Source organism: Schistocerca nitens, chromosome 3 (genome assembly GCF_023898315.1).
Source record: "Schistocerca nitens isolate TAMUIC-IGC-003100 chromosome 3, iqSchNite1.1, whole genome shotgun sequence".
In the NCBI taxonomy this organism is placed as follows: domain Eukaryota; kingdom Metazoa; phylum Arthropoda; class Insecta; order Orthoptera; family Acrididae; genus Schistocerca; species Schistocerca nitens.
This window is the reverse complement of record NC_064616.1, coordinates 410790079-410862167: the sequence shown is the minus strand read 5'-3', so window position 1 is coordinate 410862167 and position 72089 is coordinate 410790079. Positions and strand designations below refer to the sequence as shown.

Here is a 72089-nt window from a genome sequence, read left to right as displayed (position 1 = left end):
GTATATAAGTATCCTGCCTGATCACCTGTATCCATTTGTGTCCATTGTGGATTCCAATGAAATTGGGCAATTCCAGCAGGACAAAGAGACACCCTACACGTCCAGAAATGCTACAGAGTGGCTCCAGGACCACTCTTCTGGGTTTAAACACTTCCGCTGGCCACCAAACTTCCCAGACATGAACATTATTGAGCATATCTGGGATCCCTTGCAATGTGCCGTTCAGAAGAGATCTCCACTCCCTTGTACTCTTACGGATTTATGGACAGCCCTGTAGGATTCATGGTATCAGTTCCCTCCAGCACTACTTCAGACATTAGTCAAGTCCGTGCCACAGCCTGTTGCAGTGCTTCTGCATGCTCGTGGGGGCCCCACATGATGTTAGGCAGGTGTACCAGTTTCTTTGGCTCTTCAGTGTATGTTTCTGTATTAGTGATTTCAGGTGGTAATTTACTTTGGAAAATTTGTGTGTGTACATTCAAACACACTGAATGGAAAAATCAAAAGAAACCTGACAAATTAACAACAGATTACAATGATATTCTAAAACATACAAAAATTTTGAAAATTAATGACCGGCTTTGATCATGAAACTAATGGTGTCTCACAGTAAAGCTTACATCCAGTCAATCAAATTTTCATTCTGATGAACTGTATAATACTGTGTACCAATCAGAGACTTGTAACATAGAAGTCAAGCAGTTCATCCAAAGTTCTTACTTTATACAGCACGCAATGCAGGCTTACAGTTTTTCCCCATTAACCAAATTCAAAATCACAGATTCCTCAAATCTTCAATCAATGCTGACATGTGCCCAATGTTTAGTACTTCCAAGAAGTTCCAGTAGGCTGAAAATGGTTTTATCAAGCTGAGTGGTGTTTGGCCTCGTGGGCTGTGCTTGACTTTTCAACTCAAGTGCAGAAGATGGGCCAGTGATTGACACCTTTTGATCAAAAATGCTTACTCGTATTCAACTTATGGTCCACGAGACGAATGGTTGGTACTGACAGTTCATGGGGGCAGATGGTAATGTTGGTCAATGTGGCATATTGCACCCCAGTTGCTGTGACTCACATATCCTAGTGGCAAAAATAAAAAATGCAACATTATGACGTTTATGACAGTACTCCTAAATTTATTTACAGTAACTGCTTTAATACATTAACTTGAAAAACTGAGAAAAGCTATTGCATATATAATATGCTGACATATCCTACTCATTTGATATACTTGACAACAAAATGGAAATTATTTTTTTCAATACTGTCAAGCATTCACTGTTTTCCTTTTTGTTGTTCCATGTTTGCATTTTTAACTTCTTTGACAATGAGCAACAGAATAATTTATCAGTATATTAATAATTATAATCTGAAGGAAGTGTTCACAATGTGATAATCAGTCAACAACAAGCTCTCCTCATCAATTACAGAGACTACTGCATGTACAGAAATGGAAAAACTCAGTTCACATGGCTGTCATAAACTGATTTTAAAAAAAAAAAATTCTGTAGAGTTTGAGCTTTGCTAGCATTAACCTAAGTTTCATATAGCCACAGAAAACTTTTGAATATCATATCATGATCCTCCACAGGAACCTACAACCACCATGTAACAACAAATGTCCTTGAAATTAATATTTTATGTCCATTAACAACTGAATAGCTGCAGGCCACATCTTTGTCCACTGAATGCAATGAAAATGTGCTGATTGTAAAAAGATCAGCTTTCAGAAGCTGCAAAAGAAACAAGATTTTCCAAAAGTGTGCTTCTTCATCAGCAGATTTTTTCTGGTGCCTGCAGCCTTTCTGCCACAAATTTTGGGAGTGACGGATGGAATTGGTCATATATTATGCAAACACACTGTAAAAACTACTTACAAGCCAACAAAGAAGGTCGAAGAGTGTCTCAGATTGGCAAAGGAGAAAATGGTACCCACTTGCAATGTCGGGAATATATCGCATACCATGCGCATGTGGAAAAGTTTATGTTGGAATGACTGGACCATTGTAGGTTGGTGCAGGTGGCAGAGCACACACTGTGTGAGATGAACCGCGTAATTCGCCGACACAGAAGTTCTGGCTGTAGAAAAGGACTATCGCACCCACTTGTTCAGAGAAGCTATAGAAATTCATAAACGTGAGAACAGCTTGAACAAGAAAGAAGAAAGGCTCAAGGTAAATGGATCCTGGCTTCCCATGCTGTAGCAACCAACCGTTGCAGGTAGCAAGAAAATCGCATTGAAATTGACTGAGGAGAAGCCCTCGCATGTTGGCATGCCAGGTATGTATAGGTTGTGGCCGTGAGCTCGGCTCCAGTCCACCACCAGTGATGGAGGGTGAAACATTGACAATGAAAGCCACTCATGCTGGCGAAATGTCAGAAAAATCATCAGACAAATGTCGGCCAAAGAACCCGAGATAGAATCCAAGAAGCAGTTTGTTAATTCAGTTTTGTTTTATCTGTGATTGTGTTATAGATATTTCGAGAGTTCTACCTCATTTCTGTACAATGTGCATTTCATATAATGTATCAATGTTTTTCACTGAGTGTTTGCTTCTTCCAATTGCATGAAATTCAATTTTAGATAATTGTACCAACGTACTTTTACCAATACCCTTTCATGTTTTTCTCTTGTAGAGTCTGAGAAAGTGGAGTAAAGATGAAATGTGTATGGCAGTATGTTTGTTGTTGTGTTCCTCAGTCCAGAGACTGGTTTGATGCAGCTCTCCATGCTACTGTACCCGTGCAAGCTTCTTCATCTCCCAGTACCTACTGCAACCTTCATCCTTCTGAAAATTAGTAAATACAGAGGTCAAGACTAATATCAGTTGTTATATTCATTGTATTATTTTTGAATAGAGTTACTGTGTGGATGTTAAAGTTCGTGAAAATATTTTAATTTTTTTTAAATATAGAGAATGAATTGAAATGTCTTGAGTTTAATATAATTTGTTGAAACAAACATGTATTCATTATGCTTTTACTGATAGCGTTTCATGCCAAGTCTTTCTCAACACAGATACTTTGGACATTTCGACATGTACATTAGATTAGATTAGTTTCTCGTTCCATAGATCCGTGCTGAGGAGATCCTCGTGGATGTGGAACATGTCAATTTATTTTTTTTTAAGCTGAAATAACAATACTAATAGTATGAATATATACATTACATAATTTGTTTCTATTAAAAAATTCGTCAATGGAGTAGAAGGAGTTGGCCACTAGTAAGTCTTTCAGGCTTCTTTTAAACTGATCTTTATTTGTAACTAAATTTTTTATGTTTACTGGCAAATTATTGAAGATTAGTGTTCCTGAGTAGTGGACCCCTTTTTGAACTAAAGTAAGTGCTTTTAAGTCCTTGTGCAGATCATTTTTGTTCCTGGTATTGTATGTATGAACTGAGCTGTTTGTTGGAAAACGAGATATATTATTTAGGACAAATTTGATTAATGAGTAAATATACTGAGAGGCAGTAGTTAGTATACCCAGTTCTTTGAAGATGTTTCTACAGGACGTCCATGAATTTACTCCACAAATAATACGTATTACACGCTTTTGGACTCTGAAAACTTTTGTTTGACTTGAAGAGTTACCCCAAAATATTATACCATATGACATTATGGAATGAAAGTAGGAAAAGTATGCAAGCTTTTTCATTTTTATGTCACCTATGTCTGCTAACACTCGAATTGCAAATACAAATTTGTTAAGGCGTTTCTGTAGTTCTGTGGTGTGCTCTTCCCAACTGAATTTATTATCAAGTTGTAATCCCAGGAATTTAAGACTGTCAACCTCGTCTATCTGCTCTTCTTCGTATTTTATGCATGTGCTGGGTGGAAACCTCTTACAGGTTCTGAATTGCATATAGTGAGTCTTTTTAAAGTTTAATGTCAGTGAGTTGGCATTAAACCATTTATTAATATCCATGAAAATATTATTAGCAGATCTTTCTAGAACTACACTTGACATACTATTTATTGCAATACTTGTGTCATCTGCAAACAAAACGAACTCTGCTTCTGGCAGTGTAACTGATGAGAGATCATTAATGTACACAAGAAAAAGCAATGGCCCTAAGATGGATCCTTGTGGGACACCACATGTAATTTCTTCCCATTCTGATGATGACTGATGACTTAATTCACTAGTCCCTTGCACTGACACCCTTTGTTTCCTGTTAGTGAGGTATGACTTGAACCATTTTGCAGCACTGCCCGTGACACCATAGAATTCTAATTTACTTAAAAGGATGTTGTGGTTCACACAATCAAATGCCTTTGACAAATCACAGAAAATACCTGCTGCTTGTAATTTGTTATTTAATGAATTAAGTACATTTTCACTGTAGGTGTAAATAGCCTTCTCGATATCAGAACCCTTCAGAAATCCAAACTGTGTTCTTGATAACATGTTATTTGTGGTCAGATGGTTGAGCAGCTGCCTGTACATTACTTTTTCTAAAATTTTTGAGAATGCTGGCAAAAGTGAAATCGGTCTGTAGTTTGATGGTATCTCTTTATCCCCTTTCTTGAATAGAGGCTTAACATCTGCATATTTTAGCCAGTCAGGAAATTTCCCAGTTATAATTGACTGGTTACACAAGTAACTTAGAATTGTACTAAACTCACAAGAACATGCCTTAATTAACTTTGTTGATATTTCATCGTACCCACTAGAATGCTTTGTTTTTAAAGATTTTATTATGGAAGTTATTTCTTTTGATGAAGTGAGTGATATATTCATGTACTTGAAGCTATTTGTGAAGGCTAGTTTCAGATATTCAAGGGCATTATTTACTGATCCTGAAAGTCCCATTCTATCAGTAACCGATATAAAGTACTTGTTAAATAGATTTGCCACACTATGCCCATCAGTTACTAATGTGTCATCTACCCTTAGTGCTATTTGCTCCTGTTCCTTTCTGGTTCTACCAGTCTGCTCTTTCACTATATCCCATATTGTTTTTATTTTGTTCCCTGACATAGCTATCCTCTTCTCGTAATGCATTTCTTTAGATGTCTGAATTACTTTTTTTTAATGTTTTACAGTATTCCTTGTATTTAGCTAAATCATCAGCATTGGAGCTATTCTTGTTCGGCAGATACATTTTCCTTTTTGTCTTACAGGAAATCTTTATTCCTTGTGTAATCCATGGTTTTATTATAGACTTCTGTTTAATTTGAGTAACTTTTAGAGGAAAACAGTTTTCAAACATGGTACTGACATTGTTCATGAATGTGTTATATTTTTCATTCATGTCATGAGCACTATAAACATCTTTCCAGTTCATATCTTTGAGCAGTTTTCTAAAACACTCAATTTTGGGTTGATTGACTACTCTCCTGTACTCAGATTTAGCAGTCTTGATAATCTGCTTAGAATTTACATCTAAAACAAGGAGCTGCATGTCATGATCTGATAGTCCATTTATAACATGTTTTATGATATCATTTTGTTCCTCTGATTTGTCCATAAAAATGTTATCAATGGCTCTCCTTGAGGATTTAGTGATCCTAGTTGGAAAGTTTACAGTGTGAGTTAGATTGAAAGACAACATTACTAACTGCAGTGAATGTTTACTGGAAGATTGTATTAGAAAATCTGTATTAAAGTCACCAGCAATCAAAATTTCTTTGTTTCTTCCTGTTAAATAACCCAAAAGAGCTTCTAGATGACCTAAGAATAGATTATAATTTTCTGCAGGTGCTCGGTAAATAGTTATTATGATATAGGATCTGTTATGGAACTCTACTTCTGTTGCACATGCTTCTAGATGCTGCTCTAAACAGAATTTATTAATGTCAATGTTCTTGAATTTATTGCAGTTTTTGATAAATGTGGCAACTCCTCCTCCATCCATATCGACTCTGCAGAAGTAGGAAGTTAGCTTAGATCCTGAAATGTCTAACATATCTATATCAGTGGTCACTTGATGTTCAGAGAGGCAGATTATGTCAATTTGGTTAGATGAATTCATTTCATCGATCAAATGAGTAGTTCATCAACTTTATTTCTAAGTCCCGGAATGTTCTGGTGTAATAAAGATAACTGATACTGCATACTAATTGGATTGTAACTGCTTTGGCGAAGATGAACTGGCAGTTTCTGATTACTTTCTGTAAAACACTGTTTAAATGGAGGCTGTATGGTAAAATCTGACTCCTGTTCATCTGTTTTCTCAAACTGAGTGTGTCTGCCAATCTCTCTTAAAACTCATTTTCTTTCCACCTTCCCTATCCTAAAAAACGCATCCCTCTGACACCTGTGACCACTGGTATTTTACCACTTGTGCCAGTGTCCCCCATTAAGTTTTCTGCAATCAACCCAGACAGTTTTCCCTTCCCTTTCCTATTGATGTGAAGGCCATGCCTAGTGTTTTGTGGTATGACGAAGTGTTTTACTGGCATAGTGATTATGATGGATAAATAACAGATGGACCTGAAATGATGTTAATGATCAGGATTTTACATAATGGCATGCTGAAAAATAATACTTCCGATTTTTACATGAAAACTCTTAAATCTGTTTAATTAAAACTATATTATTAACATTCTAAATATTTATTCTTCATGTTTATGTATTTATTCCTCATTGTAATCACCCTGGCAAATAATATGTTTCTCTCATTGAGAGACCAGTTTGTTAATGTCATCACTGTGAAATGTTGGACATTGCTGACCAAGCCACAACCTCAACTCTGTCTGCATTGCTTCATCACTATGAAGTTGAACTCCTCAAAGGTGTTCTTTAAGTTTTGGAAACAGATTGAATATCAGATAGGGCCAAGTTGGAACTGTATGTAGGATGATTGATGACAGTGAACGCAAGGAGTCAGATTGTTTCAAATTCACAGCACTTGTGTGTGGTCTGGCATTGTCAGTCTGATGGAGAGGGTGCTCCATGCATGTATGAGCTCTTTGAATATGCAACTCGATTACAGCATGCTATTTCTCATGCACCAACATAGTTGACATTACACGCTGCCGTGTTACACGCTACGATTTGGAGCCCTCTAGCAAGGTACAGTGAGCTGCAGTATGTAGACATAAAGAATAAAGATGTAGAATGTTAATAATGTTTGTTTTATTTACAATGCTTTAAGAGTTTTCATGTAAAAAACTGGAGGAATTACTTTCCAGCACGCCCTTGTAATTTGTTTTTGGAGAAGAATAGCCTGATCACAATGCTACAATCAAGGAGAAAGATCCTATGTTCTTAACTACTGTGTAAAACAAAATCAACTCCCACACCACAAATTTAACTGTATACATTGTACATTTGTTATTGGACCAGATATCCACAAACTGTGTATTGTTTGATAAACAGGACTCAGTTTTGTTTTATATATTCATTGCAATCTCTCTCTTAATGATGCTAAAAACTGAATAATAACTATTTGTCCTTGCATGCAGACTTTTTTTCTTTTTATGTCACAAACTAGAATAGAGCATTTTCAGAACATAAAATGGTACTGTGCAGATATCACTGGAAGGTACAGTGAGTTTAAAGTTGAAGTAATTAGTACTTTGTAAAAGTGACTGTAGAATGTTCCAATGCTGCTGAATTATATTTACACTTCACACATTCACTTTCAAGAATGTCAACATGTCGATTTGGTCTGCTGAGAGAGCCGGTTATTGTAGTGGTGTTAAATGATGTCATTAGCTCATAGAATGGTCAGTTGATAGGAACAAAGATATTCCTTTACTATACAAAACTATTTTTTTCTTTTGAAACAGAACTGCTTTTTGTTAATACACTCCTGGAAATGGAAAAAAGAACACATTGACACCGGTGTGTCAGACCCACCATACTTGCTCCGGACACTGCGAGAGGGCTGTACAAGCAATGATCACACGCACGGCACAGCGGACACACCAGGAACCGCGGTGTTGGCCGTCGAATGGCGCTAGCTGCGCAGCATTTGTGCACCGCCGCCGTCGGTGTCAGCCAGTTTGCCGTGGCATACGGAGCTGCATCGCAGTCTTTAACACTGGTAGCATGCCGCGACAGCGTGGACGTGAACCGTATGTGCAGTTGACGGACTTTGAGCGAGGACGTATAGTGGGCATGCGGGAGGCCGGGTGGACGTACCGCCGAATTGCTCAACACGTGGGGCGTGAGGTCTCCACATTACATCGATGTTGTCGCCAGTGGTCGGCGGAAGGTGCACGTGCCCGTCGACCTGGGACCGGACCGCAGCGACGCACGGATGCACGCCAAGACCGTAGGATCCTACGCAGTGCCGTAGGGGACCGCACCGCCACTTCCCAGCAAATTAGGGACACTGTTGCTCCTGGGGTATCGGCGAGGACCATTCGCAACCGTCTCCATGAAGCTGGGTTACGGTCCCGCACACCGTTAGGCCGTCTTCCGCTCACGCCCCAACATCGTGCAGCCCGCCTCCAGTGGTGTCGCGACAGGCGTGAATGGAGGGACGAATGGAGACGTGTCGTCTTCAGCGATGAGAGTCGCTTCTGCCTTGGTGCCAATGATGGTCGTATGCGTGTTTGGCGCCGTGCAGGTGAGCGCCACAATCAGGGCTGCATACGACCGAGGCACACAGGGCCAACCCCCGGCATCATGGTGTGGGGAGCGATCCCCTACACTGGCCGTACACCACTGGTGATCGTCGAGGGGACACTGAATAGTGCACGGTACATCCAAACCGTCATCGAACCCATCGTTCTACCATTCCTAGACCGGCAAGGGAACTTGCTGTTCCAACAGGACAATGCACGTCCGCATGTATCCCGTGCCACCCAACGTGCTCTAGAAGGTGTAAGTCAACTACCCTGGCAAGCAAGATCTCCGGATCTGTCCCCCATTGAGCATGTTTGGGACTGGATGAAGCGTCGTCTCACGCGGTCTGCACGTCCAGCATGAACGCTGGTCCAACTGAGGCGCCAGGTGGAAATGGCATACGATCGTCTCCATGGGAGAATAGCAGCCTGCATTGCTGCGAAAGGTGGATATACACTGTACTAGCGCCGACATTGTGCATGCTCTGTTGCCTGTGTCTATGTGCCTGTGGTTCTGTCAGTGTGATCATGTGATGTATCTGACCCCAGGAATGTGTCAATAAAGTTTCCCCTTCCTGGGACAATGAATTCACGGTGTTCTTATTTCAATTTCCAGGAGTGTATGTTATTTGTATGATATGCAGAAACTGGATTCATATATGCTTCCTTTTCACAAATTTACAAAAGAGTTCCTTCAAAAGTAGTCATCAGAAGTCAAATGACATAAAAAGGACATTTACTAAGGCACTGTTAAATCTGTGAAAGAATATTGTTAACATTTACCTAAAGGATTGAAGTAATCAGATCAATCATTGGATGATACTGATTTGAAAGACAAATTGATGGAACATTTACCTGTGAGCAAGAGGTGTTATATACTATCCAATAATAGAGGAATGCCACAGCACATAAGGTGCATTAAAGTCTCCTAAAAGCAGCAAGGGACAAGGTAGTTCATCAAGATGATGTGTTAGGACATCACTGGCAATGGGCACATGGGGCAGCATGTACACAGATCACATTGTGACAGCAATATGGGCCACTATCTGAACAGCAACCACTTGTAGTATTGTGGTTACGGGCACAATTGAGAAGTGGAATGCATCAGTGACGAACATTGCTATACCACCTTTAACCCTGACACAACTAAGGTCACCTCTTCCGTAGTGCTGATAGCCACCAAGTACAGGCATGCCAGGCTGTTTAAAATTCAATAATATTCAACTGTAGTAGGGAAGAAGAAAACGAGAATATAGTAGATAATGAAGGCAATAGGGGAGATATAGGTAATGACAGCATTGATGACAATGAAGAAAGTAATAATGAAAGTTCTGAAGGAGAGCCTGAACTATATGTTTGGGATGAGTCTGTGATGCAACAGGTTGTGGCTGAAGGTAGATAGGTGATGAAGTGGCAGATGAGAGCTTGGGTGTTGCAGAACTATTCAGTCCCTAAACAAATAATTCTGAAGATGAGAAGAGGAAGTTTGTGTTTTCATGGTTTGTAAAAGGAAGGATGTGATAAGCGGGGATAGTAGTGGAACATTGTAAAGTGGAAATAAAAGAACTGAATGTTATGAGAAAAGGGCTGAAGATTCACTTATACAAGGTTGTAAAGGTGATTGGTGACCCAAGAAGATATAGAAAAGCATTTACTGCAGAAAAAGAATGGTGAAGAAAATGAGATTGTAGGGCAACCATTAGTATAGGTGGAAATGTACAGGATAAAATTAAAAGCTTTAGTAGATAATGTGTCTGAGATCAGTGCATTTCATGAACGTTCCATTGAACTGTTGAAGGATATCAAGGATATGGCTCAAGTACTGGTATCAGGCTTGAAGAGAGTTGGAACTATCACGACACTGAGTAAGCCCATTAGGGAGCATGTGGTTGCACAGTTACCTTAGAAGGAATACCACTGGAACACTGGTTGCCAATGATCCCTAATCTGTGTACGAAAATTATCCTTGGTTTGGACTGGTTAGATGAATATGGACAACAAATAAATTTTGAGGGATGTTCTTTAAAACTGAAGATTGGAGAGAGAACTGTAAAAGTAAAACTGTTGCTTCAACAGGAGCCTTTATAAGTTCACCTGAGGACAGTCGTTCTTGGTGGAGAAGTAATGTCAATCTGCACGTAGGGTATGATTGGGGTCAACAAAAGGAGGAGGGAAACAATGCTGAGACTATTTTAAATAAAATAAAGGAAGTACAAGTGGTAACAGGGCAGCTACAACATCAGTTGACACAAGTGTTGTAGACAAACAGAAGAGTATTTTCAGAAAAACCTGGAAGGCTAATGAATTTAGAATGCAAATTGGCTGGCAAACCACATGAAACATTTTTCATCAAACCCTACCTAATACCAGTTGCCTGTAGAAAGACAGTAGCAATGGAACTTGATGGGATGAAACAATGGTGTGTTACTGTAAGGAATGAGAGTCATTGCAAAAACACTCTCATAACAGTGAAGAAGAAAAGTGATGGAATGAGGGGTTCATTAATGCTCAGATGTTGAACAGCACAGTCAAAGAGCAAACTGATAGACATGAAAATATAGACAAATTACTCAGATTTCTTCATGTTCAATATATGTCCAGTGTTGATGCAGCTATGGGTTACTCATAGGTTCCATTAGCTAAGGAGTATGTTAAATACACAGAATTTCTTTTTCAAGGCAAATGTCACTGGTACAAAGGAGTACCCTTTGGGTTGAATGTTTCAGTCTTGGTGTTCATATGGGCTTTAGATATACAGAGGGCAGAACTGAGCACTAAATTAATTTTATATGTGAGTGATCTACTTCTTACCACTGAGAAGTGGAAGACACATTGTCAGTTACTAAATTATGCATTTCAAGCTTCAGTGACTTGGGTCATTTCTCTGAGGGCTGTGAAATGCAAACATGAAGTGAGACCATGGAAAATTATAAATGTGTGACTGAAAAGACTAATAATGGAAGGCAAAAGATTCTGTCATAGGTTTAATGTAATGAAAACAAGTGACAAAATTAGTGATTTTTCAGAATTAACTAAATGAATACAAATAATTTAGTTCTTAGAAGATAAAGATGAGTTGAATGAGCATATGTGTACTATTGTGAAGAGTAGAATTATTTTTATTGCAGTCAACTTGTAAGTGCATTGTACCTTCTGCTGAACAATAAAGCAGTATGTGCCTGTTGAGTTAAAGAAATAATTTCTTTTAATTTTTGGTAGCAGTGTATACAGAACATAATCTAAAGTTAAGGTCATAAAATTTTCTTTAAAAAATACTGGTATTGTGTATTAGTTTAGAACTGACTATTGCATTTTTTGGTAAGTTTAGAAAAATGTTTTCCATTACTGTGTAAAAGATTTTATTTGTACTTAAAATATTTTCAAAAGTTTAAATGGTTTACACACTCAATTAGGCATTTGGTATTAATAGTATGGATACCTCGTAGAGGTTATACTTGTTCTTTGTATTTACAAAATAAAATAAAAAACTTGAAGTTAAGCTAAAATTGAAAAAAAACCTGACATGCTAATGAGACATTTTAGGGTGCTAATAAGAATAATGTTGTACATCTATCTAATGTAATTTCTATATTTAATTTTTTTTTAAATTCTCTTCTATGCCTCTGATGTTTGACTATGTAATAACTCTATTCCTGTTGTGGAGTGTGAGGGGATGAGAAGTTTGTTTAGATTTGAGGTATGAATATGTGATTCTTGATATAAATGTCATAGATTTATCAATTCATTAAATTTTTTGCCATGTTGAGGAACACATAATAAATTAGTGGCACATGTGACATAATGGGATATCAAACACTTGAATGAGAATTGTAGTGGCTGGGAATTAGAGTAGTGCTGAAACTATGGTAAAAATGAGCTAGATTGATCTACTTGTATTTTGTAAAGGCAAGGTATCTCAATGTTATTCAGAGGTGAAAGTATTTTCGTTTGATTATTTTGTAAGAAATAATTATTACTTTGTGGACAATATGTTGAAACAAATGTGTATTCTTTATGTTTTCACTGGTGGCAATTGGTACCATTCATATCATGACACACATATTTTGGATGTTTTGGTATATATGTATTGTTGAGTGGTGTGAGTAATGAATAAATGGCATGAGGAATTTTTCTACTGGCATAGTTGTTTTGATAGATACATAACAGATGAACCTGAAATGAAGTTAGTGGTCAGGAATTAATAATTTGCCACTGGAGACAAATAACCTGATCACAACAACACGATCAAGAAGAAAGGTCCAAGGATCTTAACCACTTGTTAAACAACGTTGCTTCCAACACCAAAAATGTAACGGTATGCATTGTACATTTATTATTGAACTAGATATAAGCCAGTTGCATACTGATTGGTAAACATGACTCAGCACAGTTTAGTATATTAATTACAACCCCCTTTCAACAGTGCTTAAGAACTGTGTAATAACTATTTGACATTGCATTTAGACAGTATTCTTTTATTGTCACAAACTGTTACATTGGTGCATAAGTTTGTAGTGTTTTTGATTTGTGTGTTAGTATTCTAGTTGATATGGGTTGATTTATTGATTACATTTTTTATTTGTGGTTCACTGTTCCTACTTGAGATTACATATTGTCATTTGGAGAAAGTGAGTCCAGCAGTGGCTGCTAGAAAATGAAGAGCTAAGTGGGAAAATATGAACATTTCTGACATATCCTTCTGTTTTCTGTTGGAGGGGTGACATCAGTGGAGGTAGCCAGAAACACTTGCGCCATGTATGGGGATAATACTGTTGGACAGAGCATGGCAAGAAAATGGTTTTTTTCCTTTTAAGGAGAATCATTTTGACATTAATGACTCTCTATGTTCAGGAAGACCTTCAGGGTTTGATAATGATTATTTAAATACTTTAATCCACAATGATCCATGTCAGTGTTCTCAAGAACTGGAAAATGTGAACTGTGATCATTCCACCATGATACAACACTTGCAGGCAATTGGGAAGGTTCAAAAATTGGGTGTACAGGTACCAGATGCTCTAAGCCAAAATGACTAACATCAGTGAGTGGCCATATGTGTATCTCTGCTTGCTTGTCATCAATTGGCTCATGAACAACACTGACCTTTCCTCTCCTGTATAACTGCTGGTGACATGAAATGGTGTCTCTATACAAACATAAGGAAAAGAAAGTAATAGTTGACTCTAAAAAAAGCAGCAACTCCCCATACAAAGGCCTGGGTGTATTCACAAAAAACATGTTATGCATCTGGCTGAACAACAAATGTGTGGTATACTACAAACAGCTTTCCTGAAATTGGACCATCACAGCTGACATTTATTGTCAACATCTGAGATGCCTTGCAAACGCAATAAAAGAACAACGACCAGGAAGACTGCATGAAGTGATGCTACTTCACAATAACACCTTCCTGCATTCTGCTAGACTGAAAAAAAAAAAAAAAAAAAAAAAAAAAAAAAAAAAAACATTTTACAGGAGTTGGCTTGGCAACTCTTTCCACACCCATCTTATTCATCTAACCTTGCACTGTCAGATTTTCACCATTTCCATTCTCTGTCAAAGAGCCTTCAAAGAACTTCGTTTCAGGCCAAAAATGCGCTCTGACCATGGCTCAATGAGTTCTTTGCCTCAAAACTATGTGATTTCTACATTTGCAGAATCTAAAAGTTACATCATCGGCAGACTGTTGTAAATAGAGAACACAAATATATTATTGAGGACTAAATTCTCTGTTATTGGTATCTGTTGTGTTTATTAAACTTATAGAAAGATGCCATAAACTTATCCACTGACCTAATAAAATAGGCCATTTTCAGCTTACCTGCTGATTCACATACAGTAAGAGATGCTATTTACGTACATTAATTATTCAGTCAGGAAGCACAGGAAGAGTGTGTGTGTGTGTGTGTGTGTGTGTGTGTGTGTGTGTGTGTGTGTGAGTGAGTGAGAGAGAGAGAGAGAGAGAGAGAGAGAGAGAGAGAGAGAGAGAAATGTGCGGCGATCCTAGACAGGAACTGTTCAATCACTAAATAATTACAGTGGAGCTATTACTGCTGCAAACAGAGTTGGAAGGTATCAGTGAGATAAAACTGAAACAATTAGTATTTTGTCGAAGTGACAAATGTGATGTAACTGGCTCCAACAGTGACACTGAGCTATCACGGCTGTCCAGTATCAGCCTCTACCTCCAGTCCTCACCACAAGTGGTGTCACAATTTGCAAGCAGTCACTGCAAGTGGCACTCTCAGAAGAAGACACAAACCCGCAGCACAAGTTGGGTAACTCGGTGGGATCCCATGACCACCAACTGTTTATAACTGTCCTCCCACAGGTCTCAGTGAGCATTCCCTCCTGTGGTTGCTCATATGGAACATTCAACTAGCCAGCCATTATTTGTGACAACTTTAGCTTTGATTCTGTACACTGTATGGACTCTGTTTCTGGCTGGCTGCATTGTATTTGTGTTATGCAGAACTTGCAAGTGCTTGTATTAACTTTGTGCCTCTACAGTTTTTCTGTGTATTTTGCCCAATAAATTGAACTCCAGACTTCATTAGAATGTTTGATCGCTGCTGAATTACATTTACACTTCAGACTCTCCGTTTCCATAACGCCAACATGTTTTGGTCCCCTGAAAGAACTGCTTATTGTAGTGGTGTTTTAATGGTGTCATTAGCTCATAGAGGGGTCATTTGATGTGAACAAAGATATATCCTTAGTGTATCAAAGCCCAACTGCTTTTTGTTAATAAGTCATTCATTTTGTATACAAGAACTCATACTTAGTTTTCATATGCATTTCCTATTGGTGAATTAGGGAATGATTGTATGGATTTATAAAATAGATGATTTTCTAAGACTTTACTAGTTTGAAGTCCTTGACATCGGCACAATTATCCATTGTGGTATAAAAGTAAATTTTACAGTTTTTTTAACATTTTCATTTTAGGATATTGTTGAAGTAGAAATAGACTGGGTGGGGCATTATAGTGGGACCAAACTCTGTATCCCTGTGCATCAGGAGTATGCCACCTGGGATTGGAACCACATTGTAGCACCCATCTCCAACTCCCTGTCAATCTGAAAACACTAACTCTGATCAGACAGGAATTTCTTGAGGCCCTGGAACAGATGGAAACCACTTGGAGCAAGGTGTAGACTGTAGTGTGGATGGTCAAACATTCACAGGAGCTCTGTTAGCCATAAAGCCGTGTGTGGCCAAGTGTTACCATGCAGCAGGACAACACCAACACTAATCATCCTGCACTGCTTGTTCTGAACAGCCTCTCTTAATTGCCACATTGTTTCGCAGTAATGATCAGCATTCACTGTTTCACATTTGGTCAAGAATTCAATGAGAACTCCCCGTCTGTCCCAGGACACTGAAGACAGCCCTTTCCCTGCTGACACAATCTGCTAGAATTTTCTTTTGAAAGGAAAACCACTGTGACACCAATGAACTGACTGCTGCTTTTTTTTTTCTTAGGTACTGTGTGCAACCCATGTCTCATCACCTGTAGTCATTTGCTTTGGCATCCACCTAGCACACGATAACAAGAACAAGGTGTGCTCCACGATAATTTCATGCCGCAAGGAGTTCTGTAACCATGGAAACTGACTGGTAAGTTCTGTGGTTGTGAAGTGATGATTCTCCATAATGGGTTGCTTCACAAGCTCCATGGTCAACTGTAGTGATGGATGGCCTACCACTGCACACCTCGTTATGAAAATTTTGGCAACCTGCTGCAAAGTCTCTGCACTAGCGACATGCCATCGACTTGCTCATGAGATTGGGCCCATAGACCTGGCACAGTTGACGAATTTCAATTAGCACTTTGATCTCTTGCATTAAAAACTTTATCAATGCCACACTTTACACATAGCAGGAGCTGGAATACAAGTCTGTGAGGTCTTTGGCAGCTTACACTACATGCAGCATTGCTACACAGAGTTGCTTCAAGCAACATATGGTTCACTAGCTGTGGGTGAGTGGAAAAGTTACTTTATGGATGCATCCTGTTCACAGAAACAGTAGTATGGTTTCCTTCACTGAAAAATATGAAAAGCAAAGTCTTCCTTCTAGGAATCTAATGATTTTTGTGCTGTCAGTCTGTCATCAATGAGTATATTCAGCGTCAAACTTCCATTTCAACCAATGTTCACAATGTCTGAAACGGGAATGACATAAAGCTAACATAAAATAATATTCTGCAACAAAAATTTTCATATTTCACTTTAAATAACACTTGCAGTAGCCATTATTGATATTTCACCTTCTGACTGTTATGGCAATTTCAGTTTCAAGGAAAAAAAGAGAGCATTATTTATTTCATGTATTGTTGATCCATGGTGTGACTATATCACAGCACATGAAACATGTCAGTTTTAAAAGTTCATTGTGGCCACAAGCTATCGGTTTATATAAATAGTACTAATGAGTTTCATATTACAGTATCTGCAGGTTAGATTATAGATAAATTCTGCAGACAAATAAATACTACAGAAAATTTATTACAGAAAAGTAAATATATTTCCAATAATAAATACACAGGATCACAAATAAGGATCTGGGAATGTATCTGAGAGTTACAGGTGCATGCATGGCTGCTGTACATTACAGTTCAGGAACTCTGCTGTTGCGTGAAATTACCCTTGCAATAGGAGCTTAAGTGGCAATAACAAGACGTCATTATCTACTAAATACTTAATTTGTGAAGGGGGGACATTAAAAACTCTTACAGTCCTTCTTTGTCATGCTCAGGTTTCATACTGGATGTCTTCTTTTCTTCTAGTATCATGACCATGATACACACTATTAAGTTTGAAATGGAGCTATTTTCCCCTATGAAAAACATTAGGGAGAATATACATTGTGAAGGGGATGGGAGGATTTCAAGTGCCTTAAAAAGATTTATGTTTGTGGCTCTAGGGTGGACTCCATCCATAATTCTTATGGCTGTATTCTGTGCATACAGCACATTTATATCTAGTGGCTTATTTCCACAAAAATTAAATCAATATGCCATAACAGCATGAAAAAACCGTAATAAGCAGATTTAATGGCTTCCATATTTTTATTAGAGCAAACAATGCATAACACATTAGTTGCAGAATTCAGTCTTTTGCACAGATCAAGGGCGTGAATTGACCAGTTTAATTTGCTATCAATATGTAAGCCCAGGTATTGTGAACCATCCACCATAGCTATTTGTCGGTCACCTAGCTTTTCTCCTATTTCTGCATCTCTATAGATTGTATGAAACTGAATATAATTTTTTACTTCAATTAAGGAACAACCATTTCACAATATCACTATAAATCTCATTAGCTGACACATCTTGGCTGTCTAAAGAATTATAAGTAAGAAGCATAGTGTCATCAGCAAAAATAGTGAATTTAAAATATTCTTCACTAAAATGTACATCATTAATAAAAATAATGAAAAACAGAGGGCCCAGAAATGAGCCCTGAGGCACCCCACATGTGATGGTACCTCATTCTGATAATGTTGAACCACTTCTCAACTCTAGTGACTAGTGTTGCTACCTCTGGATCACAGGGTCCCAATTTGGATTCCTGGCTGAGTTGGGGATTTTCTCTACCTGGGGACTGGGTGTTTATCATCATTTTATCGTCATTCGTGACAGTGGCTACAATGGACTGTGTAAAAATTGGGACTTTGTACAGGGGCTGATAAACACACAGTTGAATGCCCCACAAATCGAACATCACCACACACTTCTCAACTATCCGGTACAACTTGCTGTTTTCTGTTTGAAAGATACTAATCTAGCCCCTTCCCTGCTGCACTGGCTGTACCTAGATATGTAGTTCTGTATATAAGTATTTGGTGACTGACACAGTTGGACATACACTATCAAAGGTTAAAATAAAATGTTCTTGAAACTACTTCAGTATACACTTGAGAGTCTGCACTGTTGTAGAGCAAGGACTTACAGAGATCCTGTCAATTTTGTACAATTAAAGTCTTATGATTTTCTTGAGGATCATCACGGCAAATTTTCAAATATTGCTGTGGATTATTACAGTGACTGGAATGGTATATGGGAGGATTTCAACAAAATACAGTTCAAACTAAATCTTTATGTACTTACAGAATGACATCTCAAAACCACTGATAGCTGCTGTAATATGTATGTAGGTATTTAATTATTTATTTACCGATGGTCTGTTCAGTAATTTGGACCATGTACACCATTATTTCATATAAAGGAAGGGTAAATAATACTGTTTGTTTCTCTTAACAACGGTGATTTATCATCAACCAGTTCAATTGCCTTACACATAGGAACTATATGATTTGAAGTTTGTGATTTTCAATATTAAGCACTGATTCATAATAGTGCAGTTTCCTTATTACAATGCATTTTTCATAATCTACTGGTATGGTGTGTTTACAATGTGTGTGTATCATGATAGTCAGCTTAGACAAATAAAATTCATCCATTAGTGGTGATGTCTAGTATTTCAGGTGACGTTCTACACCTTATATGGTTGCCATTTTGAAAATTTACAATTTTTAGGTTTCAGGCTAGGTACATCTGGGATGAAAAAAAAAAAGAAAAAAAACACTTTTACAGTGTCCAATAAACTTTCACATCTGATCATGCAACTGATGATGGGAAATGGACTATCACTGAAGTTAAGGTCCCCAAAATGGACCAAAAACCAGAGTAGGGCTATCTAAAGATTGTGTAAGTGTCAAAATAAGTAATAGTTGTTAGAGTTGTTTGCAGTGGGCACAACATAAAGTTGTTTTGTAATAAGTGACTATCAATGATGCTCCATCACATTCCTAATTTACAAATTCTGCCTGTAAATCTCAAACATAATCTCACATATTTAATCAGTCATCTGTCAACATGGGGTTCATGCGGCATATGGTAAAATTTCCCATTTAGTTGTTTCAAAGCCTATCATTAAATTTCCAGCTATTTTCAACACACAGTGAAGTATTGGAACTGATGTTTACATGAATGAATATGTGATAGGCTTTTTATTTCTTAATTTTGATGGTTGTGTCTTCCACACAAAGCAATTCCAAAGTAATTCAATTAGATGTAAACAAACAATGTGTTTGGTGACTGCCATCACTATTTATTTGCAAAATGATTCTTATTATTTAGGATATGGAATAATATGCCATTTATTTGATCACAGTTTCTCTTTTGAGACACTGCAAATTCTACTTCCTAAGATCAGGGTACAATCTAACAATACTGGACAGCAAATGTATTAGTAACAGTAATCAGACTTTTCTTTTCAAATGAGATTTGTAGAGGACTAGAAATCTTTTTGTACTTGTGCAAACATCTTCATTCCCAGTACCAATATCTCTGAAAGTAGTCTACAGTTCTAAGTTGTCCACAAAGTGAAAAATTATCACTTACAGCATTTGTACTAGCTGAGTTTTATATCATTGCTCATTAAGATCGATACAGTCTACTTGGAATCATCTATGAATTCGCTTGTTGTGGCAGTTCAGGATTCTGTCAATAGGTATATTTTTGTTGTGCAAATACCTGAAGGTATCTGTAGATAGTTTTTTATCTTCATGTGGGCTCCATAAGTATCCGACAGCCCCAATAACAAGTTGTGTAATACTTTATCACCTGGCTATAACACACATGGGAGGTATAATAATTTCTCTTGGTCTGTTGAATTACAATGGAGTTTATTGTAAGATGTTATTTACATACTATTTTGTTCTTGCCGCAGTACTTTCATTCTGTTTACATTCTCTTTGGTTCTGTTATAAGTATGTTGATAACTCTGAAGTGGTGGTTTAACTTTTGTTTTTGAAGGTGATACAAGTATATGAAAAAAAGTTGTAGCAGTCTCCTACCTGAAAAGCTGGTTAATGAAATATTCAAAATCAGCTACAAATGGATAAGCTAAATGGATTATCATAGAAATTTGAGAAGACACAATACATACAGTTCCGAACTTCTCATAGAACTCCACAAGCTATAAAAATAAGTTCTCAAACAAGGAAATGCAAGTAGTAGAAAGGAAAAAGAAAGACTAGATTTTAACATGCCATCAACAAAAAGTCATTAGAGGCAAAGCACAAGCTTGGAATATGAAAGGATGGGGAAGGAAATTGTTCATGCCCTTTTCAAATGTAGCATTTCAACATTTGCCTGGGCAATTTAAGGAAATCTCAGGAAACATAAATCTGGATGGTCAGGCAGGGATTTGAACTGTTATCTCCTGGAACATGAGTCCAGTGTGCTAACCACTGCACCACCTTTCTCAGTAAGAAGTAGAAAGTGTTAAACGTTTTAGGAGTACATACAGATTGCAACCTCAATTGAAAAAAAACAACTATTTATAATTAATGAAGTACTTTGGTTCAGTTATATTCTGGTCTCGGACACTACTGTATGGCCGGGAGAGCAGTGTGCTGACAACATGCCCCTCCATATCCACATCCAGTGATGCCTATGAGGAGGGGCGGCTCGTGGTTTCTATACTGGGGAAGGCTGCGGTATTTATCGATCGGAGCCAACATAGACCTCGGGTTATGCCACAGATTAGTCTGACATAAACAACTAAGGATTCAGGGAGAGGGGGGGTGGGCATATCACTCTCTACCCATGATTTTATGTACTGTATCTTCTACAATCAGGTATTAAATATCATTAGAAGCTAACTTCGAGTTAAAATCTTTGGTTAGTGTTTTTATACGTCATCATCACATTTTCTGACACTTTGCAGCAAATCATATGAAAAGACACGTTTTGGAGATATCTTTAATGCGACGAATGTTAACTTTGTGGCTGCTAAATATTTTAGGTGTTTTCAGTTCTAAACTTAAGGAGTTTATTGTGGTTTACCTCCAAAGTTCGAAGTTTACGAGTTCTCATGACAATACTGTGATGTTTTGGTGATGTCGCAGGTCTTGTGCAACTAAAGCTCACTAAAATCTTGCAAAATACACTCTGAAAAAGAAACTTGCTAATATCACACAATATCAACAAAAGCAGTTAGCATCAGCAAGCAATGAAAGTAATGTAATTGGACAAATTTCGCGAGCTTTGTCCTCTAATCACTTATGAAACTCTCGCTAGATGGCAGTACTGTTATGTTACTGTAGTCTAGTGCACTCTGGCAGGATATTTGCAAACTTATTCTAAATGTGGATAAAGTAGCCAATGGCAGAAACAGAACTACTATGTAAAACATTATCAAAACAATAATACTAAACGTCGATTAATGACACATCGAAGCGTAGTAGAGATGTGCAGAGACAGAGATTGGATAGCGAAGTTTTGGCCACTCTACATTCCTTTATTGTATAGATAGTGGAACGTGAAAAATGTGTGGTGGTTGGTATGACACCCTTAGGCTGCAAGCTCTGAGCCTTCAGGTCGCCCACAAAGGGCAGTACTATGTAGAAGCCACGCCCCCAAACCGCTACTACATGCAGCTTATGGACGTTCCAAGGTGCAGCCTAAACACTACTAACCGTTCGGAAAACATCTATCAATACAAACAGTTCCAAAAACGTTGACCGTCATTATTTTAATCAGAATGGGAAATGTCCGAAATTCGTCCTGATAATTTAAATTATGTAATACGTTCTTGCGAAATTTACTTTAACATATATTTTGGGGCGGCTCCACCTCAGAGCCTTTAATTACGAGCCACGCCTGCTATGGGCTGAGGATGACAGAGCGGCCGGTTGGTACTGTTGGGCCTGTTCGGGAGGAGTTTAGTTATAGTTTTTGGTTCAGTTATCTAAGCGTCATGTGCGATTACTGATATAGGTAATTTGTAAATGAAGAAACCAGCTTATTCTGTATATTTCCAGTTGTTAATGTGTTACGGAATCATTTTCTCGAGATATCAAGTAACAGGGATAGTATTTTCTGAATACAGAAGTATTTTATGAGAATTATATCTGGTGTTAATTCAAGAACATCCTACAGAGACATTTTCAAAAACTAGGCAATTTAACAACTACTTTACATACACATGTTCATTGACACTTTGATGACTGAGTAACTAGTGTGTCATTTAACAGGTTGATACTGCACATTTTCACAGTTTTTTTCTGAATGTTGTGTAGCAGATTCTACCGTACAGAACTTAGAGCAGTTTATTGCACTTCAAAAACAGACTTTTATTCTATCAAATGCTGCAAAGAAATGTACACTTATATCAGTAACAATGTTTTTTATATTGAAATAAAAATGCGTTCTTTTCACAACAATGTTTTTCTTTAATTTTCTGAATGGGGTAAGAATAAAATTTGGTGGTACTAAAACTGTTTAAAAATGTGGTTTTCTTTATTGAAGACAACTTATTTACATTTGCTTTGGTGTGAAAAATTTCAAAGCATTCTGGAAAACAAACACTTTTCACAATAGTACCTTGTATCTTTCCTTACCCCCCATGAACCATGGACCTCGTCATTGGTGGGGAGGCTTGCATGCCTCAGCAATAGAGATAGCCGTACCGTAGGTGCAACCACAACAGAGGGGTTTCTGTTGAGAGGCCAGACAAACATGTGGTTCCTGAAGAGGGGCAGCAGCCTTTTCAGTAGTTGCAGGAGCAGGGGCAATCTGGATGATTGACTGATTTGGCCTTGTAACACTAAACAAAACGGCCTTTCTGTGCTGGTACTGTGAACGGCTGAAAGCAAGGGGAAAGGCTGAAAGCAAGGGGAAACTACAGCTGTAATTTTTCCTGAGGGCATGCAGCTTTACTGTATGGTTAAATGATGATGGCATCATCTTGGGTAAAATATTCCAGAGGTAAAATAGTCCCCCATTCGGATCTCCGGGTGGGGACTACTCAGGAGGACATCGTTATCAGGAGAAAGAAAACTGGCGTTCTACGGATCGGAGCGTGGAGTGTCAGATCCCTTAATCTGGCAGGTAGGTTAGAAAATTTGAAAATGGAAATGGATAGGTTAAAGTTAGATATAGTGGGAATTAGTGAAGTTCGGTGGCAATAGGAACAAGACTTCTGGTTAGGTGAATACAGGGCTATAAATACAAAATCAAACAGGGGTAATGCAGGAGTAGGTATAATAATTAATAAAAAAATAGGAGTGCAGGTAAGCTGCTACAGACAGCATAGTGAACCCATTATTGTGGCCAAGATAGACACGAAGCCCACGCCAAGCACAGCAGTACAAGTTTATATGCCAACTAGCTCCGCAGATGACGAAGAGATTGATGAAATGTGTGATGAGATAAAAGAAATTATTCACATAGCGAAGGGAGATGAAAGTTTAATAGTCATGGATGACTGGAATTTTGTAGTAGGGAAAGGAAGAGAAGGAAATGTAGTAGGTGAATATGGAATGGGGGTAAGAAATGAAAGAGGAAGCTGCCTGGTAGAATTTTGCACAGAGCATAACTTAATCATAGCTAACACTTGGTTCAAGAAGCATGAAAGAAGGTTGTATACATCGAAGAGGCCTGGAGATACTCGAAGGTTTCAGATAGATTATATAATGGTAAGACAGAGATTTAGGAACCAGGTTTTAAATTTTAACACATTTCCAGGGGCAGATGTGGACTCTGACCACAATCTATTGGTTATGAACTGTAGATTAAAACTGAAGAAACTGCAAAAAGGTGGGAATTTAAGGAGATGGGATCTGGATAAACTGACAGAACCAGAGGTTGTAGAGAGTTTCAGGGAGAACATTAGGGAAGATTGACAGGAATGGGGGAAAGAGACATAGTAGAAGAAGAATGGGTAGCTTTGAGGGATGAAATAATGAAGGCAGCAGAGAATCAAGTAGGTAAAAAGACGAGGGCTAGTAGAAATCCTTGGATAACAGGAGATATATTGAATTTAATTGATTAAAGGAGAAAATATAAAAATGCAGTTAATGAAGCAGGTAAAAAGGAATACTAATGTCTCAAAAATGAGATTGACAGGAAGTGCAAAATGGCTAAGCAAGGATGGCTAGAGGACAAATGTAAGGATGTAGAGTCATATCTCACTAGGGGTAAGATAGATACTGCCTACATGAAAATTTAAGAGACATTTGGAGAAAAGAGAACCGTTTGTATGAATATCAAGAGCTCAGATGGAAACCCAGTTCTAAGCAAAGAAGAGAAAGCAGAAAGGTGGGAGGAGTATATAGAGGGTCTGTACAAAGGTGATGTACTTGAGGAAAATATTATGGAAATGGAAGAGGATGTAGATGAGGATGAAATGGGAGATATGATACTGCGTGAAGAGTTTGACAGAGCACTGAAAGACCTAAGCCAAAACAAGGCTCAAATGGCTCTGAGCACTATGGGACTTAACTGCTGCAGTAATCAGACCCTTAGAACTACTTGAACCTAACTAACCTAAGGACATCACTCACATCCATGCCCGAGGCAGGATTCAAACCTGCAACCATAGCGAAACAAGGCCCCAGGAGTAGACAACATTCCATTACAACTACTGATGGCCTTGGGAGAGCCAGCCCTGACAAAACTCTACCATCTGGTGAGCAAGACGTATGAGACAGGCGAAATACCCTCAGACTTGAAGAAGAATATAATAATTCCAATCCCAAAGAAAGCAGGTGTTGACAGATGTGAAAATTACCAAACTATCAGTTTAATAAGCCACGGCTGCAAAACACTAACACGAATTCTTTACAGACGAATGGAAAAACTGTTAGAAGCTGACCTCAGGGAAGATCAGTTTGGATTCCGTAGAAATGTTGGAACAAGTGAGGCAATACTGACCCTACGACTTATCTTAGAAAATAGATTAAGGGAAGGCAAACCTATGTTTCTAGTATTTGTAGACTTAGATGAAGCTTTTGAAAATGTTTACTGGAATACTCTCTTTCAAATTCTGAAGGTGGCAGGGGTCAAATACAGGGAGCGGAAGGCTATTTACAATTTGTACAGAAACCAGATGGCAGTTATAAGAGTGGGGCATGAAAGGGAAGCAGTGGTTGGGAAGGGAGTGAGACAGGGTTGTAGCCTATCCCCGATGTTATTCAATCTGTGTATTGAGCAAGCAGTAAAGGAAACAAAAGAAAAATTTGGAGTAGGAATTAAAATGCATGGAGAAGAAATAAAAACTTTGAGGTTTGCCGATGACATTGTAATTCTGTCAGAGACAGCAAAGGACTTGGAAGAGCAGTTGAACGGAATGGACAGTGTCTTGAAAGGAGGATATAAGATGAACATCAACAAAAGCAAAACAAGGATAATGGAATGTAGTCGAAGTAAATTGTGTGATGCTGAGGGAATTAGATTAGGAAATGAGATGCTTAAAGTACTAAATCAGTTTTGCTATTTGGGGAGCAAAATAACTGATCGAAGTAGAGAGGATATAAAATGTAGAATGGCAATAGCAAGGAAAGCGTTTCTGAAGAAGAGAAATTTGTTAACATCGAGTATAGATTTACGTGTCAGGAAGTCGTTTCTGAAAGTATTTGTATGGAGTGTGGCCATGTATGGGAGAGAAACGTGGACGATACATAGTTAGGAGAAGAAGAGAATAGAAACTTTCGAAATGTGGTGCTACTGAAGAATGCTGAAGATTAGATGGATTTATCACATAACTAATGAGGAGATATTGAATAGAATTAGGGAGAATAGAAATTTGTGGCACACCTCGACTAGAAGAAGGGATCGGTTGGTAGGACATGTTCTGAGGCATCAAGGGATCACAAATTTAGCATTGGAGGGTAAAAATCGTAGAGGTAGACCAAGAGATAAATACACTAAGCAGATTCAGAAGGATGTAGGTTGCAGTAGGTACTGGGAGATGAAGAAGCTTGCACAGATAGAGTAGCATGGAGAGCTGCATCAAACCAGTCTCTGGACTAAAGACCAGAACAACAACAACATCTTTCCTTCCCACTTTTCCACATCTTGCCTTGCTTCTTTCTGCACAAACTTCACATCTCTTCTGAGGCCATTATGACTTTTGCAAAGCTGGAATTAATTTAGGGAACTGTATTCCAAAGAATCTATTTACAAATAAAATGTTTTTGGTGGAAGTTGATTCAACAGGGCCACCTTTGTTCACCAATACCTTTGCCAGATCAGTAATGACCTCAAGAAGATGTTTATTTATAGGCCTTGACTTTTTATATTAAACATATAAATTTATGACCATCATCATGAAAAGATGGGAAAAAAATTATTTCTTCCTTTTGTTTCCTCTCAAAACTGTAGTGCCCAATTAGCTGGTCACTGCGGTCGACACCTGCCTTGTTTTTATTGTAATCCAAAATACAATCAGGTTTCATTTTCTCTATAATTCCAAACTTTGTTCTGACATTGACATTAGATATGCTGTCATTTTGTTTTTTTGTCAAAATAAACACATCCCTAGTGTATCTCCATTTGACAAATAGCAAATGGTCTCATATGTGTAATGAAACTTAACTTTTTCTCCAGTCTTTGGGCTACCAGATCTTTAGCTAGTCCTTTTTTATTTTCCATTACTGTACCCACTGCACCTTAGTTTCTTTCCATAAATGATTGAGTGGATCAGGGCTAATGTAAAAATGATCATTTGCATAGAGTAGACTCAAGTGGCAGACTCTGCAAGAGAGGCGCTCTGCATCGCGGTGTAGCTTGCCGTCCAGGTTTCGAGAGGGTACGTTTCTGGATGAGGTATCGAATATATTGCTTCCCCCTACTTATACCTCCCGAGGAGATCACGAATGTAAAATTAGAGAGTTTCGAGCGCGCACGGAGGCTTTCAGACAGTCGTTCTTCCCGCGAACCATACGCGACTGGAACAGAAAAGGGAGGTAATGACAGTGGCACGTAAAGTGCCCTCCGCCACGCACCGTTGGGTGGCTTGTGGAGTATAAATGTAGATGTAGATGTAGAGTATGGGCTCTCCATAGAAACTTTCACACGGTCTGTTTACTACATGAAAAATGCTGTTATTGGCATTTGCATGACTACCAGGATATATTTCATATTTCAAAATATATCCACTTTCACATGACATTAAAAGTTTATGCCATATTTGTTAGGCTTATTTTTTATGTAGACCTTGAAACTAAGTCTGCCATCATAGGGGCAAATTACTTCATCTATAGTAAAATTTTCACCTGGTTTGTACATTCTTTCACCTTTTGCCATTAATATATCAAAGGTCAGTCTTACCCTGTGAATAGGATTGTGTGGTACTCGATTTTTTAAAATTAAAGTTCCATTATCTATGAGACATAAAATTCACAGAATTGGCTGAAGACAATCTTTTGATAAATACTTTCTTACAAAGGAAGTCTGCAGAACAGAATTCGTAGAAGAATGGTTGGTAAATTTCCATTTTCTAACAAGGCACACATGTAAAACCACACCAAAAACTTATACAGTTCACTGAGTTTCACAGTACTCCACTTATGCCAAACTGAGAGCTGCTTCAGGTTGCCTGTAGCATTTAGGTTTTCAGTAATTGTTCTAGCATAGCTGTTTGTCTCTCGTTTTTGCAGCTTCAGCAGTTCATCTGAAAAGTAAGTTAACGATCAAACATAAAAGAGTTCTGGTCAATCTAAATTTGAATTCCACGCAATTCTCCAAAAACTAGAAACTGTGAAGCAGTAATGCCATCATCTGTCCACTGACCATCTGAAAGAAGCAGATTGATAGGTTGAGAAAGAGGTATCTCTGATATATTATCTGCAGCAGCAGTTTCATCTTGAGGTCTCCCTGACACTTCATCATTAGAAATGCCTTCTTCTTCTTCTTCTTCTTCTTCTTCTTCTACAGCATAAATCATACAAATTAGCTTTCAGGTGTACAATACACTTATTGAAAAAATGCGACAAATCAATAGCTTACCATCACTGCTTTCCAAACTAGAAACTTGTTCATCAAGCTCTGAGTCACTATCATTCAACAAAAACTCTCTCACATCATTAAATAAGACCATCTTGAAGACAAATCCAAGTGTGTAACCGACAACATAGACAACAATCAAGACCCTGTACTCTGTGTGTGACCTAGTGAGGTGTTCCACTTGGTAACAAGATGAATCGGAATGTTCCAAAGTAAGTAACATTCCTTTCCCACCAGTACAAGTGACAGGAGCTGCCAACTGTACTTTTTCCATGGTATTACAAGCATCATAGACTATCCTTATACAGACAATAGACATAAAACAAATGGGATACATTTACAAATGTAAGAAACGGGCCATGTGGGTCCTGCGTTCCTCATCTTTTTGGAGTAAATCTGTGGGACATAGGAGCTAGGTCACTCGCCTCTAAAATGTTAATCTACTTTGTCATTAGCCACATTTCTCTAGTCACAAAAAGCAGTGAACATAACCCTAGGACCAAAAACAGTCTCTACAAAGAAGTCAAAAAGGTTTATCATTAGCACAGAAAGGAACCATATACATGTGTACACATGTATTCAGCAACCTACCAGAGCACTTTAAATGTCATTTAGACATTGTAGTAGAGTTTATGATTGTATTAAAGACCTTTTTATCATGCAAGTCCTCCTACCCCATTGGTATCTTCAAAGGCAGAATTTAAATTCAATGTTTTAGGTTACTGTATAATTAGAAATAGCACTGCAATACTGTAATGTAAAGTCATTTCACTGTATTGCACTTAAATGAAATGTACATCTTCAACTTCTTACCATATCCCAGAGACCATTCTCACTGGAAACCATGTAATACAACTGTTGTAATATAAAAAAATAATGCATTTGACAATTATACTTACAAAGCAGGACAATAAGTATGTTGATTTTAATTTAATTTGACAACACACTTGAAAATCTTCCTTTAGGAAGAACATTTAAGCCACCTTTCATGCTAAAGTCAGTCGGTTTGTCTAATCTGTTTGTTATTCTGTTGAATAGATTTGCCCTTACTGAAGCAAAATGTGAACATATAACACCAGAATCCCTTTTGCCATATAGCAAGCATCTGCAAAAATTATGAACAATGTTTTGTTGTAAATTCATCAGGCTCCAACCCCACATTTAATTTATAGGGTATCCCAAAAGTCCGTCAACATTTGCAAATGCACTAATTCATAGAATAATCTAGGTAGAGAGGCAGAAATTGACACACACGCCTGAAAGGATGTGGGTTTCATTGTAACCAAGAAAGATTGCAAAAACTGGATAACAGATAGTGCTGGTCAACAACACATCCATGATGCTGCAAGAGAATTGTGTATAAAATGAGCTTTAGTTGCAGAAGAAGTCAGAGCACCCTAGCCTGGCTGATAAAACACCTGCTGGAAGGCACAACTTTTATGCAGGATGGTACTCCACCCAATATTGCTACACATGTCAAAGACCTCTTGCATCATTTGGTGAGGATTGCGTGCTGAGCCGCTACATCCATCATGATTAGCCACCAAGTTCCCGAGACCTCAATCAGTGTAATTAGTAGTTGTGGGGTTACCTGAGACAGCAAGTCTACTGCAATCATACAACTTCATTAGGGATGCTAAAAGGCAATATCCAACTGAAATCTCTCACTATACCTACCGATATGCTGTACTGTGCCATTCACAACATTGTCCCTTGACTTCAGGTACTGTTGATGACCGACAGCCAACATGGTGAACATTTGTTATAAAGAACATCATCTTCGCTAAGCATGAATAATTACGCTAATTATTGCTTTTGTACCACATGAAGCACTGTCTTTTGGTCATTTTGCATAATTTTTTTTGTTTTATTTCAGTAAAACCTCACGCCATTTCAAGTATGTGTATCTTAATTTTTACCTCACTGATAAATGGCTCTGAGCCCTATGGGACTTAACATCTGAGGTCATCAGTCCCCTAGAACTTAGAACTACTTCAACCTAACTAACCTAAGGACATCACACACATCCATGCCCGAAGCAGGATTCGAACCTGCGACCGTAGCGGTCGCTCAGTTCGAGACTGAAGCACCTAGAACTGCGGCCGGCTTACCTCACTACCTATATTATTCTGTGAAGTATTTAATTTTGAAATGTTAAAAGACTTTTGGGTCACCCTGTAGCTGCAAGGCCAGAGCAGTATAAGTATGGATTTATTATCTGTCACATTTGTCTTCCATATGCTATTTAAGGCTTTCATAAAAAGGATGACTTCTGGTTGTTTTCATGTTTCCTTTTGATCTTTCTTGATACTTAAGTTTGATACTTTTCTTTTTTATAGTGTGTTGCCGAAACCTTCTGCTTTAAAGTATAACTAACATATACTTGCATGTCTGGATGATCAGACATTAATGACAATTGGCAGTCATCCAAAATTAATTCTAAATAAATTCGCTGACAACAGATATCTTGGTACCAGCTGTGTTAGGTATGGGTATACTATCTGTCAATGACAGGTGAAAAATTGTGTGGCACCATGGCTTGCATCCAGATTTCCCACTTAGAGTGAGTGGTAGCCCTAACCACTTCCACTATCCATGCACACCTCCCAGACTGGCCCAAAATTCCACGTCACATTATACACATCTACAATAATATCATTGGTCTCGATCCCTCATAGTCTCATTTTTACTGGTGCTGGAATACAGGGAAAAGCTGTGCTGTGGTGAAGGTAGGGGATATGGTATAGAGATGCAGACATGGTGAAATGTGAAAGTTTGGGTCAGTCTGGAAGGCATGCACAGATAGATGACATGGTTAAGGTGACCGCTTCCTATAAGTGGGAAATCGTGGTTTGAGTCCCAGTCAGGCACAAATTTTCAAAATTCACTAATACGTAGTATATCTATAACTAACACAGCTGATGCCACGATACTCACAACCAGAGACTTTACTTCAAATTAATAACTAATATTAAATGGTACTTGAACAATGTTCTTTTGCCCTGCAATAGGACTACATGGCTGATAGGAGAAAATCATTCTAGGAAATTATGTGTGAATAATCTGGATAAATTTATGTATATGAGGCAAGATCATTGCTCATTAAAAAGTAGTGTTGAGCTGCAGACATGTAAGTAGAAAACAACAACTTGCTAAGTACTCAGAAGAATAAAAGCAAAAAGGGGAGAATTTCTACAATAACACTAATCAAACAAGGTAACTGTCTGATGTGCCAAATTCAAACATGTTCTACTTTTTTGTCTCTTGCAATTAACATAATGTAAAAACCAGCATGCCAAATTTTTAACTGCCAATTCATACCAGAAAGGACCAGCACAAGGAGGTTGGGGATAATTCCCACCCCCACTCCTTGTGGAGTAAGTAAAAGTACGAAATGGGTAGATGCAGATGATAGCTTTAGATGATATTGGGCAGCTAATACCTCAGATAGCATGATGAGCATGAATGAAAATATTCTGCAGTCTTACTGGGCAATTAAAAAGAAAATTATTCAAGGCTGAGTTATAAACAGGAGCTAACACTTTTTGCAAGTTTATTCTAATTGCTGTAATACATCATTCTCCACAAAAGATAAAGCTTAAAAATATATTGTATTTTGAATCTCCCAGTGCAGGTGATGGAGAACTCAGAAAATGTTTAGCTACTTACTGCAGAGGGCTACAACAATTACTAACTAAAGCAGTCAACAGAAAACACATGCAAAGATTATCTGAACTGTGAAACAATGGTTGAACTTTTAGGTGAAATTTTAAATAATTAATAAACAGGTGAGAAAACAGTTTAACTTTCTTAGTGCAAATCTTTCAACAAAAAAGCAACAGAAGGGAATTATATTCCTGAAGGAACTTCAACTGATATGCTAAATCTAACAATCAATTATATCCAAAAGAGAAGTTAGAAACTAATGATGTCCTATCAGTTGAAAAAAATGACTGCATAATGGTTAAACAAAGGTGACAAATGTTCACATGTCAGTATTCATCAAAACGATTTCATTTTGGGCTGTGTAAATGTAAACAGTGTTCCGAGAAAAACCAAGTTGCAATGTTAAATTTGAGATATGTGACATCTTTTTCTAGAGACAGACAAAAATCATTTAGTGTTACTGATGTTATCCTGTATGATTGGCTCTAGATGCAGCGAACAATAAAAGTCCAAGAGATATTCCACCTTCTCTAGGTCTGATAACACACTTTAAGATATCATGCAAGTCTGTGTCAAGGAAAATAAAATATATACAAAGAAAAGTATTCGAATAAGAAATTATTGAAACTGAAGTGATCACTGGTTTTCCTGAATCTTATGTAGGCAATGGACATCAGACTAATTTTGAAAAATAAATGTGCACCAGACCAAGGTCCTGCAAGGGTGATAAGGTACAGAATGAATTGTTCAATATACATACATACATCCCCCTGCATATAAAGGCTGTCAGGTATATTGGATTAGGCAGGATTATTCCGAATTTCCAGTTGCCAGTCCAACTCTTGATTAAACCTTGTCAGGAAAGGAAAAAAAATCATATTCACACAAAAATGGACAATAATCCATATATTATGGTCTCCACTTTAAATTGTTCAGCATAGGTTTAAAACTGAGATGCAATCTTGTAAAAGTTACTGGAACTTAAAATTATGCTTTTAGTTTTAGTTGGAGAGCTACGTTTGCAAAATTGACTCAACAGCCAACATTTTTGTGTAGCAAGTCAGAAAATGATCATAATAGTGCTTAGTGATTCTCTGCAAAAACAAATAAGCAGTGTTGTGTAGTTTCCTTTGTGAACCATTTTTACAAATATGGATTCGACATTAGACAGCAAAATAAAAGAAGTGTCAGTGCTGAAAAAGAAACAAAAATTGAAAACTAAGTTCCCTAGTGCAGGGTGAAACGTTTACTCATGGTTTTGAAAAGGTAAAGATGATCATCATGTTCACTGTACTGTGTGCTCCTCATATTTCTGTGTTTCTCATGGACACGAAAATGACGTAAAAAACATGCAAACACTGCAACACACAGAACTTCTATTCAACAGTCAGCCTTGAAAACACAAATGAAGGTAAGTTCTCTTTTTACCCCACATGGTAACCAGAAACCTAGAAAAAGAAAAAGTAATAGCAGCAGAAGCATCCTTTGTGTTGCATTCAGTTCAACATAGCCATGGTTATGTTTCTGGGGCTGCTGGGACAGTTTTCTCCCACATTTGTTTCTAAATTGAAAAATGTCTGAGAAATATAAAAGTGGAAACACAGAGGCAATGAAAATGCTTTTGACAGTACTGGATCCATATTCAAAAGAGCAAACAATTAAGCAGTTGGAGAATTCTGTTTATTATTGTGTTTCTTTGGATGCATCCAACAAATAACACAGTAAAAGAATGAGATTTTCACTCTGCAGCGGAGTGTGCGCTGATATGAAACTTCCTGGCAGATTAAAACTGTGTGCCCGACCGAGACTCGAACTCGGGACCTTTGCCTTTCACGGGCAACTGCTCTACCAACTGAGCTACCGAAGCACGACTCACGCCCGGTACTCACAGCTTTACTTCTGCCAGTACCTCGTCTCCTACCTTCCAAACTTTACAGAAACTCTCCTGCGAACCATGCAGAACAAGCACTCCAGAAAGAAAGGATATTGCGGAGAGCTTCTGTAAAGTCTGGAAGGTAGGAGACGAGGTACTGGCAGAAGTAAAGCTGTGAGTACCGGGCGTGAGTCGTGCTTCGGTAGCTCAGTTGGTAGAGCACTTGCCCGCGAAAGGCAAAGGTCCCGAGTTCGAGTCTCGGTCGGGCACACAGTTTTAATCTGCCAGGAAGTTTCATATCAGCGCACACTCCGCTGCAGAGTGAAAATCTCATTCTGGAAACATCCCCCAGGCTGTGGCTAAGCCATGTCTCCGCAATATCCTTTCTTTCAGGAGTGCTAGTTCTGCTAGGTTCGCAGGAGAGCTTCTGTAAAGTTTGGAAGGTAAGAGACGAGGTACTGGCAGAAGTAAAGCTGTGAGTACCGGGGTGAGTCGTGCTTCGGTAGCTCAGTTGGTAGAGCACTTGCCCGCGAAAGGCAAAGGTCCCGAGTTCGAGTCTCGGTCGGGCACACAGTTTTAATCTGCCAGGAAGTTTCAACACAGTAAAACCTTTGCACTTGTGGTATGTTATTTTTCTTGTGAAGAACACGCCTGTATGTCTGAATCAGTTGCAGCAGAAATAAAAAGTGAGCTTACTAAAGCATCTTAACCACTGAAGAATGTCAGCATTTTTTTTGCTGGTAATTCAACCGCTAATTTTGGAAAGAATAAAAGTATGTAAGTCAAGCTATGCAAAATAAATCGAAACTCAACTGCAGAGGTATGTAACTGTCCTCTCTTGAATAACATCAAAAACCAAGCAGCAATTACTTATTAAGTACTTATTAGGATATATAATGGATTCCACTAATCTACTAAAGGACTTGGTGAACTAAAGGACTTTTTTTGCTTGGATGGACATTGAATGGTAGGAGATTTTAAACCACATAGCATAGCTGGCTATCTCTCGCTATGGCCCTACAGTGAATAATGATAAACTTTAAATCAATCAAATCTTACTTCCTCTCGCAAGAGTACACACTAAAGATACTCAGAGATTTTCTTGAAGATGAATTATTTTTGCCATGCAGGGTGACGTCAGCGACAATTGCTGATATTTCAACAGGCACATACTCTGTTATTTTCACGGCAAAACTGCAGCAAGTAAGTGCTGTGCAAAGGAATTTAAAATCCCAGTTATCAGTGCAAATCTGGGGAGACAGACACACACACACTCTCTCTCTCTCTCTCTCTGTGTGTGTGTGTGTGTGTGTGTGTGTGTGTAAAAACTAGCATCATCACAAACCAGAGATGACTCACGTCCAATAACAAACAGATGTGGTAACATAAACTCTGTCCCTCTGTTTTTTGACAAGGGAGAGAGGAGGATTCCATGCAGAATTTAAACAAGACCACCATCTCTAATTACAAAGTTATTTGCCAATTTAATTTCAACAGCTTCCTTAATAACAATATCCCAGTAGTTGGATGTGCATGCCAGAATCCCCATTTTGTTATAATCCATGGGATGGCCAGTGTCAAGATAAGGTTCTGCAATGACAGATTTGCTCAGCAGTTGTAAGCAGGTGTGATGCTTATGCTCAGTACATCAGTCCTGCACAGATATGAGGCATGTCAAACATTATTTGTCACATTTTGGGGAAATATGTGTAGTATATTTTTCAACCACCATCTAAGATCAGCGTCCCTTTTGATTCCAAAAGGTAGAGCACTTGCCTGCAAAAGGCAAAGGTCCCGAGTTCGAGTCTCGGTCCGGCACACAGTTTTAATCTGCCAGGAAGTTTGATATCAGTGCACACTCCGCTGCAGAGTGAAAATCTCATTCTGGAAACATCCCCTAGGCTGTGGCTAAGCCATACCTCCGCAATATCCTTTGTTTCAGGAGTGCTAGTTCTGCAAGGTTTGCAGGAGAGTTTCTGTTAAGTTTGGAAGCTAGGAGACGAGGTACTGGCAGAAGTAAAGCTGTGAGGACGGGGTGTGAGTCGTGCTTGGGTAGCTCAGTTGGTAGAGCACTTGCCCACGAAAGGCAAAGGTCCCGAGTTCGAGTCTCGGTCCGGCACACAGTTTTAATGTGCCAGGAAGTTTCATTTCAGTGCACACTCCGCTGCAGAGTGAAAATCTCATTCTGGAAACATCCCCTAGGCTGTGGCTAAGCCATGTCTCCGCAATATCCTTTCTTTCAGGAGTGCTAGTTCTGCAAGATTCGCAGGAGAGCTTCTGTTAAGTTTGGAAGGTAGGAGACGAGGTACTGGCAGAAGTAAAGCTGTGAGGACGGGGGAGTCGTGCTTGGGTAGCTCAGTTGGTAGAGCACTTGCCCATGAAAGGCAAAGGTCCCGAGTCCGAGTCTCAGTCCGGCACACAGTTTTAATGTGCCAGGAAGATTCATTTCAGCGCACACTCCGCTGCAGAGTGAAAATCTCACTCTGGAAACATCCCCTAGGCTGTGGCTAAGCCATGTCTCCGCAATATCCTTTCTTTCAGGAATGCTAGTTCTGCAAGATTCACAGGAGAGCTTCTGTTAAGTTTGGAAGGTGGGAGACGAGGTACTGACAGAAGTAAAGCTGTGAGTACCGGGCGTGAGTCATGCTTGGGTTGCTCAGTTGGTAGAGCACTTGCCCGCAAAAGGCAAAGGTCCCGAGCTCGAGTCTCCGTCCGGCACACAGTTTTAATCTGCCAGGAAGTTTCAGGATGATTTCAGTTTGCATAAGGCAGGTGTCTACCATATTCCTTGCAGTTGTGGCATGTCATACATTAGTCACATTATCAGGACTGTGGAGGACCAGTGCACTGAGCATAAGCAGCACACATGTGTACAACAGCCGAGGAAATCTGTCATTGCTGAAACTTATCTTGGCACATCTTCTCTTGACACTGGCCATCCCATGGCATATAATGACATTGAGATTCTTGCTTGCATGACCAACTATTGGGATATTGTTATTAAGGAAACTGCTGAAATTAAATTGGCAAATAACCTTATAAATAGTGATGGTAGTTTTGTTTGAATTCTGCATGAAATCCTCCTCTCTCCCTTGTCAGAAAACAGAGAGACAGAGTTTATGCTACCTCATCTGTTCATAATTAATTTTACTATTGATAACTTCTTACGTCAGTCATCTTCTTGTATGTCCATCCTTGTGGGTGGAGGTCTGGAGGACTACGGCCGTTCACTATTGTAAGAAAATGAAACACATACAGCTGTACTTAAGGTGCCATTTATTGTGTAGCTACCAGTTTCGGCACTTCAATGTGCCATCTTCAGGCCTTAGTCGATGTTGAAGGAGTTATCATGATCCATATATACAATGCATCAGTGGCCAATGTAATTGGTTTATGCAGACTACCTACAACAGTAACCTCTTATCTCCAACCGTCAACTGTATAACCCATTCAGGATAAACTGAGGCCTGAAGATAGTGCATTGAAATGCCAAAACTGGCAGCTACAAAATAAATGACATCCTAAGAACGGCTGCAAGTGTTTCATTTTCTTACAATCTGACATCTTTGGTTTGTGATGGCACTAGTGTTTACAGTGTGAGTGAGTGTTATCTTTCCAGAGTTTCTCTGAGAACAGAGGTTTTAAATTCCTTTACATAACACTTACTTGCTGCAGTTTTGCCTTGAAAATGGTAGGGTGTGCTCCTGTTGAAATATCAGCAGTTGTTGATGAAGCCACAAGGCTGCATTTTCATAAGTTATTTGAGCATTGTATACACCAGGAAAAAGTCAGGCCTCACATTATTTTTGGCATATCAGGGCTTTACAATGAACATTGATGGTTATTTTGCACCATTAAAGGCAAAACTTCACTCTGATGACGCACTTATGGCAGACAAATCTGACTCTATGACCCACTTTGTAACTTCTCTGAAACACAGAGAGGAAGATCATTTTGGCTCTGTCACACCCTCAGTCATCTTGAAGTATGCAAATGATGATCATGTCAAAACATTCAAAAGAGAAGTGGCTGATTACTTGCAGCGTAGTACACACTGTCTTGTCAAATGATTTAACTTTGAAGAGAGTGTTTACAAAGGTTTCAAACCATTTTCATTAACAGGGACAAAGTGTTCACTTTCAGAAGTCATAGAAGCGATTTCTCAATCTGAACCTCATATAGACGAGGATTTGATGTTCTAATGATACGTGCAATTAAACACCTTTTTCAAGGAGGAAGGGGAGTACTTTTTTGAGCTGAAGTCTGATAAGTGGATGGAATTCTTTCATCATTATGAAAACTGTGAAAACCTGTTCGAAGCTGTCTGTTTTGTATTTTCTATACTTCATTTCAATGCTCCTCCAGAAAGAATTTTCAGACTCTTGATGAACACTTGGTGAGCTGAGAGAAACTGTTTGTCAATGGCCACATTAGAAGCTGAATTAATGGTGAAGATGACTTACTCATTTGTTTACCTCCAGTTAGGCATTTTCTTGATGAGGAAGAAGAGAAAATCCTACTAAGGAGGTTGAAAAGCAAGCAGAATTATCAATAAGGGAAAGTGCAGTGCATTCTTATACTGTATTCTGATTTGTATGCCTATGTGTGTTTTATCTAGTCCTCATAAAAAAAGTCCTGATTATGTTCAGAAAAAACTTCGGAACCCTGCTGCATACATTCATGCTCTATGACAAGTCTGGTGGTATATTTTTAACTATTTGATATGGTTTGCTTTAAGAATCAGCCATAAAAATTGGACCGTGTGTTCGGAAGTCTATGTTCTCTGCAGAAATATGTTGTGGTAGATTCATCAAAATCTGTAAAAATGGAAAAGGAAAATGTTAACTTTTAATACTTGACAATTTTCTTCCAGTTTGGGCAAAGCACTCTGCCTTCTAGAATTCTTGGCCATGTCATAAAAATCTTGTAACACTTACAGCCACAGTTTAAATTCACACTGACCAAAAAGTACGGTCACTTCAGATTGCATTTAGTACAACAAATGTACTTCAGCTGTAGCATTTTGCAGATCGTTGGCAGAGGAAATTATTACTGACAAATCACAAAAATGTTTTGTACATTCTTTTTTACATTGCAGTCACTAGTAAACTTTCAGGTTTTCTATTGCAAGTTTAAAAATTCTAATTTTTATGTGGAACATTTGTCGAAATATACGGATATTAGGACAGTGTATTTCTAACTCTGGCCTAGTTGAGGTCAGTCCACAATATATAAGACTGTCACATGTTGATCTAATTGCAAGATAGTGATGCACAAAATGTACATGTTAGGAATAGTGTATCAAAATATTTTACAATTTTTCTTTCAATAGGTTCAAGGGATGAATGTTGAGATGTTACACCTCTAGTGCTTATTGTGTGCATTTCCTACATATTTAGAAAGAATACTATGCATAAAATAATAAGTGATCTAGTACTCTGCCTTGCAAACCACTGAAACAAATGACAAGAAAATTTATCATCTACAGGTCACATTCATACTTTATGATTTATTCATATTTATTTTGAATTATCATCTTCTAGTTATTTGTGTTTTAATTAGTATAGGCTTTTTTTAGCTTTATTACAATGAAAAAATTTTAGGTTATGTTAGAATTCAAAAATATCCTAATGAGGTAGGTCTTGGTATTCCTCAACATTATTGTGATGCAATTAAACCTGCTTGTAACTGCCTATTCCAGTTATGTCAAATTATTTGCTTTATTATTTTGCTCCTGTTTTGCTCCAATAACTCCTTTAGCTATCTGGGTAATTTTTCCTTATTTAACTTCCATATGTTTTTTTTCTATGGATAGTTATTTTTTATGTCATACTAGATTAAGCGTGTATGTTGTAAGAACTGAAAATTTTTCAGTGCAAATCGGGATATTATTTAACAGAAATAATTTTATTCAATTTTTTGTCTGAGTATATTTTGCATAACTGATATTGCACATTATAGTTTAATTGTAATGGAGGTGGGTTATGAAATATTAGGTTAAATTTATTAAAGTGAATTTGGTTTATTGTTCCTTTTGTTTCACAGTTTATCAAAATTTTAGTATTTATTTATTTTCTCAACTTAGGTAGATTTACAATAAAATTATAGTTAATGTATCACAATTATTGTTGAGTTAATTGTTTCCTAAGGTACCTAGTTTCTCAAGGAAAAAATATTTTTAAACTTAATTGGCTTTATCCAGGTGCTAGACTTAAATTTTTGTAATGATATTGAAATTAGTATATTTTGTTTGTAGTAGTTGTCATTGTTAATTTGTTAAAGGAAATGGCAAATTTGATTTCTGCATGTTTATCAGAAACATGTCATCCTGAGAATATTTTGATGTCTGGCCTGCTCACAGAGAAAATTTTAAAGAGCTATAGTGTTTTCAATGTGCAAAGGCAGCATAATCAGTAATCTCTTAATTAATGGTTGAAATAAAAGGCTTGACGGGAAATGAACCTGATTAATTTTGGAATTTAACTGTTAGCTTGAAAGTTTAATTTTTTCTTTAGGACAAGAAGATCCTATAGAGCTTGGCATTTTACTTTTTATGTAGTTTTTAGTTGGTCTCTCTATATTTCATGATAATGTTTTGTTTGGGTGACATGAAGGATAATTTATCACGACCCATAAGTTATGATCACAGTATTTAGTTACCTTAGGGATAACAGTGTAATTGTTTTCGAGACCTCATATTGCCAAAGCAGACTGCAAACTCAGTGTTGGATTGAAAACAACTTTCAGTGCAGGAATGTCTGTTTGACCTTTAAAATCTTACATGATCTGAGTCCAGAGCAGCAGGAGCAAGGCATAAATGTTGACATGTTATGTATAAAATAATTACCAATCTAGTGCTTTGCCTTGCAAAACACTGTAAGCAATGACAAAAAAGTGTAGCTTCACTGATGAGAGAATTCAAGGTATGAACACACAGCTATAAGTAAATACCTGGGCAACACAAAGTTTCCCTGCTACTAAATGAAATAAATTAATAAATAAAAATTTTAACCAGGTTTTAACATGAGGTCAGACCTTTCCGTTAGTTCACTCTGAAGAAGAGTATTTTAAAATACATCATGATAGCATAAATTACAAATTACCACAGAAAAATGAATGCAAACATAAAATCACAAGCAACACGAGAGGATAAGTGGAAGTGAAAAGATTGAACAAAAATATCTTGACCTCTGGTAATAAAATCATTGTTGGATGCCACACATGAACAAACACAAATTGACAAGTAATTAAGTACATACAACTATGATTGATAAATGAAACATCAACATTATTGATGGAAAATGTTTAATTAATACTACTGATTATCAGACAACTCATAACAGTATGCAGGAAAATTCTTTTATAATGAAGTTTAGTAAATATCATGACACTAAAGATTTTCTTAAAAAAAATAATGCAAAGACTATATGTATGAAACAAAATCATAATACAGGGTGGTCAAAAAGAGTCTGAAAAACTTGTACATGTTGCAGTGTAGGTTGTGCTGGGAAATAATAGTTAAGAAAAAATGTGCCATTTCTGAGTTAAATAGCACTGAAGTTAGCCAATCAGGCCATTGCAAATGCAATGCAGCCCACCACAAATGGTGTCACCAAATGTGTTCTTTGTTTGGTTTCCTAAAAGTGAACAAGAGAGTGAAACAAAAATTGGACATGGAACGGTAGTACAGATGAGACCTAAGCCAAAGTCTGAGCAGTCTCAGGACAACTGATACAATTTTATCTGGTGGGCCACTTGAATTTATGCATGCAACAGCCTGATTCCCAAACTTCAATGCTAATTGACTCAGACACAGTGCAAGGCATAGAACTTTTACTTTAACAATTACTTCTCAGAACAACCTACCTTGTAACAACCTTACCAGCTTTTCGTACTGATTCTGACCACCCTGTGTGAGCACGAATGAAAACACACACCAAAAAAAAGTGAATTTGGTAATCAATTAAATCCAGAAAGTTCTGCAACAAACTATTTCAATTAAATAACCTTATTTGGATCAAACTTCTAATCGACCATGTAACACACTGATTTTCTCCATCCTACACCATTTACAAGTTCAACGATTAATCATCTGTGAGATCGTTCATAACAAGCACCAAATCTTATACTTCCGTGGACAATTCAGAACAGAAAATACTAATCAATAATTTACAGCCTTCACTTCCAAAGATAGTTACCCATATATCTGTCAAAATCACAGCACCAAGAAGGGCAAATGCAACTGAAATGAATTTAATGTCACATATTACGTGCATGCCAATACAAACAATTTACATAAAGAGCTGTACAAGATGTGGCTCTGTGGATTCAGTATGAGCTGAAGCACTCATCCTGGCTACTGACAGCATCCAAATGCTGTGGCATGAAGTCAAAGCGTGGCTGGTTACACATCTTGGGAAGCTTCCCACATGCTGTTTGTATGCTGGTCAACAAAGCATCATCACTGGTCACTGCAGAAAAGAGGAAGAATGAGGACATGAAAGAGAACAAGAAGGCAGAGGAGGAGCAGCAGAATGTAGAACATTCTGCAATTCAAGAATCTGTGGGCAATGTTCATCCACTCAGCACGGGTGACACTGTCGGTGTACTCGGCACACGCGACATTATTGGTGTGCTTGGTGCTGGCAACCGTGTTGACACACCTAGCACGGACAAAAGAGTTGATGCACCTGGCACGAGCGACAGTGTTGGTGCACTTGGCCCGGGTGACAGTGTTGGTGTACTTCGCACGGGCGACAGTGCTGTCACGCTCGGCACGAGTGACAGTGCAGGTGCTCTCTGCACGGGCACCTGTGCTGGCGGGCGCAGTGCGGATGACAGTGTTTTTGCGCTTAGTGCGAATGACAGTTTTGGTGCGCTTAGTGCGGACAACAGTGTTGGCACGCTTAGCACGGCTGACAGCATTGATATGCTTACTGCGGGCGACTGCGTTGACCCACTCTGCACAGGCGACAGCACTGACACGCTCAGCATGGGCGACAGTGTCGGTATGGGTGACAGTATTGGCACGGGTGACACCATTGGCACACTTGGCGTGCTCGGTGCAGGCAACAGTGTTAGCGCACAATGCAGGTGACATCATTGGCGCACACGGCACGGGAGACAGTCCTGGTGCGGGTGACAGTGCTGGCGCACTCAGCGCGGGTGACAGTGATGGCATGCTTGGTGAATGTGACAGCATTGACACACTCATCACGGGTGACAGTCTTGGCATGCTCAGTGCAGGTGACAGTGTCGGTGCGCTCACCATGGGTGACAGTGTCGGTGCACTTAAAGTGGATGACTGTGGTGGTGCACTCGCTGAGGGCGACAGTGACAGGGCCCTCAGCGTGGGCGACAATGACGGTGCGCTCAGCACAAGCGGAAGTGATGGTGCAGGCGACAGCCTCGGCACTGGAGACAGCGAGGGCACTGGAGACAGCAACAGCTCCGGAGACAGCGATGGATCTGGAGACAGCGACGGCACTGGAGACAGTGACGGCTCTGGAGACAGCGACGGCTCTGGAGACAGCGACGGCACTGGAGACAGCGACGGCTCTGGAGACAGCGACGGCTCTGGAGACAGTGACGGCACTGGAGACAGCGACGGCTCTGGAGACAGCGATGGCTCTGGAGACAGCGATGGCAATGGAGAAAGTGACGGCACTGGAGACAGCGATGGCACTGGAGACAGCTTTGTCACACTTGGCAAGGGTGATAACATTGGCGAGGACGATAGCATCAGTGTGCTCGGCAAGGGTGATTGCGTTGGCGTGCTCGGTGTGGACAACTCTATTGGCATGGTCGGTGCGGGCAACTCCGTCGGCATGCTTGGCGCTGGCGACTCTGTTGGCATGCTCGGCGTGGGCGACTCTGTTGGCATGCTCAGCGTGGGCGACTCTGTTGGCATGCTCAGCGTGGGCGACTCTGTTGGCATGCTCGGCACGGGTGACTCCGTTGGCATGCTCAGTGGGGGCAACTCAGTAGGCATGCTTGGAGCAGGCAACTGTGCTGGCGAGTGCGGTGCAAGCGACTGCGGTGGAGCACTTGGCACGGGTGACTCCATTGGCATGCTCAGCGGGGGCAACTCAGTAGGCATGCTTGGAGCCGGCGACTGTGCTGCCAAGTGTGGTACAAGCGACTGCGGTGGAGCACTTGGCACGGGTGACTCCATTGGCATGCTCAGTGGGGGCAACTCAGTAGGCACGCTTGGAGCGGGCGACTGTGCTGGCGAGTGTGGTACGAGCGACTGCGGTGGAGCACTTGGCACGGGCGACTCCATTGGCATGCTCAGCGGGGGCAACTCAGTAGGCATGCTTGGAGCGGGCAACTGTGGTGGCGAGTGCGGTGCAAGCGACTGCAGTGGAGCACTTGGCACGGGTGATTCTATCGGCATGCTCAGTGGGGGCAACTCAGTAGGCACGCTTGGAGCGGGCGACTGTGCTGGCGAGTGCGGTGTAAGCGACTGCGGTGGAGCACTTGGCACGGGTGACTGCATTGGCGTGGGTGACTGCATTGGCACACTCGGCACAGGTGATATTTTTAGCACACAGTTTTGGTGCACTGGGCCCAGTAGACAAGATTTAGCATGCAGCACAGGTGACAGTGTTCGTATGCACTGCACGCCGTCAATGTGGGTGGGCGACAGTGCTGGCACTCTCAGCAGGGGCGGGCGACACTGCTGGCACACTCAGCGAGGGCAGGCGACGACACTGGTGGCACACTCAGCAAGGGCAGGTGACGACACTGGCGGCACACTCGGTGAGGGCAGGCGACGACACTGGCGGCACACTCGGTGAGGGCAGGCGACACTGCTGGCACAGTCAGCGAGGACAGTAACACTGCTGGCAAACACAGCATTCTTTGCTCTAATTTCTGACTTTGGTGAGGAAAAGTTGGAAAATGGATTATATTAGGTCTCTATCAACAAATTCCTGTAGACAAATGTTTTAAAAAGTAAGCCTACTAGCAACAGCTTGTATATTGTGAATAATCAAGCATTATTTGAAAATGGTATCAGCATTTTAAATATAACATCAACAACAGAAATAGCCTGCATTATGAACAACTTTACCTTAAGCCCATCTTACTGGGAGTTAAGATTTGCCATAAGTCTGCTAGATGGTGCACTTGGCTGCCAGTTAACAGAAAGAGGTGACAGTTACCTCCAATGCTAAACCTCTCACACAGTGTAAGGTCAGCTGCAAATTGTATCGTGACTTGCTGCCGGTTGTACAGAACAAACATGTCCACTTCAAGTGCACTTATTCAGTGCAAACTAGAGTTATTAGTTGTTTTGGTGCTAAGCCCATGCCAATGAGCAAAGAAAGAAAGAATGGACAGAATCTTGGATTACGAGGAGAAATATAGGAGGTGGTGGGCTCTCTATGCTTCATAGAGAATTGGGGTTAATTTGCATAAACCTTATTTCAGTTTGTAAAGTATCATGATTTTATTACAATTTGACATTAAAAGTATACCAATAATGACTGTTACACATGATTTCACCTTAATAGGGTAAAAGGTCCTTCATCCTTCGCAAGTGTTATAGAAACGGATTTGCCAATAGTTGAAGAATTGCTTCTTATGGTTTTGCCTCTAATTCAAAAGAAAGATATAGTGACGTGTCAGGCAATTATGCTTCTCAAGAAGGTAAGTGAATTATTGGTAACACAAATATTCAAAATACAAAATTAATTTTCATTTATCATCTACTTTAGTTCTATTAGAGTGTAATTCCGAGACATGTTTAATAAGCATCTCTAAGCCTGCTGTCATACTGCTTTTTGAGCAATGAGAAACACAAAGATCTAGCTCATTCTACACAAATAGCAAACAGTACACTTTCATGGATGACACTAGAGACTTTGATGGATGTAACAAGTGTGATAGAAGATTTGGCTATAAACGTAAGTCCAAGATAACTGCTAATACATTTTTGCTTAGAGTTTCTACTTGTTATGGTACAACAGTGAAATAAAATGTGATATTGTGTCCACATGGTCCTGCTGAACGGAAGATATTTAAAGATGTGTTCCACAGACTGTGGCAATTCCTGAATCGCATTGGAGCACTTGATGAGATACATATCAAGTTCAGGCCCATGCATTCCGAGTGTTCATTATTCAGAAACTACAAATACAATGACAGCATTGGTCTTTTAGCATTAGTAGATGATAGTTATAAATTTTTGTTTATGAATATTGGCAGAAATAGCAGAATGTATGATGGTACAATATTCAGGGATTGTCTCTTCCAAGAGGCTACGGATAGCTCACTAAATTTGCCAAAAAAGTCTCCACTCCCAGGTAGTGAACATTATGTCCCTAAATGTTTGTGGCAGGCAATGCTTTGGCATTAAAAGAGAGTGTACAGGAACCATATCCTGAATAGGACATGACACCTGAAAAAATAACTCCAGAATTTGTAGAGCACTCAAGAACATGCATTTGGCATATTGTCAAACAAATTCTGAATTCTGCTGCAGAACATCTCGCTGTTTCCCAAAGCTGAGCTAAATAATTTTCTACTTGCTAGTTTCAGTCCTTCGCCACACTGACAGACATTAATTTGGCAGCTTCATTTGTCTTCTGATTTCCAAATGAGATGAACATTTCACTCACCCCCCCCTTTTCCTCTCTCTCTCTCTCTCTCTCTCTCTCTCTCTCTCTCTCTCTCTCTCTGTGTGTGTGTGTGTGTGTGTGTGTGTGTGTGTGTGTGTGTGTGTGTGTGTGTGTGTGCGTGCATGCGTGCTCATGAGAGAGAGAGAGAGAGAGAGAGAGAGAGAGAGAGAGAGAGATCCAATGTATGTTGAGAGCCACTATTATGAGATAATCTTTTGTCTTTATGATAGTTATCAGAAAAATATAAATACTAAACATTTATATGTATCCCAAATTAACAGTCTGGGAAGATTATTTTGCTCTGAATATATAATAGGTAGTAAGGTACCATACCATTCTTATTAATAGATAAGGCCGGAACTACTGGTGTTTCTTGCAAGTAACTTTTTCTCGCCTGCTGGAAGAAGTGGCATTGATGATTCGAAGGGTTATGTGGCTGCTACATGATGGTGCTCTAGCCCACTTTGCCTTTAATATCTGGACACATCTCAGTCGTGTCTTTCCTGGTCGACGGATCGGGCAAGGGGTCCAGTTGCACGGTCTGCTCAATCGCCGGATCTTAACCTATGTGATTTCTGGTTATGGGGCCATCTCAAAAGTATCATGTATGCAGAGTCCATTCCAGATGTGGAGACACTGGAGTAGTGTATTCCTGCTGCCTTGGCACTTTGCAGCCTGGCCGATGTGAATGTGTGAGACAGAACATGCTTCAGCAAGCAGAAGCACACATTGAGGCACATGGAAACCACTTTCAACACATACTGTAACAGTGTCTGCATGGTACAGTGAATATTGGACTGCAGTCTCTGTAACAATGTATGACTGAATAAATGGTCTCTAGCATGGAAAGCCTGCATTTCCGGACATAAGTTCATTAGACATTTTTGTTCCGTATCCTCTCATTGATCAATCCCTAGATTTTGTATATCCAGTATATATACACGTAAATATGATGTGTGCTTTGAGGTTGCAACAGATACTCAGCTGTGGCCTTGATGAAGGAACCACGTTTTAGGAAAATGAGTGCAAATCTAAACCAGAATTGCCAGACAGGGCACGCACCATCCACCCGAATATGGGGCTGTGTCTTACTAGCTGTACTGCCTCATATGGTTGGCTCCTATTGCACAATGTTATTTTGATTTACACACAATTTGTTCCAGATAACTTACAATAAAAACACAGTTTTGTTCTTCATTACCGAACACATCAAGCACACCCGCTGGTGACTCCAGAACCAAAAACTCACTGTTATAACCCTTGCACTAACTGCCATGAGATTGTAAAACTGTCTCCAGACCGGTAAACACACTACTATTCCCCAAGCTTGTCTCTATGTCCTGAGTCAGTATCCCAACATGATGAGTGAGATGTTGGTGTCAGGAGAATGACAAGACATCAATATCTGCACTATAGGTCTTGGCACATGCTTTTCTTGGAAAAGCATTACAGTTTTAAAATTTGAGTATTGTAACTAGCCCCTTCCTTTATTAACCATAATTCTGAATCCTCTAGGTAATCTTTCTGTAGTATGCATTACTTATAGAGAACATTTTAGCTCAATTTTAAATAGATGTGTTTTAGTAATCTTTTTAATCTCTTTGGGCAATTTCTTTTACAATTTTATCCAATATTCCATTTTCCGTTTTTCCTTGGTAAACATAAATACATGCTGGCCCTTGTTCTGTCATTGTTTTCCTGTTTCCTGTTGTTTTTCATGATATGCACACCATAGATGGATAAATGTACTCACCTCGTGCAGTAAGCATATCCAGTTTTTCAAACAGTTCCACACAGTCAGAGTACCTAACTACCCTCCTAAATTAACCATACATGTGTTGAACTACATATTCCATAAAAACTTAAATTCTCTAATGAAGTATTATGACAGACCAATAAGTCACAGAAGATTCCAACGAGTATCATGTCATCTCTTACGGATTTTTTGTGCTCGGTAAATGTATATATTATCTGCCTCAGTAGTGGCCCTTTTGGAACCCAAACTATGATTGGATAAATATCCCACTCCTACGCTTGTGGGTGTCATCCCTGAAGTACACTCCTCAGAACTTTGGGAAATTATGTAAAAAGTGGCACTGGATGGTTGTTATTGTTACCTCTGAAGTCACTCGTCTTGTAGAGAGGCTTAACAATGGCATATTTTATTTTTTTCTGGTAAAATATCCTGATTTAATAATGCTTCACAGAAGTAACCAAGAACATGACATATTAGAGAGTAAAGCTTTTATGCAATATGTATACAATATTAGAGTGCCTTTCTTTCAGATTGGGATGAGATATCAAGTTTTATATCACTACATGTCCTCTGTCCTGTTTCCTCAGTGTACTGTTTACTATCTCTTCTGAACTACTATATTTACCCAATTATAGGGCTTTTCTTTCCGAAATTCATCATTCAAAAAATATGAGGTCATCTTACATTCACAGATTAAACTATTGCTGCTGGGAGTCAACATTTTTACATTACTTAATAGATGAATGTAGGCGACGCCATACATTTACAGGTAAAGGTCATGCGCATATTTATTTTGAAGAATGTAGAAGGGTAGGGCTGGGCAAAAGATACTTGCATTCAAACAGGCTCGAGATTTCCCAATACGCCGAAGTGCTCAATACAATATTGGCCTTGCTAGAACAGTAGCAACATTTGACACATGTGTCACATGTGAAGGGGATACACAAGGAACTATGAAGTAACTACTACAACAATCTACAGCTCTGCTTAAATGTTGACAATTTTGTGAAACACAGGAGGAAACAGTGTTAAATACTGTTGTCTTACAAACTCTTGTTGTATCTGAATGGGTTTGAAATAAGAGTTCTCATACATGTATGGGTACTGCATACAAACATGTTTACTGTTTTTTAAGTAAAGTTAATATTCACAGGCAAAAATGTTTGCTTCAAAAACCATTACTCGAGTTTGAACCCAACTCAATATTTTATTTGGTTATGCTAGACTGTAATGATTTACTAAGTGAGTTTGCAAATGAGAAATCAGGCCACTATCTACAAAGCAAAATACATGGTAAAAATGTTACTAGCTTTTATACACTTTAGAAGATGGCAACATTCAGGTGAAGCAAGAAAGAAAATTAATATAGAATTAAATGTGTAACAAACGAGTTTGAGCACAATAAACTGACTGTAACTGCTATCATGAGAATAAATTATAGCAGCAAGAATCATCAAGGAGATAGTACCAACATACGTCATTAGATCACAGGATGAGTGTAAGTTTGAGAATTGAACTGAATCCTGACTCTGCTCTTTTATTTACGTACTAGCAAATCCACAATGCTTTGCAATTACTAATTATGTATGGGAATGGGATATATGACATAATCTCCTCCATCTCCTAGTCCTCCATCCTCCTTCTGTCCATCACCCCTCCATTCTCTGTCCTCTCCCCTCACTCTTTCTCTGTCCATTTCCTCCATCCCTTCTTTGTTCATTTACTCCTCTCTGATATTGAGCCTTCTTTATTGTTATTGCAAATTCAGATTCTGTAGTAGCATTGTAAACGTAAGTTGATAGCCAAATACAATTTTTCTGTTTTCAGTGAAAACTGCCTGCGAGGAAGAAAACAAAACAGCACACTGTTGTGTATACAATTTTTGTTTGAAAATATGTATTATGAGAAAGAAAATGTATGTAGAAACAATTATGCTAACAGTTTAAATGTTCTACTGTGGCAGATGAAACAGTATGAGAAAGGAAAGAAAACTGCCTATATTCACGGCAGAGCAAAGCGCAGCATTTTCTTCCTTTTAGTTGGTTTTAACAGAAAACATATTACTTGTCATTTAAAAGTACAGCCTATGTCCATCTGAATGTTCATTTGAGTATCATGTAAAAATATCAAGTAATTTGGTCAAGAAATTTTATACATTTTTGATAATGTTTCCCCTTTATGTATACTACAAGGCGAATTCGGAAAGGAGGGTACTATTTGGTGTGATATGGAAACCACAGTAAAAATTCAACGTAGTTTTACACAGATGAGTTTGGCAGTGTCTTTCATGTGTGTGCCGAACGCTTCAAATACCTCTTTTCGGTTCTGAGCACAAAGTGATCACTTACAAATGCCTAAAACAGTAGTGTATCCCACCAAGTATGTGGATCTGGTGAGAGATTTTGCCTGAAGCTGTGCTGCCCATATAACATAAATGTCATGTGCTTCTTCCTTCAAGACAATTCTCAGCCAAATTCTGCATAAATGAAGACGCTCCTGCAGCATTTTCAATGGGAAGTTTTTAATCACCCACAATACAGCCCATAATTAGCTCCCTCCAAAGTTCATCTCTGCTCGCATGAACCTCTGGTTACGAAGACAACATTTTGGCACAAACAACAAATGGCAGACCAGCTTAGAGAATTGGTGGAAAGGACAAGCAGCTGCTTTCTGTGAAGAGGTTACTGGAAAGTTCAGCCAACGCCACGACAAATGTCTACGTCAGGGCGGCAATTATTTAGAGAGGTAGCTGGAATGTGTGACCAGAAGTTCGAGTATCAAGCAAAAATTTGAATTGCGAGGGTCATTCAATGAGTAATGCTCCACATTTTGCTTTCTCAGAACATATTTATTGTTAAGAGTCAGAATCTGGTGATAATATACATCAACAGGTCTTGTCCATGTCCTATTTTTCTATGTAGTCTCCATCACGTTCTATGGCAATACACCAACGTTGTGGAAGAGCATGTATTCCATGCAGGTTAATGCTCTTGTCCCGTAGGAATAGCCATGTTTTCACTGCATGACTGACACTCTCATCATCTTCAAAGTGTGTTCCCCAAAGAGAATCTTTATGCACCAATAATTCAGATGAAATGGCCTTTCTTTGAATCTTGTGGCCTGCTGTGAGCACTCATGGAACCCATCGTGAGCACCTTTTTGAATATCCGACAGTCTCGATAGTTGCAGCTGCACTTCCAACGCTGACTGACAACTGTCGAGTTGTGATGTGCCGGTCAGCACGAATAATGGCATCTGCACGATTCAGCATGTCGGGAGCAGTGGCTGGGACAGAACGTCCAGAGTGTGGCTGATCGTGGAGCTCTGTTTCTGCACTTTCTGAGGCTGTAACTTTCTTTATCCATCACCCAACTGTACTCATTTCAACTGCAGCGTCGTCATACACAGCACACAACCATTTATGAATGGTCACCATGATTTCTTTTTCTGCACACAAGAATTCAATAACAGCAGGCTGCTTAAAATGTGAGTCGCATGTAGACGCCATTTTGACGCTATACTATGGCTCTGCCATCTGAAGAACGGTTCGAAACTTCACTTGCACACAAAACAAACATAAAATGTGAATTACCAACAAGAAAATTTGTCTATGTATATTAACGGCTTTTTAATAAAATGTGGGGCATTACTTATTGAATGACCCTCACAAATCAGACAAGTAGGCCTACTTTTCCAGATTTCTGGCAATGTTTCCCCTTCCTATATTAAATACGTATTTATATAAGATGGTGGTCCAGTAGGTACATAAAAACTAACATGTATTTGAATGCAATGCTTTGTCAAAATTCTAAAACAGTTATTGAAATTTGGGAGATTTAAAATTTTGAACAAATGGACATTTACATTTTTATTTATATTAGTTGCAGCTGTTATATATGAAATGAATCCTACAAGATATTGCAGTCAGTGATTCACAGTTGCTCAAGCCCAGCACTACGAAAGTGTTGGAAATGGAACAGTGATACAAGCTTGGCTGAGAACTAGGACGAGTGAAGGGAGGGGAGTGGTGAGAGAGTAACAAATTTCATCAAGCTACCAACCATGGTAATCCATGCGGTGTGCCTTGGCTTTTACGAACATTTACTACGTTTAAAATGCAGTTTTCGTGAATCCATTTGTGGTCAGAATTAAAGTGACTAAAAATGGACAAATACTCAACAATAGTATACATTTCTGCTGAAGACTGTTAAAATCTAGATTAGGCCATAGTATACTTACAAGTTTCATGCCGAAATGGTGTCGTTGCTCACCGTAAAGCATGATGGAAATGGAACGGTTTCTGTCATGAGCTGGTTGTACACAGCTAGTAAGAGATCTGACATTCTCACGTCAGTATAAAAGTGAATACGCCATGTATTTGGATAAATCAGATGCGTCTTCAGGTCCCACTGTAACAACAACCTCAAAACTTGCAACATACTGTATTCTTAAGAAACAGCCAAATATTTGTGACAACGAAGATATAAATTTCGCAACTGGACTATTACGCTGAGGATTATTATAAATAATGATACCACAGATGGCAGGCTTAGTAAGCGAAAAAGGTAGCAAAGACAAAAATCAATGTAACCGTTTCTTCTTGCAAACAATCTCGTTGGGAGAAAATCCGCAAACGAGCATTATTGCAGAGGTTGAAAATATTGCTTCAGTTGCAAATTTCTTTACTTTCACACGACCGGTTTCGGACTGTTATGGGCCCAACTTCCGGTATCGTACTGGAAATAGCAAAAGACGGGAGATAATTTTCACACGCCGCAACACACATAAAAAAACATAGAAAATTATTTTTATAAACTTTTAAAAAACATTTCGAAACCGCCGGTCGGGCTAGGTGCTGTGAACCCTATGTCAATGCGAAAGTAGCACCAGGCAGTACTACGGACGACTGCCTGGGTAGGGAAATATACAATGATTTCACGACACTTACGCTGTGCTGTAGTCCCCGAACGCCGCGTGTTCCACGCGCGGTTTGCTACCTATGAGCGAGTAGCCGATGCGGAGGCAAATTGGTAAACCACAGTGGCAAAAGTGCTGCCATCTATTGACGGGGAGATGAACGCGTGGCCACTAGCCCGGCCGCTCACAATTTGAATTTAGTGGTTTACATTTAAAATGAAGAAAAAACAAAAAATACGTAAAAAATACATGAAAAAAGTGAAAAGTGCATTATGCGTATAAATGAGCGTCTTGATCATTTCGGTACAGAACTTTAGTAAAATTGAGTGCAAGGTGCGAATAAAATTATTATATATGCCGTAAAGCGCAATGAAACTTTTCTTTTACATGAGTGGCAAACAAGTTTTAAATTTAGTGGGGATATATAAGTGGCACCGTGGAACACCGCGCCACAGCCATCAGTTAAAAGAACATGTACATGTGCCGCTCTCGTTACTGATCAACAAGAAAAGTAGGGAAACCTTACAGTCTATACTGTCAGAAAGTAATATGCCAATTAATAACTAGCAGCAATAGCACAATTTTTTGTTTTGTTTTTTATGTGTGTTGCGGCGTGTGAAAATTATCTCCCCACTTTTGGTTTTTCCAGTACCACGATACATGAAGTTGGGCTCATAACGGTCCGAAACTGGTCGTGTGAAAATAAAGAAAATTTGCAACTGAAGCGGTATTTTCAGCCTCTCCCATTTCTTTTTGTTTGTTTTATTTCTCCTGGTATTAACAAAATATAGGCAATCAACAAACTGCATAAGTTTGTAATAGGTATGATGTTGAGTTTTTACACGGATAGTTTGTAGTTTTGAGCAGTCATAAATACGTTAAAAATAGTTTTTCTCAAAGAGTCACTTAAAAAAAGGGGGTTGTGTCAAGGTCGTCTAGTATTCAAGGTTGGAATATACTTGGGCAAATATGGTATTTGTGCCGATTTTCTACACTATTCTTAAAAGGCAATTATTAAAAATGTGCGTTACACATGGATTACTTTTTACAATACTCTCATTCTCTCTAAACTGAATAATATCTTCACTTTCTTTCCAAGTCTCCCTGTTAACACATTGACTGCCATGTGGCCAGTGGTGGTTTTGTGGCAGTCGAGATGTTAAAAATATTCCATATTTTACAGGAAAATTTTTCTGGATCAGTTATTGGTCTGACTATTTTGTACACATCACTTTTCCGTAGTGAACCAAGGTTTCTTTGATAACTTTCTAGTACTGCATTTAATTATTTTTCAAAAAACTGGTGTTAATAACTCTCATGACCCTAATCTAGGCTGTTAGGTGATTTGCTAGCAGTGAAGTTTCCTTTTTTTAAAATTTTCATAGCTTATAGTCCTTTATTTTCCTTTAACAATATTTCCTGGTGTTATTTTTCAATGTTGTCAGTGTGCTCAGAAGTTATTTCTTATAAGAAATAACCGTGGTGACAACTCCAAAGAGTACTGCACCACAATCAATAAGCCACACTCGAAACACTCATAACACTGCAGCTGTACGGGTTGGCAGTACAAACCATACCGAGGTCCGCCAGGGGGCCGTAGCTGCCAACCCATGGGCATCACGTGTGTGGTGCCTCATTAAATACCGGAGCACTGAGCTACGGCAGACAGTTGTGTTTAGTGCCCCGAGTCATGTAGATCCTCCAGTTACTGCAGAGTCTACACACTGCAGTGTTCATCCATCGTCTCAGAGACTTAGGCTCCGTAGGCATCTTAGTCCAGCTCTCAACTCTATGTAGGCATCACTCAGAGGCACAGTGACAGGACTTTAATATTTTAGAGGACTTGTAATAATTTCAAATGTCTAATTGCACTGCACATTTCACAAGAATCAGCAACATTTAAGATGAGTAATTCTTCATCTTTAATAAATATCATTTTATAACTAATTGTTGGGAATCTTTCTGACTGAAGATAACCTATGCTGTCCTGCTGCATTCCCAACAGTAACCTGTATTTTTATACTGCCACACTGTCAACTAGTCAGTCAGACAGAATAGCAACATTAAATTACCTGAAGCCTAACATTGTTTAATTAGCACTGGTTATTTGTTAAAATTTTGCATGTCTACTAAAACAGGATTTAAGACACCACCCATGTAAATGAAATGAAGTACTGCAATCTCTCACTTAATGTGAAAATGTTTAAGTGATTACGAGCTGAATTTCCTACATCATACATGTTTTTGTTGTGGTGTTCAGTCCAGAGACTGGTTTGATGCAGCTCTCCATTCCACTCTATCCTATGCAAACTTCTTCATTTTCAAGTACCTACTGCACCCTACATCCTGCTGAATCTGTTTAGTGTATCCATCTCTTGGTCTCCCTCAATGATTCTTACCCTACATGCTGCCCTTCAATACTAAATTGGTGATCCCTTGATGCCTCAGAACATGTCATACCAACCGATCCCTTCTTCTGGTCAAGTTGTGCCACAAACTCCTCTTCTCCCCAATTCCATTCAATACCTCCTCATTAGTTATGTGATCTACCCATCTAATCTTCAGCATTCTTCTGTAGCACCACATTTTGAAAACTTCTATTCTCTTCTTGTCTAAACTACACTCCTGGAAATTGAAATAAGAACACCGTGAATTCATTGTCCCAGGAAGGGGAAACTTTATTGACACATTCCTGGGGTCAGATACATCACATGATCACACTGACAAAACCACAGGCACATAGACACAGACAACAGAGCATGCACAATGTCGGCACTAGTACAGTGTATATCCACCTTTCGCAGCAATGCAGGCTGCTATTCTCCCATGGAGACGATCGTAGAGATGCTGGATGTAGTCCTGTGGAACGGCTTGCCATGCCATTTCCACCTGGTGCCTCAGTTGGACCAGCGTTCGTGCTGGACGTGCAGACCACGTGAGACGACGCTTCATCCAGTCCCAAACATGCTCAATGGGGGACAGATCCGGAGATCTTGCTGGCCAGGGTAGTTGACTTACACCTTCTAGAGCACGTTGGGTGGCACAGGATACATGCGGACGTGCATTGTCCTATTGGAACAGCAAGTTCCCTTGCCGGTCTAGGAATGGTAGAACGATGGGTTCGATGACGGTTTGGATGTACCGTGCACTATTCAGTGTCCCCTCGACGATCACCAGTGGTGTACGGCCAGTGTAGGAGATCGCTCCCCACACCATGATGCCGGGTGTTGGCCCTGTGTGCCTCGGTCGTATGCAGTCCTGATTGTGGCGCTCACCTGCACGGCGCCAAACACGCATACGACCATCATTGGCACCAAGGCAGAAGCGACTCTCATCGCTGAAGACGACACGTCTCCATTCGTCCCTCCATTCACGCCTGTCGCGACACCACTGGAGGCGGGCTGCACGATGTTGGGGCGTGAGCGGAAGACGGCCTAACGGTGTGCGGGACCGTAGCCCAGCTTCATGGAGACGGTTGCGAATGGTCCTCGCCGATACCCCAGGAGCAACAGTGTCCCTAATTTGCTGGGAAGTGGCGGTGCGGTCCCCTACGGCACTGCGTAGGATCCTACGGTCTTGGCGTGCATCCGTGCGTCACTGCGGTCCAGTCCCAGGTCGACAGGCACGTGCACCTTCCGCCGACCACTGGCGACAACATCGATGTACTGTGGAGACCTCACGCCCCACGTGTTGAGCAATTCGGCGGTACGTCCACCCAGCCTCCCGCATCCCCGCTATACGCCCTCGCTCAAAGTCCGTCAACTGCACATACAGTTCACGTCCACGCTGTCGCGGCATGCTACCAGTGTTAAAGACTGCGATGGAGCTCCGTATGCCACGGCAAACTGGCTGACACTGACGGCGGCGGTGCACAAATGCTGCGCAGCTAGCGCCATTCGACGGCCAACACCGCGGTTCCTGGTGTGTCCGCTGTGCCGTGCATGTGATCATTGCTTGTACAGCCCTCTCGCAGTGTCCGGAGCAAGTATGGTGGGTCTGACACACCGGTGTCAATGTGTTCTTTTTTCCATTTCCAGGAGTGTATTTATCGTCCATGTTTCACTTCCATACATGGCTACAATCCATACAAATACTGTCAGAAAAGACTTTCTGACACTTAAATCTATACTCGATGTTAACAAATTTCTCTTCTTCACAGGCGCTTTCCTTGCCATTGCCAGTCTACATTTTATATCCTCTCTACTTCGACATCATCAGTTATTTTGCTCCCCAAATAGCAAAACTCATCTACTACTTTAAGTGTCTCATTTCCTAACCTAATTCCCTAAGCATCACATGATTTAATTAGACTACATTCTATTATCCGTGTTTTGCTTTTGTTGATGTTCATCTTATATCCTCCTTTCAAGACACAGTCCATTCCACTCAACTGCTCTTCCAGGTCCTCTGCTGTCTCTGACATAATTACAATTTCATCGGTAAACCTCAAAGTTTTTATTTCTTCTCCATGGATTTTAATTCCTACTCCTAATTTTCCTTGTGTTTTCATTACTGCCTGCTCAGTATATAGATCAAATAACATCGGGGATAGGCTACAACTCCATCTCACTCCCTTCCCTCTCATGCCCCTTGACTCTTGTAACAACCACCTGGTTTCTGTGCAAATTGTAAATAGCCTTTTGCTTCTTGTATTTGACCCTTGCCACCTTCAGGATTTGAAAGAGAGTATTCCAGTCAACACATACCAGTACAATGTAATGCCACTGCAAAATTTTAACAAGAGGTAGCACCCACTCAAGAAGGTAGTCTTAACAAATTTTCACAATATCTTGGGAACTAGAATAACTCTAGTAAAAAAAAAGAAAAATCCTCATCCATTAACTGATTTGCATCAGATAAAATAATGGTTAGAGCCAATGTATACCTTGCCTGAAGCCTTGCCCTGCCCTGAAGCACTTTCTTTGTAAATGAAAGTTGTAATTTTCAAATTATGTGAAATGCATCTCTTCACATATAAAAATGTTCTTAAACTTCTTTCCTCATGATTAAGTTATTGGAATCAAATATTTACAATCTATAAACACAGATCTGGCTATCACATAAATTACCTCTTACCAATTAGAGTACTATTCACTTCCCAATACAGTGCACGTACAACACAGCCAAAGCATTGTTTTTTCTAGCCCCTTTCTGTGGAAGACGTGTGTCACACTCCTACATAGAAATATACTCAGCAAACAAAAGGAGATGAAAACTTATTTAATATCCACAATGTCCTGAGCTTTAGCCTCTGTCCACGTACATCCAATACCATGTGGTACAACATAAATTTATCTTGAATATCACTGAACAACCACAAACATACATGTTTGCAGAACCTGTGGACCATTAAACCACCAAATACTCAATTATTACAAAGTGTGGAATATAAAATAGTTGTTACATTACTGCATCTTGTAAAATATGCACTTTTCCACAGCAGACACCTGATATGATATTGATTAATTATATATAAACTATCATGCAATGACTGTATTTTTGTTACATTATTTAAGAAAGGAATATATAAATACATAAATAGTGTGGAAAATATTGGAAATTTCATTTATTGTAAATTATATTTTGATGCTTTGATATGTGCATATACAGAGGATGCATATCTGTATATTGAAAAATCACGAATTATTACAACAAACACTTTCATGAGGATCGCAAATGCAGTGTGCCTTATGTGTCCACACACCACAAGCAATGACCGCTACACAAAAATGAATGGTTTGCTGAACTAATTCATTATCGAAAACAGGACAGTGAAATGATATATTTATAAGTTCTCCTCATGCCTTTTGTCTTTTCATCCATGGCAATCATTAATTGAAATCTTATTGTTTCAGTTCTAATTTCTTTGGCTATTGAGCCAATGAAATCCACGTGGTTGTCAATGGCAGATTCGGCAGCAGCTTGTTGGTGTGCCTGTTTCAAATATATTCTTTGTGCAATCAATTTGATTGCAGCCATGTAACTATCACGAAACCCCTTCCTGTTTCTCCTTCTACTCAGGAGTCTGCTGGTTCTACAATTTGTTGAACAATGCACACTGATTCAGTATATGTAAATCCAGACTACAGCACTCCTCCACAAAGTGTTGTGGAGACTGCTGCATTTCTCTACTTTGTGAATGCAAAGACTCACTGCTAGCCTGCGAATTGCAGAACATACTGAAATTTATTGCAGTACTATAACTGAATGAAATGCTTAACATCGCAATAAAACAGCTAAGTATACTGCAGTTTTGTAAATAATGTAAGCAGTAGTTCCCCAATCACGGGTAGCTTTTATGACAATTTCTAAAATTTAATTCAAACTTTTTGTCACAGAATTTTAATTGGACATGCACTGTGTGAAAGGCCTATAAAATACAGTTTTTTTTTCCTTAAGTAAATAGTTGGATAACTTACCTATTTACTTTCATCATTGTTCACTGCAAAGAACTGTCCACCTAGGCACTGGTAGAAAATGGACTGCCAAGATCAGTAATTTATCATAGTATCATAGTGCTAGTATGTACATCTGCAAAACTGCAAGTTCATATTAACTGCAATAAAATTCTGGTGGGAAAACTACATTTCAATCCATTGGTCATTGAAGATTATGTACTTTCAAAATAATCAGAAGTGAAAATCCACTACATTATTACCTATTTGCTGTATATGCATAAAAGTACTATTAAACACAATATTATCACAAGGCTGTGCTATAATTTTGAAAAATAACATATTAGAAAATATATGATTTTGTATGTACATCGTTCAGCCCACTGGCACTCATCTTTGATGACCTCACTTTCAGGTGTTCAACACTGGACTGATGCCCCAAACCACACATTTTTGTGTAGTAATCCTTGCTTGTAGCATTTGGATGAATCAGGCACACAATTTGCAATCTTTGTGAGTGGTTCTGCGCAATAGTGTTTACTATATTATTTTGTTCTATTTACTACGTATAGACACAGTTCCTTCCTGTACACACATATCAAAGCATCAGTTGCTTCCTCAGTCCACTGTGGTGCCATTGTTTTATATACAATGTGTACACAATGAAAGACAACAGGATGAAAGTGAGTAGCGACAAAAGCATCCCGGTCACGGTTTCAAGATGTGATGTCAGAAGCAGAAACGTCCCACGATTGCCCATGGCAGGCAGCACTTAAAGCATTTTACAAGCAAAATAGCACTGGGTCTGTCATAGAAAACATGCAGAGTTCCCTGCAAAGTAGCAGGCTAGCAGACAACAGAGCTTACTTGACAGCCATCACGTGAGGCAGCAAAAAAACTTACAGCAAATCTTACTCCATGTGAGATGGGCTTTACTCTTGTAAAGAATGCAACCATAAAAATATTTTATTTCCTCTCTTGGGAATTAAGCACGCTGGCAGATAATGAAAGTTTTAAGACCAAATTTAAATCCTTATTACTTCACAACTCCTATCCCATGGATCAAGTTGTCCCAATGTTTCCCCACAGGCACCACCAGCCACCCCACAGCTCAATCATCGGCAGGTGAACTGGTATAGGCTACCCACTGAGAGGTCCTATTGCACACTTTCTGAGCAAACATAAACGACTTGGCCAACACAGCACAGGGTCCTCAGCTGGTGCAGAAATGTCACACAAGCTATGGCGCAACACCCTTACTGCCAGAGCGTCAACTGTTTGCCCATCTGTGCCTATGAGTATCCGGCTACTCCCCAGCTAGCACATGAACTGGAAAAACCTATTGTAGATGAATTTCTGAGCTAAGCTGTATGTATGTGTTTGTGTTGCATTTATCAAATTTTGTTGTAAATTAAGAGTAATAACAAAAATAGTTATATAAATGCAGTAAGCACCATAAAATTTCATATCGATACGCAATAAATAATATTTTGTACAATGCACATTACATGGGACAAAGGCATGATGATGATGGTGCCCCTTACTACTTCTCACCTACGGTAATTGCCATATGCTAGATGTAACAAAGGTAGTCACAAGTGTAAGCATCATCGCTTTTCTTCCCACTTTTTGTCAACAGGAAAACAATTGCAATAGGAGCAGCAGATTAACATGGATAAGACTGGAATGCACTTACTCACATTCTTGCTGAAGTACTCATCTCGATACTGAGCGATACTGGGTCACAAGAACTACAGAAAACCTAATCCAAGATGCCAGAACAGCATTTCAACTACTAGCCTGACTAGGTCGGTCAGTCATTGGTCGGTCAAACTCTCTCTCTCTCTCTCTCTCTCTCTCTCTCTCTCTCTCTGTGTGTGTGTGTGTGTGTGTGTGTGTGTGAGCACGCACACACGCGTGCGCATTTTGTGCATTTGTTGATTTGTTGTTGTTGTTCTATAGGTAGGTACTAGACACACAGAGTACAGTATTGCAATGGACAGGTCACGTTTAAACATTCCTCTGCGTATACCCTATAGTGTTACACACTGCACATGGTATGGCTCCCATGCTGTGGCCGTCTGCTGTATGCCCTACACCATGTGCAGTGTAAAATGGATATGTGCATTGGGACAAAAAAACTGCAAAAGATGGCATTTTTCTTATCTATATGATAAAGCATAATTGAAGTAACAGCTCAGGAAAAACGGCTAAACGGCTACAAACGTTAACAGTATCATCGTCATTCTGTTTTCCAAGCATGACTTGCCATTATTGTAGGATACTAAAATATAAAACAAAAATATTGTCTATGCAACTGTACACCTATTACAGTGAACCCTCAATTATCCATGGGTAGATTATACACTTTCCAGATTATCCTGGCCTATTTCTCTCACTATTTTGCTGCTGAAAATTTTCCTTTAACCCAGGAGTTGTTGTGAGTGAGCGGTAATCTCACATTACTACAAGGGTGTAGTAAACAATGTGCTGCCTCAACACTGCAAGACCTGGACTATATTTTGTTTCAAAGAAGTGTACGGCAATGCGAAATTGGATTGTACAGTATTTATTATAAGTACCGAATTTTCACATATACCACAATGATTAAAGTAGAAATTATTATAAACATTAATGAATTTAATTATGATAATGTAATTAATTTTTATTTTCACACAACCCTAATATATTATAGTGTATATTAATTGTGGATTTTCTGTTGAATTTGATTATCCGTGGTTTTCAGGTCCCCAATTATTGCGGATAATCGAGAGTTTACTTTAATTCCAAAAAAAAACTTGTCCATAAAAAATATACTTCTCCATCTTCTTGTATTACAATACTGTATGTACATTTTTGACAACATACGTTAAGTATTCAGTAACAAAATGTTTGACCTTTGCCAGTGAACTGAATTTCCCTCACACTACATGTTTCAGAAGATAACTTCTACATCTACATCTACATTTATACTCCGCAAGCCACCCAACGGTGTGTGGCGGAGGGCACTTTACGTGCCACTGCCATTACCTCCCTTTTCTGTTCCAGTTGTGTATGGTTCACAGGAAGAACGACTGTCTGAAAGCCTCCGTGCGCGCTCGAATCTCTCTAATTTTACATTCGTAATCTCCTCGGGAGGTATAAGTAGGGGGAAGCAATATATTTGATACCTCATCCAGAAACGCACCCTCTCGAAACCTGGCGAGCAAGCTACACCGCGATGCAGAGTGCCTCTCTTGCAGAGTCTGCCACTTGAGTTTGCTAAACATCTCCGTAACGCTATCACGGTTACCAAATAACCCTGTGATGAAACGGGCCGCTCTTCTTTGGATCTTCTCTATCTCCTCCGTCAACCCGATCTGGTACGGATCCCACACTGTTGAGCAATACTCAAGTATAGGTCGAACGAGTGTTTTGTAAGCCACCTCCTTTGTTGATGGACTACATTTTCTAAGGACTCTCCCAATGAATCTCAATCTGGTACCCACCTTACCAACAATTAATTTTATATGATCATTCCACTTCAAATCGTTCCGCACGCATACTCCCAGATATTTTACAGAAGTAACTGCTACCAGTGTTTGTTCCGCTATCATATAATCATACAATAAAGGATCCTTCTTTCTATGTATTCGCAATACATTGCATTTGTCTATGTTAAGGGTCAGTTGCCACTCCCTGCACCAAGTGCCTATCCGCTGCAGATCTTCCTGCATTTCGCTACAATTTTCTAATGCTGCAACTTCTCTGTATACTACAGCATCATCCGCGAAAAGCCGCATGGAACTTCTGACACTATCTACTAGGTCATTTATATATATTGTGAAAAGCAATGGTTCCATAACACTCCCCTGTGGCACGCCAGAGGTTACTTTAACGTCTCTAGACGTCGCTCCATTGATAACAACATGCTGTATTCTGTTTGCTAAAAACTCTTCAATCCAGCCACACAGCTGGTCTGATATTCCGCAGGCTCTTACTTTGTTTATCAGGTGACAGTGCGGAACTGTATCGAACGCCTTCCGGAAGTCAAGGAAAATGGCATCTACCTGGGAGCCTGTATCTAATATTTTCTGTGTCTCATGAACAAATAAAGCGAGTTGGGTCTCACACGATTGCTGTTTCCGGAATCCATGTTGATTCCTGCAGAGTAGATTCTGGGTTTCCAGAAATGACATGATACGCGAGCAAAAAACATGTTCTAAAATTCTACAACAGATCGGTGTCAGACATATAGGAGTACAGTTTTGCACATCTGCTCGACGACCCTTCTTGAAGACTGGGACTACCTGTGCTCTTTTCCAATCATTTGGAACCCTCCGTTCCTCTAGAGACTTGCGGTACACGGCCGTTAGAAGGGTGGCAAGTTCTTTCGTGTGCTCTGTGTAGAATCGAATTGGTATCCCGTCAGGTCCAGTGGACTTTCCTCTGTTGAGTGATTCCAGTTGCTTTTCTATTCCTTGGACACTTATTTTGATGTCAGCCATTTTTTCGTTTGTGCGAGGATGTAGAGAAGGAACTGCAGTACGGTCTTCCTCTGTGAAACAGCTTTGGAAAAAGGTGTTTAGTATTTCAGCTTTACGCGTGTCATCCTCTGTTTCGATGCCATCATCATCCCGGAGTGTCTGGATATGCTGTTTCGAGCCACTTACTGATTTAATGTAAGACCAGAACTTCCTAGGATTTTCTGTTAAGTCGGTACATAGAATTTTACTTTCGAATTCACTGAACGCTTCACGCATAGCCCTCCTTAAGCTAACTTTGACATTGTTTAGGTTCTGTTTGTCTGAGAGGTTTTGGCTGCGTTTAAACTTGGAGTGAAGCTCTCTTTGCTTTCGCAGTAGCTTCCTAACTTTGTTGTTGAACCATGGTGGGTTTTTCCCGTCCCTCACAGTTTTACTCGGCACGTACCTGTCTAAAATGCATTTTACAATTGCCTTAAACTTTTTCCATAAACACTCAACATTGTCAGTGTCGGAACAGAACTTTTCGTTTTTATCTGTTAGGTAGTCTGAAATCTGCCTTCTATTACTCTTGCTAAACAGATAAACCTTCCTCCCTTTTTTTATATTCCTATTAACGTCCATATTCAGGGATACTGCAATGGCCTTATGATCACTGATTCCCTGTTCTGCACTTACAGAGTCGAAAAGTTCGGGTCTGTTTGTTATCAGTAGGTCCAAGATGTTATCTCCACGAGTCGGTTCTCTGTTTAATTGCTCGAGGTAATTTTCGGATAGTGCACTCAGTATAATGTCACTCGATGCTCTGTCCCTACCACCCGTCCTAAACATCTGAGTGTCCCAGTCTATATCTGGTAAATTGAAATCTCCACCTAAGACTATAATATGCTGAGAAAATTTATGTGCAATGTATTCCATATTATCTCTCAGTTGTTCTGCAAATAATGCTGCTGAGTCGGGAGGTCGGTAAAAGGAGCCAATTATTAACCTAGCTCGGTTGTTGAGTGTAACCTCCACCCATAATATTTCACAGGAACTATCCACTTCTACTACACTACAGGATAAACTACTACTAACAGCGACAAACACGCCACCACCGGTTGCATGCAATCTATCCTTTCTAAACACCGTCTGTGCCTTTGTAAAAATTTCAGCTGAATTTATCTCTGGCTTCAGCCAGCTTTCTGTACCTATAATGATTTCAGCTTCGGTGATTTCTATCAGCGCTTGAAGTTCCGGTACTTTACCAATGCAGCTTCGACAGTTTACAATTACAATACCGATTGCTGCTTGGTCCCCACATGTCTTGACTTTGCCCCGCACCCTTTGAGGCTGTTGCCCTTTCTGTACTTTCCCGAGGCCATCTAACCTAAAAAACCGCCCAGTCCACGCCACACAACCCCTGCTACCCATGTAGCCGCTTGCTGCGTTTAGTGGACTCCTGACCTATCCAGCGGAACCTGAAACCCGACCACCCTATGGCGCAAGTCGAGGAATCTGCAGCCCACACGGTCGCAGAACTGTCTCAGCCTCTGATTCAGACCCTCCACTCGGCTCTGTACCAAAGGTCCGCAGTCAGTCCTGTTGACGATGCTGCGGATGGTGAGCTCTGCTTTCATCCCGCTAGCGAGACTGGCAGTCTTCACCAAATCAGATAGCCGCCGAAAGCCAGAGAGGATTTCCTCTGATCCATAGCGACACACATCATTGGTGCCGACATGAGCGACCACCTGCAGATTGGTGCACCCTATACCCTTCATGGCATCGGGAAGGACCCTTTCCACACCTGGAATGACTCCCCCCGGTATGCACACGGAGTGCACATTGGTTTTCTTCCCCTCTCTTGCTGCATATCCCTAAGGGACCCCCTTACGCGCCTGACGTTGAAGCTCCCAACTACCAGTAAGCCCACCCTCTGTGACTGCCTGGATCTTGCAGACTGAGGGGCAACCTCTGGAACAGAACAAGCAGCCATCTCCAGCCGAACATCAGTATCAGCCTGAGACAGAGCCTGAAACCAGTTCGTCAGACAAACTGGGGAGGCCTTCCGTTCAGCCCTCCGGAATGTCTTTCGCCCCCTGCCACACCTCGAGATGACCTCCCACTCTACCACAGGTGAGGGATCAGCCTCAATGTGGGCAGTATCCCGCGCAGCCACAGTCGTAGCCCGATCGGGAGATGCGTGGGACGACCTGGCCGTGCCCAACAAACCTCCATCCGGACCCCCACAGTGATGCCCATTGGCAACAGCCTCAATAACCTCATGATAACATTTAATAACTTCTATCTTCAGGTGCGTTTAGGTGAAATATTTAGATTTTTCCCAATAATGCATAGCTGAGATACGTCATATTAACAAGATATCAGTACCACAAGGCACGACACTTCATGAAACATGCTCATTTAAAAGACCCATCATAATGTGGCCGGAAAAATAGGCCATGGAAGGTAGCTAATACACCAAGGATCACACAAAAAGACACAACTGTTCCATTTTTTAAATGTTTAATACTTTCCTAAATTGCAAGCAGTCAACTGGTACACCATATTTTTCAAGAAAATAGAATACTTCAGTTTTGAGTACATTATCTTCTTCATTTATATTAAGCACAGGTATATACTGTTTGGTTTCTTGCAACACAGTGCTAAGGCTCTGTCTTACATACGCATACACTAGTGAGCACACAGCAGAATCAATATCACAAGTTTCATTGCCTAGAACTATAGTTACTTCCTCATTCTTCTCAATCTTTTCACGATGGAACAAAGAAAGAGGTATATTTAATGACTTTATCACTTAATGATAACATTTAATAACATTTACTAATAATGGAAACAGCTTTCGGGTGGAGAGGGGGAGTAGAGAGATAGAGAGACAGGGTGAGGTGTGCAGTCCCCATACATTTTATATAAAATAACCAAAAGATCACATTTCGTATTATGTAAGTTTCTCAATGCATTTTCATATGGACAACAGGATATTACATACAAGTTTCTGATTAAATTTTTGTACATGAGTATGTGTGTCAATGCAAAGTGAACAGATATTGTATGAGAATGAGGACGGCTAGTGATAAAGTGATTCTGACACAGTTCTGATTGAAATGGCACAGCAGCTAGAAACATACCTTCAAAATGGCAATGGCCACACGATCATTGAATCATTATTAATATCAGCTGACAGAAGATTGTGAAAGTATCCATAGGCAAGAAGACATGTCACATCCACATCTCACTGTTAAGGAACATTACTAGTAGCTGATGGTGCTACTGACAGTAGAACATATTTCTATGGTAGTCAGGCACAGCCTTTATTGGACACTGATACAAATAAGGGTCTGCAGAAAACACTCAATATGTATGCTCCCATGCTGACAAATGGGAATACTGTGACTGGACTATAAAAAAGAATGAAAGATAACTGTGTATCAGGTGAGCCACTATCCCCTCTTCCACAATGTCAGTAGTTCAATCAAGAAGGTCCGTTTTTAACAAGAATTGCTGCCACATACATTCAACTCCTAATCTACCACTCAATGCATATGCTAAAGGATGAATGGTTATCTTCTCTCCTTCCATGTGTATTTCATCTAAGACTTTGCAGTATAATACAGAGTTAACAGATTGATGTGAACAGATGTCAGCTGGTCATGTCAATAGAAAGCAATGGTGTTCCCACTCAGTTTCTGATCTAAATAACAAGTGAACTTGTTACATGCTTGTACTGCAATGTTGTGGGCATGTTTTTGCCAACATATGTTAAGTATTCTTGACATGATGGATCAATGGTAGAACATTCGGATTCAAAATTTTATGCATGGTATAGCATCTTGAACACGAATACTTTGAAATAAAGAAACAATGGTTGGAAATAAACATTTCAGACGTTACAAGGTCTTCAATAAGCTCTGAATGTGAGGCACAATTTAAAAAGGTATGTGTCATAACAAACATGTGCCTGCCACAGCAATGTTGGTCATGATACTTTGGGGAAGGGAGGAAAAATAAGTTTGTGATGTGTGTATAGTGAAGTTTAACAGTATTTACAGTTCACGACTGATTGACAAGCTAAGCGCATTACTCTTTACAGGAACTTGCCGACATGCATTTAACGCTGTGGTGCAGCTTATTTGAAACTCGAGACGGATTAAACTGGCGTGTTGGACTGGGTCTCAAATGTGAGACCTTTGTCTTTCACATTAAGTACTCGACCGGCTGAGCTACCCAAGCGCAACTCACAACCCACCCTCAGAGGTTTGCCGTGAAAGGCAAAGGTTCCAGGTTCAGGGTTCGAGTCCCAGCCTGGCACACAATTTTAATCTGACAAGAAGTTTATGATACTCTCATTGTTCGAGTAGAATGGGAGATTCTGTGGCACAGACAACAAGATCGTTGGGTTTCATTCCTAAGGGGTTATGTGAAGTCGTAAGTATGAATTCCAGTAGAAACTGCAGAGGGTCTGGTTAGTAGGGTCCTAGCTGTCTGCATCATAGCATAAATGTTTTAACTGGTTCCCACAGCAACATGGAGCAATCAGAGCTGTTGCAGATCAACCTTTATTTGCAGCCCACCACCAGTGGCACCGCAAAATGCAAGCTGTCACCACAAGCAATGCTGTGGGAAGAAGTCGCACATCTGGAGTGCACACTGCATCTTTCAGTGGAACCCTGCGACCTCCAACCAGCTATAACCGTGCCCCACAGCTCTGAGAACTCATTCTCTTGTGTGCTCACTTGATGAAACTTTCACTTGACTGGTTACTGTCAGCGGACTATATTGGCTTTGACTCCGGATTATGCATGATCCGTTACTTTCTATTTACGTAGTTCTGAACTTACATGTGATTGTATTAACTGTGTGCCTCCACCATATCAGTGAATTTCACCTAATAAATTGTGCTTATAACTGCAGATTTCAACAGTAGTGACGAGTATTTTTGAACTCGCAGTGCATTGATATATTAGGCAATATGGACCTGGAATTTATGAAGCAGATACCAACAGCAGCAGCAGTTGACCTTACTACACCTGCAAGTAACAAGGTTGCCCTCATCAGAGACACTGCTTCCTTCATTTCTTGATAGCGTTGATGACTGGGAAACATAATTACAGGGCCTCAACTATCACTTCACTGCTTACAAACCGAGCGAGGTGGCGCAGTGGTAAGACACTGGACTCGCATTCGGGAGGACGACGGTTCAATCCCGCGTCCGGCCATCTTGATTTAGGTTTTCCGTGATTTCCCTAAATCACTCCAGGCAAATGCCGGGATGGTTCCTCTGAAAGGGCACGGCCGACTTCCTTCCCCATCCTTCCCTAATCCGATGAGACCGATGACCACGCTGTCTGGTCTCCTTCCCCAAAACCAACCAACCAACCAACTGCTTACAAGTTAACCAATTCACATTAAAAATGACCATTTTTTTTCATGGTCTTCACATAGTGTGTTGGGGTTTCACTATTACTTGTCCCCCCTGCCGCCCCCCCCCCCGCCCCCCCCCCCCCCCCCGCACACACACACATGAAAAATCCTGACTGATTATCTTTTGCTGAGCTTTGTAACCTATGTCAGATCTTTGTGGGTGTCAATTCCATGTAGTGTATGCTAGACAGGAATTTTACAGGTACTGTAAACAGCAGTCAGAATCCTGTAAGGACTCAATCACTGACCTTTCGGGTCTTAGTTCTCCTTTTGTGTGCTCAGGATAAAATGTCGCCCATCTTATACTGACTGCATGATTCCTCCAAGATTCACCCAATAAACAAGTGTGTGCACAGACTTTATGGCTTACGGATACTTCCCTGCACAAGATATTTAAAATAGCCCAGGCTTTCGAATTTACACAGGAAACAGACAACCAGGGGGATGCTCAGTCAGCAATATCTGCCATCACCACAGGTGTGGCAGTAAACACTTCCCATAAGCACAGGAAATCTAATGTATGGTCAGACCACTCATTAAACATGTTATGCTGCACCACTGTGCTTCTCCTCAGCACAACAGGCTAGGTGCATACAAAACAAAGAGACACTTGTAAACCATTATTTAAGAAATAAATATTTTGCCCCTCCCATGCCAATACATACTAGAATTATTATTCTTTACCAAAAAAAGTATCAACAAAATTAGCAAAAAATATGGATTACCACGATTATGACACAAGATCAAAAACCTGTCTAAGAATACTTCCCCACTCAACAAAACTGTACAGTGGTGGTGTCAAGTGCATAGGAATAAAATTATATAACCATCTTCCAACCTTTATACAAGAAATCCAAGAAATAAATAAATTCAAACAGATGGTGAAATCTCTTTTAATAAAAGACTGCTTTTATACCATCCAGGAATGTTTGGAATCAAAATTGTCTTAGCGCATGATAATGTATCAAAGCTGAATGTTATTAAGTCAATTTTGCCACATCATGTAATAATTCTCTGTAAAGCTGTAACATTAAGTAACATAATTTGTAGGTAATATAAAATAATCATTCTTCTGTGTTCTTGTTTACTGTTTTAGACTCCTGTAAACTGTATATTTGTATTGACTTATCGCACATCAGTTATACAAGCCATTGTACTGATTTGATCTACGGGACAAATAAAATAAATAAAAAAAAAATTTAAAAATGGGGCAGCGAGACTTCGTGCATTTCCAAACATTCTTTCATTCTCACAGATCAGTTCCCAAGAATTTTCAGAGTTCTCCATCCAAACAGAACTTCAATCAGTGTCATTTATCCGCTTGTGCACAGTGTTTCAACCGGCACTCACTCTCTCACTGCCCACATCGATCAGCCACCTGTTTTTCATATGGAATTAAAGGCCACACTAATAGTGTGTATCAGCTTCCCATCTCACAGCAGCATACGCACAGTGTGGGGTCTCGTTCTACTCTTTCCGCCTTGGACGGATCCCATCAATGTTCACCTAATGAAGTAGTGTACTGTATTGAAATACTGCCTCATTCATAAATTGGTAAACCTCCTCCACCACAACCATTTAATAGGAAGGTAACTGCATATAATGACTGTGACATACATGTGAAAGGTGGTTTTTCTACAGAAGTTTCTTATCAAAATGTTTCAAGGAAACTTTTTTTTTTTTTTTATGTCCATCCTTTCAGCAGGACGCCTCTGCGGCTGTTCACTATCGTGACAAATAAAAACACCTACAGCCGTCCTTATGATTATATTTTGTTGCTACCAGTTTTCACGCTTCATTGCATCATCTTCAGGCTGTTTTGGTGAGGTACAGGTTGATACGATCCCTGTGCATGACCCATCAGTTGCCAGCACTACTGGATTCGCAGATAATGTTTCAGCACTCCAACCATCAACTGTCAACTGTTGATTCCCCATATCACAAAAATATACTACCCACTCAACGCATTGCCAAAAGAAGGGGCTACATTCAAGTGATCTCCAGACTGCAATACAGCTCCAACTTAAACGAACCCTCCAATCAACATGGTGCCTCATCTCATTTTCACCAGGGAAGCCTCTTCTTGCCACAGATGCCTCACTGCATGGGATGGGTGTAGTGCTGTCCCGCAAGGAAGCTGATGGCTCCAAACTGCCTATTGCATTCATTTTCAAGACACTCAATGCTGCCCAACAAAACTACCCCTTCCCCCTCTTCCCCCCTCCCCCCACACACACACTGCAAATGAGGTGTTGGCTATCATTTATGTGGTTAAGGAATTTCATACCTATCTGTATAGTGTGAAATTCCAGTTGGTGACAGACCACAAGCCATTGATCATATTGTCTGGACCATGTTCTAGCCTTCCAGGCAGGACAGCACAAAGGCTACAATGGCAGGCGTTGTTCTTATTGGCATATACTTAAAACATCATCTATAAGCCAACAAGCTGCTACACCAATGGCGATGCTTTGTCCTGGTCTCCAGCAGCCCAGATCCTGAATTTGACACCCAGGAAGTCGTTATTTCTCAGCTGGATTCTGATTCCTTGTTGGTATCTAACCATTTCCCCCTTGATGCTGCATTGGTTGCAACCCACACAAGAGCAAACATACTCTCTGTACAGTTACCAAATGCATTAAGCAAGGGTAC

General features: G+C 39.7%; 1 protein-coding gene and 1 non-coding gene across 2 annotated transcripts; one reads left to right on the top strand and one right to left on the bottom strand.

The window, feature by feature from the left end:
- Positions 1-33782: 33782 nt before the first annotated feature.
- Positions 33783-33857, bottom strand: Trnas-uga (transfer RNA serine (anticodon UGA)). The gene has a single exon. It is a non-coding gene; the product is annotated as a tRNA-Ser (tRNA).
- An 8502-nt stretch (positions 33858-42359) lies between these two features.
- LOC126249253 (uncharacterized PE-PGRS family protein PE_PGRS54-like) lies at positions 42360-68725 on the top strand. The gene is made up of 4 exons (XM_049950909.1): positions 42360-42642; positions 42731-44623; positions 45620-45771; positions 68537-68725. The coding sequence occupies exons 1-4, from the start codon at positions 42360-42362 to the stop codon at positions 68723-68725; spliced, it is 2517 nt and encodes an 838-aa protein (XP_049806866.1).
- Positions 68726-72089: the final 3364 nt, after the last annotated feature.

Bases quoted from the DNA above. Each gene is read 5' to 3' on its own strand.
- LOC126249253 (XM_049950909.1), top strand. From the start codon at position 42,360: ATGAAAGAGAACAAGAAGGCAGAGGAGGAGCAGCAGAATGTAGAACAT. The intron at 44,624-45,619 runs GTGAGGGCAGGC...ATGTTTAATAAG, and splicing joins CGACACTGGCGGCACACTCG to CATCTCTAAGCCTGCTGTCA. The intron at 45,772-68,536 runs GTAAGTCCAAGA...TGGTTCCCACAG, and splicing joins TAGAAGATTTGGCTATAAAC to CAACATGGAGCAATCAGAGC.